The sequence below is a fragment of the Corylus avellana genome, chromosome 2 (assembly GCF_965113065.1).
Source record: "Corylus avellana chromosome 2, dhCorAvel1.hap1.2, whole genome shotgun sequence".
NCBI classification, from domain to species: domain Eukaryota; kingdom Viridiplantae; phylum Streptophyta; class Magnoliopsida; order Fagales; family Betulaceae; genus Corylus; species Corylus avellana.
Window position 1 is genome coordinate 23,539,429 of NC_142491.1, and position 61,096 is coordinate 23,600,524.

Sequence of the window (61,096 nt, forward strand, 5' to 3'; positions counted from 1 at the left end):
CTTTTTCTTCTTCAAATCACTAGTGGCAGCAGTACCACTACTTAAGACATCAACATATATCCACATCAATAAACTGAGCCTGTCTTAGGTATTTTATTGGTCTACTAGAATAGCATTTCCAGCAACATTAGGTATTTTACTTAGTGAGAAAGTATAATTCTCTACTTTAACTATTGTTTTTTCACTTCACACTCCAACATATTCTCTATTTCATTCTCTACTTGCTTTAAAATATTATTTCTCATTCTTTTTTATTATATTATTGCCAACACTTAATTAAATGGAAAAACAAACACATACATAGAAATTATTCATAAAAACAAAAATAAACACATATGAGGAACATTCATCTCACATGCAGGTATTAATTCTAAAAATTAATAACATAAATAATTTTTTTCATCCAACTACAATTGATTTGTTTCCTCATTTTTTTTTGCATTCAATTGTTTCATTCAACTAAGAGAGAGAGATAAATTTTGTGTGAAGAAATTTTGTGTTTGTGAGAGAGACGTAGCAGATGTGAAGAGGTGTTCAGAAGAAATAAAAAATGTTGGGTGAAAAGAGGTGAAATAAAGAAACAATGAACAAAAGAAAAATAAACAATATTTTATTCATCTAGTGTGCTACAATGAATAGCTCCAAATTGCTATTCACTATAGTAATGTAGCTATTCTAACTAATGGCAAGCTATTCCGTTGGAGCTAAAAAAAGAGGAATAATAGCTAAATATAGCTAATAGTGGTCTTTTAGCTAAACTGCAGGAGATGCTCTACAATACATTATATGCCTTCCTTTTCTTTTCTTTGTTCCTTTATGAGTTTTGTCTGCACTAACATTTGCAACACTTGCAAGGCGGTTAGTGGTTTTAGGGGTACAGGTAGACGGTTAATATTTATATTATATATTTAATACAATTTTTTTGGTGTTTTTTGGATTGATTTTAGATTTGTATTGTTTTGGATTTGTATTGGATTTCCTAATGTTGGTTTCTATTTGGATTTGGCTTTCTGCAAGTTGGATTTGAAATGTCGGTGTTTTAAGCAAATCACCTCTCACACATACTGTGGATATTGTTATTTAATAGGATTTTCTATTACATCCTAACGGAGTGGGTGTAAAATTTCTAAAATGCTCTCATTTTTTATTAACAAATAATTTGTTTTTTTTAAAAAAAAAAAAAAAAAAAAAATCATGATCTGTAGTTTCACTGGTAGATCTAACTCACTCGCCTTGTGACCCACGAGTCATATTATTATTATATATATTAAAAAAAAATAAAAAAATAAAAAAAAAAGAGAAAAAAAGTGACCATCGCAGGTCACCAAGTGACCCACCTTGGTGACCCCGTGGGTCACCGATGGGTCACATTTTTTTTAATAATAATAATAATAATAATATTTTATTTATAAATAAGGATAGATTTGAAATTTTTTAAAATTTCGGGGGTATAAAGGTCATATTACCCCTTCTACCATTTGATTTAACTCTAATCTCTAACGGAAGGGGTTAATTGGAAAAAAATCAAAAGTTTGATACACCAAAATGAGAGGTTTTAAACATTAGAATGGTGTTTGCAAAAGGCGCATCATTTTCCTAGTTGATCACTTTTCCAAAGTAAGGAAAAACAAGCTATAACAAATAAAATAATGCCTGACCCTAGTGTGTGTTGTATATATATTATACACAACATCTAGTCTTAAGAGTAATGTTAAATCAAGTGTTTGAACAAGTAAGTATGCTTATATATATTATGCACAACCTTATTATTTAAAAAACCCCCAAAATTATTTAAAATAAGCTCGAAAAAGAGATACAAAGAATGCCCAAAACACTATCAAAAGCCTATATATAAAAAATGGTTATCAACTGGGAGTTATTGTTTTAATAACCGCAACTTGATGGAGAACCAATGCTACGTAGGTCTCACATGGCAATTGAGGGTTGAGAAGCAAGGGACTTGTCTACTTTTTTTTTGGGACAAGGAGAAAGGTCTACTAGTACAATAAGGAGTCTATATTCCAAGTCCTAGTTTATGTTGGAGTCCTTTATTAATTAGTCTTTCTACTCCTTCTTTTACTTGGATTTCTATCTTATAAATAGGGGATAGTAGTTGTAGTTTATTTCAATAAAGAATTATTAAGCAAAAGCTTGTTTGTGGTTTGTTTCCAACCCTAATTGGATTCAATTGTTGTTTCTCCTACCTGAAATGAGTCATTATTATCAATATATTTCTACTATTAGTTGTGGGGTTCCATCACAACCACAACCGCCTAAGGTGGCTATTGAATTTTAATCACGGTTAATTGCCTTAAGCTGTTGCGATTAGCGGTTTTAGCCAATAACCGCTAACCGTAACCGCTTGTACAACCAAGTGTTACAAAAAGTAGTTTTCATCTAGCATCTTCTTACCCGTTATGCTTGTATTGCTTTCTTAATTACCACTATGACTAGTTCTCCCTTCCTGCATCACATGTTTTCAACCTCAAAGGAACTCATGTGATTAATATGCAAGTAGTAAAACGTTATGAAAAATTTATGCATCCTGTAAACAATGATTAAAACAATATGCATTGACTGTATGTTTACCTGAGTTGCTGACCGGTTCTTTCTAGCTGCTGCACTACTAAATGGAAGTGTCTGCCCAATTCTTCCTTCCTATATATATCATCACATGTGATCAACCACAAAGGAATTCAGCAGTATGCATTGAAAGAGTAAGATGAAAAAAAAAAAAAAAAAAAAAAAAAAAAAAAAAAAACCTTACCCTTTCAGTGATTTCTTTCCAGCTATTGCACCCCTAGATGGTAGTATAGTGTATTAGCAGGTGGCATCACATGTTATCAAATCATAGATAACACAAATATGATGTTAAAGAGGAATGTTAGGTACTTTCTTGGTGTCCATTTCCGGGTCCAACGTTAATATTATTTTCTTAAAAAACAAAAAATAAAGTGGCATTTATTTCTCTCACTTGGTTTTTAGAAAATAATATCTATTTAGGACCAAGAGAACACCAAGAGAGCACCTAACATTTCCAACCATGAGAACATATACCATAACAACTACCCCTTTGTGGTCTGAGTGTTAGAATATAAGAAAAGTATATAATACTTTCTGTATATTCCATAATTAGGTCGATGTCAAACATTCTCAATTTAAAAGTTGAATGTAGTCAAATATTGATATTATAATCAAATTAAAGAGATTTGATTAGCCTACTTGTATTTATTCGTTACCCAATAAGGACCTTTATATTGTAGATAAATTAAGTTAATGAGCACAATGCAACCCTTAGGGTTATTCCGAGTGGTGGACTTATGTGTCTAAAGCCAATCCACCCGTAAATTCTTTGTGTTATTTCTCTATATTGCTTTTGCTATTATTTTCATAACTTAATTTTTATCACAAACTCTAACACGTGATCATTAGATCCTTGTCTTTATTTCAACACTAGGAAACAAGATCTTTTGACATCACGAGATCTTGGGTAGATCACAGGCTGACTTCCATGCTTGTATGCTTCCATTACAAAAAATATGGTGTTTTTTGACGTGGCAAACAGTAACACACTTTTTGCTACGTCAATAATTATTGAGGTGGCGTATTTCCGCACGTCAATAATTATTGAAGTGCCATTATTTCACACGTCAAAAATTAATTAATTAATAATATTAATTATTTGTTTTAAAAAAATATTATATAACAAAATTTAATTGGTAGCTATATTAAGTAACAAAATTTAATTGGTATATGTATAATCGGAATATGTCGTCATATATTAAGAGATATATTCAAACCTATTAAAATTTTATAAAACTAGTTAATGCTCTTGTCTCTTATATGCAATGCTTTCACAATATATGGTTATTATTTGTGCTTTGTATTCTTTAATTTATGGTTATTAATTAATATTAGGTAACAAAATATATATGGCTATTAATTAATAATAAAAATTATGCAATGCTTTCACTATATATATATATATATATATATATATATGTGTGTGTGTGTGTGCGCGCGCGCTTAATTTGTATTCTTTAATTTATTTGGAAATAATTAATATTAGGTAACAAAATATATATGGTTATTAATTAATAATAAAAATTATGCAATGCTTTCATTATATGATGACTTTCTTGACGTGTCACATGTGACACGTCAATAATTTCTTGACGTGTCCACTGTGGACACGTCAAGAAACCTCATTGAGAAGGTGCGAGCCCAACTGGACCCCTTTTTCTTTTTTTGTCCTTTTCCCTCCTCTTTTTCTTTCTCCTCCTGCGTGTGTCCATGGCCTTTTTTTTTCAAATAAGTTTGATGGGGTTTGTTTTGTCATTTTTTTTCCTTTCTTTTTCTTTTCCTCTTCTAGAAGAGATCTCTTCCTTAATTTCTTTCATTTCTCCTTCTCCTTTCAACTAATTTCTTCTCCAAAATTCCTTCTTTCTGCTTATCTTTCGGTTCTCAGTATATATACACTACAAAAAAGGGTATGTTTTTCACGTGGCAAATAGTAACCCACATTTTGCCATGTCAATATTTAGTGACGTGTCACATTCCACAGGTCAAGAAATAGCAACGTGTCAAATATTGCCACGTTGCTAAATTTAAATTCAATTTAATTTTTTAAAATTATATTTAAATAATTTAATATAGTGACGTGGTAAACTATCACACGTCAATAAATATTGACGTGTCAAAATGACACGTCAATATTTATTGACGTGTCAAAATAGCACGTCAATAAATATTTATGTGTTAATTTAACACGTCAATAAATTATTGACATGCCATTCCGCAACGTCAATAAATATTGACGTGTCATTTTGACACGTGAATATTTATTGACGTGCCATTGTTTCACACGTTAAAAAATAATAATAATAATTATGTATTTAAAAAAAAAATTAACGATTAATAAAAATTAATAACAAAATAATGATTAACAATTAATAACAAAAATTTGATAAAAAAAGTTTTAATAAAAATTAACGATTAATAACAATTGGACATGCAGAAATTTCCTCCAAACTAGTATGGAGGAAATATCTTCCAACCCATATAAAATAGTGCTAAGTGTTTATAAACATTTAAAATGCACATCAAATTTAATCTAGATTTCCTCCATACCGGTTTGGAGAAAATTCATGTCCATCACAATTAATAATTAATAACAAAATTTAATCTCTATGTGTATAATGATTATTGTAATTAATTTTATTGTTTCCATAAGAGATATATATATATATATATATATAATACTCAATCCCTTCAGCTTTAAGGAGAAGGCTTCTGCAAAGATCCTTGAGGTCTTCTTTACATTGGACTTGGGCCGTGGCTGTTGCAATTTCTGTCTGTAAATGTGATATATTTGCCAGGAATTGGCTTTGAGTTGTGAAGGATGGGAATTCTCTCTGTATTGAGGAAAGTATTTTATGAATGTTGAATTTGTCCCACCAGCAGACATATCTGTTTTGCAAATTTCTTGATCAATGACATAATCCCACTTGAAGAGCCAGGAAATTTTATAAAAAATTTAAATTTTACTTTTTCTCCTAAGACTTCTGTGGTAATTCCTTTGTGATCTGTAGTAAAATGATACAAAAGACATAAAAGGGGATTTCCTAGTATGACCTTTGAATCAGGCATATTTTTTATTAAGATAAATGAAGTTTTGAAAAAAACATTATCTTGACAAACGTGTGCTTTAGACAACTTGTAATCTATCTGCATTTTACTGCCATTGGCTGATAATAAATGTTCTGTAGTTTTTGAATAATATTTAGTAGGTATCATTCCCTCTTAGATACAATTTAAATCTACACCTGAATCTATCAAAGCTATAACTTCAAACTCGAACTCGTTGTTAATAATGATTGTGAATCTAGAGTTTCATTTTTGAAAAAGGCTTCTGTCAATTATGTTTAAGTATTTTTCATCTGTAGTTTCTTTGAAGATTAAACTTTTAGTTGAAGATTGACTCTGTTCAGAAAATTTTTTATTAATCTTTAAAATCATTACTTCTTGTTCTAACTCTTTGTTTTTGGCTTTTAAATCTTTTATTTATATTTTGATCTGATTGACTTCATGCTGTAAGTCTTGGATGGTTACTTCCCTTTGTTTTGATTTAAATCTGCTGAGGATTTTATCAATACAAATTTGTGGTTTTGTAATTTTTGTTGGTCCATTTTTTGTTTCATTTTTTATTAAATTACTCTTGAATTTGTTAAGGTATTTGGCTTTAGTTTCTAGGTTTTCTATACATTCTATTAAATCGATTAGCATTTCTTCATGTTTAATTAATACATTTATCTTAAGTTTTGTTTTACGACATGAATCTTTACAACCTAGTTCTATTTCTGAATTACTAGAATTTTGACTTGACTTATAATCTGTTGAGGTGTTAAAAATTTCGTCCTCATTCTCACTAGAATCTGAATTTCTGAGTTCGAGGATTCTATACAAGTCTTCTTTCTCTTTATTGGAAATTTTCAATTGGTTGATTTTATCTTTTACTTTGCACTCATTTTTGTAATGGCCTGTCTTTCCACATTTGAAGCATTTTACTTTCTTTTTGTCATATTTTTCATTTTTAGATTTTTTGTAATATTTTCTTGCTGTTTTATTTTTCTTGTAATATTCATTTGATTCAAAGTTTTTGTTTTTCCTGTAACTCTTTTTATAATGTTTTATAGTTTTTATATATTTATCCTTATGTTTCCTTCTAGAGGGTCGTGTAGGAGGTAAACCATATTGTTCACAAAAATTTTTCATCTCATATTTTGCTTCTCTTTTTTCTTTGTTCAAGTTTTTATTTATCTTCATATCTATACACATTTTTAATCTTATTTTACTTATTGTACTTATGATGTCTTCGTAGGTGAGATTATTGTATTCTATAATTCCAGTTTTATTTCTTAATTCTTCACAAATTTTATAGGTAAATAGGTTTGGTAGACCATTGATAAATTTCTCTTTCCAGAAAGCATTTTTCCAATCATCACTTAACATTACTCTTGATATAAAAACATCTTTATACCATCTAAAATCACTTAAGGTTGGACACCTAAGGTTACTTAGTTGGTCATGAATTCTGGATGTAACATTACTAGGGATTTCTATAAAATGTTTTATTATGGTGTAAATTAAAACATTAATTCTATCAGGGATTCCTCTATTATGTGCTTCATCATAAATTGGAATTCCTTCTTCATCTTTTTGAACTACATATTTTATTTCACTACAATTTGCTTCAGTTAAGTATTTTTCCCACCAAGCTTTTAAAGTTCCTGTAAATCCTGAGGTTAAAATATCTACAATTTCTGAATTAGTTTTTTCCGGATTTATAAGGTAATTATTAGTAACCATTGACATGTGCTGTAGTTTATTCAAAATTTCTTGTTCAGATAAACCATCAAGATTCCATTCATAGATCTTATCAAAAGAGACTGAAAATTGGGTAAAAACATTTCTTTCTTCATATTGAATGTCTGGTGGTGTAGGCCTAGAATACCAATTGTGGGTATTAGTAGTTGGTCTAATGATTCTATTAACTTGGAATTCATTGAATTATTATTCAATTTGTTGTATTACATGATTTGTAGTTTGTTCAGATTCTGAACTTTGTGTTTCACTTGTTGTTTCATATGTGATTATTTGTTTATCTTTTTTAATGACTTGGACAGTTTTAGAGGTCGAGGCTTCATTTTTGACATTTTCAAGGGTTTTTAGCATGTTATTGACCTTTACAAGACAGGTTTCTTCTTTATTTTTTAGATTTAACGTTTTGGGTTGTGAAATTTTTAAAAGGGGTTGTTCGTAATGAGGTCTTTTCTTTTCAGTTTGAGTTTTAGTTGGGGGTGCAGTTATTTTAATTTTGTTTTCTATTCTGTCTAATTGTTTTCCATTGGTTATAAGGCTTTGGTTTGTATAATTTTTTTATTTCTTCATCTTTGGAAGTTTTAAAAGGAGAGGCTAAAATTTTTGATCCTTTAAAGTTTACAAAGATCGGTTCTTTTGGAGGGTGACTTGCTTTTGTTATAGTTTTATCTTCTTTTTCCCACTGAGTTAACATTTTTAATTTTTGGTTTTCATAAATTTTGATCAATGCAAAAAAATTTATATGTAACTTATGTTCATTCATACATTTTTCTCATTTTGCAAAAATTTTTATTTTTTGTTCTTTTGTATATTTTAACTTATATTTTTCTCTTTTTACTGGATTCTTGATAGAATTGTAGTTTTTTATCAAGGGTTGGAGGTTTAAAATAAATGTTTTACTTATAGTCATTAATTATGGGTGTAAATGAGGTTCTTCTATATCTGTTTGTGTTGGAGAATTTTGTCCTTCTTCTTCAAAATTTTCTTGATTAGCTGTATAACATGGGGATCTTATTTGTGATTCTACCTTTATACCTTTTAACTTTAAATTTTTATCTCTTCTTAAAGGTTCAGTATAAATGGAGGAAGAGGCAGAATTTCTACGGCTTGTTGGTGTATCCTGGAAAGCTATTTCTTTTATCATAAAGGGTGGTTTGTTGAGTTTTGGTCTATCAAAACTTAGCCTAACAGTACCATCTAAATATTGTTGTAAACAATTTAGATCAAAAAGAGATCAAAATTCTATACCTGATTTCTTCACTCATGAATTTTTGCAGGGAAAAGATGGCTGAAAAGCCACAATCAAGTAAAAACAAAAATAAAACACCTTTCATCAAGTCACAACGACAGTCCTTAGACCAGGAAATGTAAACCCCTACGACACATGTTCACCCATTAACATGTTGAACAAGTATTAGGTTCTTGGTTCTCCAAGACCTAATCATCAACTTTAGCATCTCCAAGCCATCCGGATCCTTACCAGTTGGTAGAATGTCTTACAACAACCATTATTCCTACCCAACAGAACTCTTCAAAATTCATACAGCAGCAAAAATTCTATACCAACAACCAATTACCCATATCAATAGATCTAGGTTTGTCCAAAAAACCTATACAGAAAACTTGTTCTTTGTAGAACATGACCAGCGTCACATCAAGAATCCTTTGGATCTTGTAAAGAATTATTTCCCTCCTAAATGGAATTTCATTCCATTTCACCCATCTAAATCCATCAATTTCTACAGAGACATTTTACTCCAAACAACATCAATTACCAAAGACTCTGTCCTAAACATATTTGATAAGGAGCAGAAAAGAATAATCTTTGATAAAATGTATATCACAAAGATCATTTCAGCAAAAGAATGGGGTAACCACCCATCTGATCTCAAAGTCCTACAGGGCCACCAAGTTCAATACAGCTACTATGATTACATTGAAGCATGGTCAAAAGTATTTCTTTATCAAAACAATAATAACAGCCACTACTGGTATCTTTGTTTTGATAACAACTTTAGCAGTCAGCTCCCTTTATGGTTCAACAGATGGTGGCAAAGTCATGGGATTACTCCTGAGATTTTACCCCTAGAGCTTGCAGATGCATTAAAGCAGTTTTCTACAGTCGACAAAGTTAATAAAGCAAAAAGTCAATTTCCCCCCTTGCTCCATATGGCAAAGAAATATAAAATCCTCTGGCTCTTCAAGTAGGATTATGCCATTGATCAAGGAATTTGCAAAAGAAATAGATATGTTTGCTGGTGGGACAAATTCAACATTCAGAAAATACTTTCCTCAATACAAAGAGAATTTCCATCCTTCACAAGTTAAAGCCAATTCCTGGCAAATAGATCACATTTACAGACATAAATTGCAGTAGCCCTGGCCCAAGTCCAATGTAAAGAAGACTTCAAGGATCTTTGTAGAAGCCTTCTCCTTAAAGCTGAAGGGATTGAGGACCAAGGAGAACAAAGCTCAGCTTCGTCCTCCTCTTCAACAAACTAAGTACAGCCTCTTTACCATGAAGCCCAAGACCCTTATGAACTTGGTGAAGATTGAAGTTTGAAAAGCCCAAATATAGCAAACACTGTTCATCAATGTTCTCAAATATAACAAGCACTGTTCATCACTGTTTTGGTGGTCATTACTGTTTGTCGGCCATTACTGTACAGCACTGTTCATCATTGTTCATGTCAGCCAGCATTGTTCACAGCACTATTCATCACTGTTCATCCCGACAAATCACTGTTCATCTACAGTATTCAACTTTTTATCTTTCTATTTATAGCATCCTCCGCTCATGTAATAGGAATTCAGTTCTTCTGAACTTGAAAATAGTCTTTTCTCTTCTCCCTCTTTGATCATCAGTGAAATCTCAAAAATATGTATGTCAGAGTTTCATTCATGTATTACAGAATGTTTCATTCAATGAAAACTTCTTCAAGATAATTTTACAGTATCATATTTTCGTAAGTACTTATTTTCATATATCTTTTTTTCATTATGTATATTCTTGAATTTATAGTTCCAATTGAAGTATCTTCGACATTTCATATTCATATTTATGTTTATATCTTTGTGTATCCTTCTAAATATTCTATTCATATTCAGCCAAGAATCTTACAAGCAGTCTGTGTTTAAATTCATCACTATGACTTTAATTCTTCCGCTTATGTCAACTCGTTCTGCAAGTCCCTTCCTGGTATCATATATATATATATATATATATATATATATATATATATATATATATTAAAACCCATTAAAATGTTATAAAAATCATAAAATTTAATGTGTTTGAATTATAGGCTTATAATTTATATATATTAAGGCCTTTCACAATATACGAAAACTTCACGTGCATTGATTATTTTTACTTCGAAATTAATCCTACTTGTTTAATTAGACCTTTCACATATATATAGCTAGCTAGGGTACATGTATATGTTAGTTGAAATAATTAGCAAGCTTCGAGCCTATCTAGCTAGCTATAGCTGTTAAGTGTATATATATATATTTGGGAAAATCAATCTGATTTAATTAATAGTGGTCAAGAGCATAAAAGCTCTTACAATAACAGAACATACAGTTTTGCAAGATCATAGCCGAAGCTAAAAGATTACACGTCAAAAAATCAAAAATATAACAGATCTTACAATGAAAAACCAATCTATAACGTCAAACATCCGCTATCCCAGCCCAATCTTCAGATTATAGAATAGATCTACTAATGCAGACTCCTTCCGGGAGCACAGGAAGCGATTTTCCAGGTATGAGCAAAATACTCACACCTAAACCATTCCCCTCTCGACTCGAAAGCCAGAAGCATTATTCACGTCCTCAGCCCAACGACTAGGACCATAAAATAAAACAACAACAACAACAACAACAAACAAACAACAACAACAACAACAAAAAACAAAAACAAAAACCCCAACAAGCAGTAGTGGAGAAGCACGGCATCGTAGACATCCCTTCAGAAAACACGCCTTGGCTAAAGAAAACGATCAAATCTATGATTGAAGAGACTATTGGAACAGATAAATCACAAACAACTGATTGTGATAAAGATAATGACAAAGGACCTTTGCTCAAACAGAAACTCCTGCAGAAAACACAAAAACAATATTCTTCTATATGGTATCAGAGTAAACAGGCTTAACGCCAATTGTTAGATCTTAGATTACAATTTTCCTTTATATTTCTTATTTTTTAGATTGATTTCAATTACTTGATTTTTTTTGAGTTTATCTATATATATATATATATATATATATATATATATATATATATATATATATCTTCTATCCTATCTCGCCAGCGCTGCTACCGACGCTGCCCAGAGACGCTACAGGCTTCATCTCAGTGGCAGATCGCCACACCTTTGCAGTCGTCGATATGCCTGCAGACCCGCAACACCACGGTCTACCGTTCGCGGAAGCAACCCAGTCCTGCGGAACCCATATCCGTCACTAACGAACCTCTAAGCTGCACTGTCAGAGTGCTAAACCCGCAGCACCGCCGGCCTCCAGCCCGCAGCTTCAGTTACTTGTGACCCACTGCAGTTCGCCATCACCAACCCTGCCGGAGCCCAGACTTGCAACACCTCCAAATTGCGCAGCTACCTTCACGACTAGAACGTTGCTGCCATTCGCCATCGGCGACCCTGCGAAGCCCAGACCCCGTAGCATCTCATCATCACTGACCCGCAGTATCTATTCGTCGAGTTCATAGAAGAAGAAGAGAAGAGTTTATAGAAGAAGAAGAAGAAAAAAAAAAAAGGAAGGGATCAATGGCTGATCCTTTTGCTCCTGTATCAACTCTCCAATCCCATAATCATCATATTACCCTCAAACTAAATTTTGACAACTACAATCTGTGGAAGTTTTTAGTCACAAACTTTCTAAAAGGGCATAGCCTCTTTGGTTATGTCGATTGTACCACCCCTTCCTCCTAAACAGACCCTCACTGAAACTACAGAAATGGCTGATAACCCAGCATACCAAACTTGGTATCATCAGGATTGAAAAACCTATATACGACACCAAACGACACCTATTTTGAATGTATAGGTGTTTCACACAATTTATGCGGAAATAGATCTGGCCTAACAATTAATAAACAACCAAAAATATATGTAACAATAAACAATAAACAACACAGATATTTTGGTTACGAAGAGGAAACCAATTAGAGAATTCTCTAATTGTAAAACCTCTCTAGGGCAGCCAAATCCAGAAAATCAACTAACTCAGTAAAAGAATAAAGGATTACAAGACGTTCACACTTACAAAACCTTTGCAATTGACACGATCTTGTATAAGACAAGCGACCCACTTGCCTTCTATTGCAGTAGCCCTTTCTAGAGACAGCTGGCACAATCCTTTTACGTGATCTCCCTTCACCGGAACTCCGATTGACTTCGCTTCAACAATCAACAAGTAAACACAAACAATCACTCTAAGAGAGAGAACAGACTCTACCCTCTTAGCACACAAAAGCGAATTCTAGATGCAGAAATTCGTGCCTCTCTCTTCCTATAGAGGTGTATTTATAATAGCCCCATCATCCCTAGACCTAGGAAAGAGTTTATATTCATTTAAAACTGTTACAGGTACGCGGCGTCCGGACGGGAACATGTGCCGTCTGGACGGGACAACAAAACACAGCCAGAAAGTGTTTTTAACACATGGCCGTCTGCAATCTCGTCCGGACGAGATTGCACACGAGCCATTCTGCCCAGCTTCATAGTCTTCTCTTTATCGCCCGTTTTGACCCAGTAAACATTGGAATTAGCTAAACCTTGTGAAATATGACTTTGTAGATCCTTGAGTTATCTTTCCAATGCGGCAAAGATTGCTCCAATCAGAGGCTTGAAACTCAAGATATGACCTTTTTAGTAAAAGTTGTCCGGACAGGATTCAGACGAGACTGCAGACGAGGCTCTCGGGAATTCTTGTTTATCGAACTCGTCCGGACGGGGTTCAGACGAGACTGCAGACGAGGCTCTCGGGAATTCCTATTTATCAAGCTCGTCCGGACGGGATTGCAAACGAGATTGCAGACGAGGCTCTCGAGGAAAATAGAATTCTTCGAGCATCCGAACGGCACTTCTTCTCGTCCGAATGGTAATTGAATGGATGATGAATCTTGGAACTTTTGGTCACCATTTTGCTTACCGAATTAAGCCAACAAGAACTTACAAACTCCCTCTTTGGCAATTCGGTGACAAAATCAATCGGACGAGTCACCATCATCTCCCCAATTTTTATACTCCCCCTTTTTGTCACAAATTGACAAAAGGTATCATGTTTCCTGAAACACTCAACACAAAAACATCAAGGCATATGTAGAACAGGAAAAACAATATCAAACACTCATGATCACATATAGGAAAACGCATGAAGAAGACAACAAGATCATGAATAACAGAAACTCCCCCTCAATATAAGACTTAATAATCAACAAGAAACTTTAAAAAAAATTTCTCCCCCTCAAAAGTCAAATGAACACACATGATACACACATCAACAACTCATGTATTTTAGCAATGAATATCCCAAACATACTCCAAATATGCAAAATATACATGAGACTAGAAATGGTAAGAAACTCATATTGTTTAACCCAAGCCAAGAAAAAATGATACATTCAACCCATGCTTGTGTGTTGTGTGTGTAAGCCATTTAATGAGAGAAAAAATACCAGTTTACAAAAGAGGAGAAAGTTTCACCAACACGAGGTTTTGACAAGTAAATTCAATCAAAAGTCAAACCTTATCATACTAGGGACTAGCCACTCTCATCCAATACAATCCTCTTTTGAAAAAATAACACAAGTTTGACACAGTGAAATTAAATTCCATAAGGAACATGTTTTTTTTTTTTTTTTTTTCACTATTTTGATTCTTTTTCTCTTTAAGAGAGTGTCTTTAAACAATTGGTGCTTTATACAAAAGAAAGAATGCAGGAATTTTTAAGCCCTAGGTTCAACTAGCATATGGTCAATTTGAAAAAAATATGACTAGTCAAAAACACCTCATGTAGTTACCTATCATACCTCACTTTTAAAAAATTTCCTCAAATTAAGCTTAAGTGTGTGTAAGAATTAAGCATAGGTAAAACGTACCACATACGCTCAAGCTTTAGGTAACCACAAAAACAAGTCCATTGAAACAATTGTTTATCTCATGCATATTTAGAATATTCCAAGATGTAAGGAATTAAATCCATGAAAGCAGCATGAGAAATTCATGGACTATCTGGGTACATAAGACAAAAAAGAGAAAAGAAAAACAACCAAATTAAAATATTTTTGTCTTCTTTTTTTTTGTTTTTTTTTAAATGAACTCAAAATAGAACATGTTAAAAGAATCAAAACACAAACAACAAAAACAAACAACAACAAAAATTTAAACAAAACAAAACAAACACCCAACAAACTATGACACTAGGACACAAATATATATATATATATATATATATATATATATAAGCAAAGTCTATCCTAGGCATGCAATGTGCCCACCTAAACTAGGTGAGTCCAATACCACTCCCCCTCAATGGGTGAACGGTATCAACCTTCTTAACCCAAACTTTTTTCATTTTGGGAACAGAAGTGTGACTCTTGTCCAAGTCATTTAACTGGGTGATAACACCCCTTAGCATGTTGAATAATTCCTCATGACTATCCCTAGAATGCAAATAGTCTTTTTTTGACTCATGATTATTCAACTGAAAACAATTAGGGCGAATATGTCCAATCTTACCACAGTGATGACATGTAGGAATGAACCTTTGAAAAGGTTGGTTCCTTGGCATATGAGCACGTCTCGGTGTAGAACGAGACACATAGGAATCAGTTAGAATTCCCTTACCTTTCTCACCTCTTGAAACTGAAGGATACATTTCCTTCTTCTTAGTCAAGCTTTCTTCTTTACAAACTGGTTTCACAAAAATTAACTTTGAAGGAGAAGAAACATTAGTAGAAGAAACAGCAGATTTATCAAAGCCCAAACCAGTTCTATCAAGCGAATGTTTCTGATTATGCAACATGTGATTTAACTTTTCACTAGAGAATGTTTTCAGATGATTTATTGATTCATTAAGCTCATTCTCTAAGGATTTCACTTTGGCAATTAACATGTGATTTTTAGACATCAAAGTATGATGAATAGCATGTAAATCAGTTAAAGCAACAGAAAGTCGATCATTTTCAAGATTAACATCTTTGAGTTTCTGCAAGTGTTGCTTATTTAACTTCTTCAATTTAATGCATTCCACATACAGATCATTATAAGCATTTTGCAGATCACCCTCCTCTTCTGATTCATTATTACATATGCCATGTTCACTATCTAGAGAGTTAAACTCACTAGCCTCATGTTCACTATCATAAGAAATCCCAAATGCTACATAATTAGCACAATTTTTAGCTTTTTCCTCATTGTCTGACTCATCACTTTGAGTCACATTAAAGGCCTTGCCTTTTGAATTTATCAAATTTCCACAATTAGCACGAATATGACCAATACTACCATATTCATGACACTTACGACCACGAGATAATTTATCTTTATGATTTTCATCATTTTTGCCTTCATAATTATCTCTAACCTCATTACTAGGATTCACAAAATATTTTGATTCCCTACTTCTAAAATTTCCATTCTTTTTGAAAAATTTTCTAAACTTCCTAGCAATAATTGCTATTTCTTCATCGTCTCCAGAATCCTCATCAAAATGAACTACAGATTTACCTTTAGCAGCCTTGATCTTAAGAGCAAGATTTTTTGAGCTTTTGGGCTTAGGTAACATGAGTTCAAATGTCTGAAGAGAACCAACAAGTTCCTCTACTCTCATTGACTCTAGATCTTTGCTCTGTTGTATAGCAGTAATCTGAGGTATAAACCTCGCAGGTAGAGATCTTAAGATTTTCTTTATTATCTTAGCATCACTCATTTTCTTTCCAAGATTAATGGTAGAATTTCTAATAGTGCTAAGCTTAGAATAAAAATCATCAAATGTCTCTTCCTCTTCCATCCTAATCTCTTCAAATTGAGAAACTAACATCTGAATTTTTGAAGCTCTCACAATTTTAGTTCCTTCATGAGTAATTTCCAATGTTTCCCATGCTTCTTTAGCTATTACACATCGAGAAATTCTTGAGAATTCTTCGATGGAGATAGATGTGAAGATGGCATTTAACGCTTTGTCATTCGCAGACAAAGCACTCTTTTCATCCTTTGAAAATTCGGCAATTGCCTTATCAGGATTAGTCCATCCAGATTCAACAATATGCCAAACATCAACAGATTTGAGATATGCTTTCATACGAATTTTTCAAAACGTATAATTGGATCTGTCAAAGACGGGAAGTGAGTTAGGTGCAACTGTGTGAGACATATTATGAGGAGTCTAGGATCTCACTCAGGAAATTAATCCAAACAGAGTGAACCTGCTCTGATACCAATTGAAAAAACCTAATTACGACACCAAACGACACCTATTTTGAATGTATAGGTGTTTCACACAATTTATGCGGAAATAGATCTGGCCTAACAATTAATAAACAACCAAAAATATATGTAACAATAAACAATAAACAACACAGATATTTTGGTTATGAAAAGGAAACCAATTAGAGAACTCTCTAATTGTAAAACCTCTCCGGGGCAGCCAAACCCAGGAAATCAACTAACTCAGTAAAAGAATAAAGGATTACAAGACGTTCACACTTACAAAACCTTTGCAATTGACACAATCTTGTATAAGACAAGCGACCCACTTGCCTTCTATCGCAGTAGCCCTTTCCAGAGACAACTGGCACAATCCTTCTACGTGATCTCCCTTCACCGGAACTCCGATTGACTTCGCTTCAACAATCAACAAGTAAATATAAACGATCACTCTAAGAGAGAGAACAGACTCTACCCTCTTAGCACACAAAAGCGAATTCTAGATGCAGAAATTCGTGCCTCTCTCTTCCTATAGAGGTGTATTTATAATAGCCCCATCATCCCTAGACCTAGGAAAGAGTTTATATTCATTTAAAACTATTACAGGTACGCGGAGTCCGGACAGGAACATGTGCCGTCCGGACGGGACAACAAAACACAGCCAGAAAGTGTTTTTAACACATGGCCGTCTGCAATCTCGTCCGGACGAGATTGCACACGAGCCATTCCGCCCAGCTTCGTAGTCTTCTCTTTATCACCCGTTTTGACCTAGTAAACATTGGAATTAGCTAAACCTTGTGAAATATCACTTTGTAGATCCTTGAGTTAGCTTTCCAACACAGCAAAGATTGCTCCAATCAGAGGCTTGAAACTCAAGATATGACATTTTTAGTAAAAGTTGTCCGGACAGGATTCAGACGAGACTGCAGACGAGACTCTTGGGAATTCCTATTTATCGAGCTCGTCCGGACGGGATTGCAAACGAGATTGCAGACGCGGCTCTCGAGGAAAATAGAATTCTTCGAGCATCCGAACGGCACTTCTTCTCGTCCGAACGGTAATTGAATGGATGATGAATCTTGGCACTTTTGGTCACCATTTTGCTTACCGAATTACGCCAACAAGAACTTACAAGGATAAACAGGTCCTCAGCGTAATTGTTTCCACCTTAGAAGAGGAAATACTATCGCATGTTCTCAACTTGTCCTCCTCCCGAGAGGTTTGGCTCACACTTGAGACTCTACTCTCGGCTCACTCTCAAGCGTGCATCGTGCAAACCCGGTCACAACTTACCAACTTAAAGAAAGGATCCCAGAAAATTGCTGAATATTTTCGCAAAGCCCAGAATCTTGCTCATGCGTTGGCTGCCACAAATCAACCAATTCAAGATTCCGAATTGGTGTCATATATTCTGGCTGGTTTTGGTGCTGACTATGACTCTCTAGTCACCTCAATAACCACACGTTTTGATTCAGTTAAACTCAATGACTTATATGGCTATCTTCTTTCTCATGAGATCAGACTTGACCAACATCAAACAGAGATTGATATATATATTCCAACTGCCAACACGGCCCAACGGCAGCCCTTCTCTCATCCTAGACAGAATCGTTGATCTTTTTCAAACTATGGTCCCAGGAATCAGAACTTCAGTAACACCCCCGCCCCATATTGGGAAGATGAGAAGAAGCCCACATAGAGTTGATGGTTTATAGAGATAGTCATGAGTGCTAAGTTCCACATTGCTTAGTTACAAGGTGAAATTGGGCTTTATAATGAATTCTAGAGAAGCTCCAAATTGACTAGTCCTTTTAAGGTGATAGCGCAGATATGGCTAGCGCTTTTCCCTGGGTCATTACAACTTCAGCCGCAACAGAGGTCGAGATCGTGGCCAAAACTTCTCCAACAACTGCCCTACTCCCACACTCATATGCCAAGTCTGTCATAAACCAGAACACTCTACTGCCTTATGTTGGCATTGACTTGATCAAACCTATCGAGTTGGAGTAAGTGAATCTGCTGCCTACATGGCCACATTTAGCTCTGGTCCTAATTACCCATGGTTCCATGACACCGGCACCACCCATCATGTGACAAATTAGCTCTCCAACCTCAATGTACGTGCAAATGAATACACTGGTACTGATCAACTTCAAGTGGGCAATGGACAAGGTTTAAGAATCCATCACTCTGGTCTTGCTAAATTATCATCTCCCCATCACAATTTTTGTCTTTCTTCCTTATTACATGTTCCTGGAATCACTAAAAATCTTCTCTCAGTAAACAAATTTACCAAAGACAACAATGTTTTCATTGAATTTCATCCTAATTTTTTCTGTGTCAAGGACATTCAAACTCGCACCCTACTGCTCCACGGCCCGAGTAAAGGTGGTTTATATCCATGCCTTTCTCATGTCACTCCTCCACCAAACCTGCTGCCTATCACGGTGAGAAAGCCCCCATGGATATATGGCACCAAAGGCTAGGCCATCCTGCTCCTCCTGTTGTTCGACATGTCCTCTGCAACAACAACCTGCAAGTGTCTCCCTCAAGAGTCTCCTCAATTTGCTCCTCCTGCCAACAAGGCAAAAGTCATCGTCTACATTTTTCTCTTTCAAATTCAGTATCAAACAATCCTTTAGAATTGCTCTTTCTTGATGTATGGGGCATTGTTCCTATGCTTTCCATGAATAATAAAAGATTTTTTCTTTGCATTGTGGATGATTTCTCTAAGTATGTATGGATTTTTCCTTTATCTCAAAAGTCAGAAGTTTATGCAACCTTTTTACATTTCAAAATCCTTGTTGAAAACTACTTTAGCAGCAAAATAAAATCTATTCGAAGTGACAATGGAGGGGAATTTCATCCTCTTCAATCTCGTCTCCCCTTACTTTGAATCTCTTATCGTTTAAGTTGTCCACACACTCATCATCAAATGGGTTCTGTCGAGCAAAAACATCGACATATTGTTGAAACTGGCCTCTCACTTCTTGCTTCTGCAAATGTTCCTCTCTACCTATGGGATGAAGCCTTTGACTCAGCCACATATTTCATCAATAGACTTCATTCCAAAATTACCAAAAACAAATCTCCCTACGAGCTTCTCTTCAAAGTCACTCCTGACTACAAATTCCTCAAAGTTTTTGGCTGTGAATGTTGGCCTTTCATTTGTCCATGCAACAAACATAAACTTGACTATAGATCCAAATCATTTGTCTTTCTTGGTTACTGTAAAGATCATCATGGCTACAAATGTCTTCACATTCTCTCAGGAAAAATATTTCTCGCACGTCATGCTATATTCAATGAAACATCATTTCCCTTCAAATGCGGCCAAACAAATCACCCACCCTCACCACCAATTGTTGTGATTCAGTCTCCATTCACATCCCCTAATTCCCTCCATCCAACCCCTACAGCTGCTGCCACTAGTTCCCCTTTAAGCAAGTTTGATGGCTCCACAATCACTGATCCCTCATTATATCGTAGCACAATGGGCTCTCTTCAGAATCTATCTCTCACACGGCCAGATTTGTCATTTGCCGTAAACAAAGTATCACAATTCATGCAGGAACCCCGAGACACCCATTGGACAGCAGTCAAGCGCATCCTGCGTTACTTAAAGTTCACAAGTGATCATACATTCTCAATATATCGTTCATCTTCACATTCTCTCACAGCATATTCAGACTCTAATTGGGCGGGATGCCCCGATGATCGTCGATCAACTTCTAGATATTGAACCTTTCTTGGCAGAAATCTACTCTCATGGAGTTCGAAAAAGCAGCCCACAATGTCAAGATCTAGCACCGAATCTGAGCATAGACCCTTAGCAAATGCCTCATCCGAATTGGTATGGATTCAAGCTCTTCTTCGTGAACTTGGTCAGCATTTCCAGCATCCTCCGATCTTACATTGCGACAATATCGGAGCCACATATCTCTCCTCCAATCCCATGATTCATGCACGAACAAAACATATTGCCATCGACTATCATTTTGTTCATGACTTAGTGGCTGCCAAGGAACTTGACATTCATTTCATCTCAGGGAAAGACCAAATAGCTTACATCCTTACCAAACCTTTAGTTTCACAGAAGTTCCTGGTGCTATAATCCAACCTCAACGTTAGCATGCCCACATCGAGTTTGAGGGGGCGTATTGGAACAGATAAATCACAAACAATCGATTATGATAAAGATAATGACAAAGGACCTTTGCTCAAAAAAACTCTTGCAGAAAACACAAAAACAATATTCTTCTATAGAGACTAGATCTGGATCTAAATCTAGATCTACAAACTAGATCTAAAACAATCCGCCAGAAACGGAGAACGGTAGAGCCTACAGAGAAGACACTGAGCACTGCTACCATCAAAGGGGAGGATCTAGATCTAAATCTTCCCTCCTCTTGAAGTTCTTCTTAGTGTTGTTCAGATGAGAAGAGAGAGAGAGAGAGAGAGAGAGATGAATTCTAGAAAGAAGGCTACAAAAACCCTTTTGTTAAGTATATATATATTATAGGGTAAAGATACCTTTCATAGGCTATCTAAAAATCAAGTGATATAAGAGGCACTTTTTATTTATTTCTTTTTAAAAATTAAATAGTTAATTAGTAGCTAGCTAGGTTTTATAAAACTTAACTACCAATTAAATAATTAAGTACTTACCATATATAATTAGTCGTTTTTTAATTATGGTAATTACTATAATTAAAAACCGGACTAATTATGGTACGTTAACTAAATAATTAACTTACCGTAATTATAGTAGCTTACCATAATTAATTAGCTAGGTTAAAAACATATATAGCTATTTATGGTAATTAATTTAGGTAATTATTTTAATTAATCAGCCATTTTCTGACGTGCTACATACACGTCAGAATTTATTGATGTGCCACATGTGGCGCATCAACCATTTTCTGACGTGCCACATGGACACTACAAAAAAACAATTTTGTCCTTACTAGAGTTTTTTGACGTATATTGAATGTCATATACATAGGAGTCAGTAAATTTTTTTTTCTGACGTGTTACTGTTTAACACGTCAGAATTTTCCGACGTGTCAATTTTGGCACTTCAGAAAAATTTTTGACGTGTTAAAATATAATACGTCAGAAATTTATTGACGTATTAAATTTTTAAAAAATTTCTGGAATTTTTTTTTTCAATTAAAAAATTTATTAATTTAAATTAATTTTCAATTAATTTTTTGTTTTTTTGGAATTTCTCTGCACCACTCCCTCTCTTCGTTTCTCAATTTTCTCTCTCTCTCTCTCTCTCTCTCTCTTCTTTTCTCCAGCTCTTTATTTTCTCCATTTTCTCACTCTCTCTCTCTTCTTTTCTCCATTTTCAAAAACCCAAACCCAAACAAAAAAAAATCTTCAAAAAATCAAAAACCCAAATCAAAAAATCAATCTCAAAAATCAAAAACCCAAACGTCAAACCCAACAAATCTTCAAAAACCCAAAAAATCTTCTTATCTTCTCTTCTCTCTTTTTTTTTTTTTTTTTTTTTTTTTTCTGCTTCTCTTCTTCTTCTTCTTTTTTTTTTTTTTTTTTTTTTTTTCTTCTGCTTCTCTTCTTCTTCTTTTCTCCTTTTCTTTTTCTTCTTCTTCTTCTTCTTCTTCTTCTGCTTTCTTCGATCGGCTACTTCTCAATTTTTTGCCCTTCACCTTTTCTTTTTCTTCTTCCTCTAGAGGGAGATGCCGTGCAGAGAAGGGAGATTGAGAGAGGAGAGAGAGAGAGAGTGTGTGTGGGGAAATAAATGAAGAGGGAAAGAACAAGAAGAGGGAAAAAGTTGAGGGGAAATAAGAAGAGGGAAAAAGTTGAAAATCCCGCCTATTTTTTTAGTGACATGTCAATATTTAACACGTCAGAAATTTTTGACTTGTGAAAATGGCACGTCAGAATTTTCTGACGTGCCATTTTCACATGTCAGAAATTTCTGACGTGTTAAAAATAGCACGTCAGAAAATTTTGACGTGCTAGTTTTTGCTATGTCAGAAAAATATTTTCTGACGTGGCATTTTTTGCCACGTCAGTAATTGGTGACATGACAAAAATCATGCACTGTTTGCCACGTTAGAAAATGGTAGTTTTTTTGTAGTGGAAATTCTTGACATGTCACATGTTGACACATCAAGAATTTAGATCTCACCATGGATCCCCATGCCAGCTCATTTTCTTTCCTTTTCCCTCTTCATTTTATGTGAAAATGTAACTCTCAATTAATTAACAAATATAATAAATATTCATGGATATATATGCATTTGTTATATATGGGGACCCTAAATAAAAGAAAATTAGGTTAGTTATTTAATTAACAAATATATGAGTATTCGTGGATATACATTTGTTATATATGGGGATATTACCAAAGTGTGTATTTTTAACATTTACCTAATCTAATTAATCTTGAAAAACCAAAAAATAAAATAAAATACTCAATCCAAAATTTAAATGCATTTTTGGTGGAGACCCTAAACAAAATAATTCTAACAAAAAAAAAAAAGGGATTTTGTTGATAGGGGCAGTAATAATCATATCCTAATGTTAAAGTTTTAAATTCCCAAGGTTATTCCTTAATTTGTTTTTCTCTTTTTGTTTCTAAACCTTAATATATATATATATATATATATATATATATATATATATATATATTTTAAAGAAAAACATAACATTTCATTCAATAATACCACGAGCATAACGCTCTTACATCACATAGCAAAGCTCTGAAGCAACCATAGCATAAAGCTACAAGATTACCAAGTTTAGTACAAGATTCGAGACCAATCCGCTAACCCATGATTAAAATCAAATTTAGTATTAGATCTGTGACAGATAGACTCAACCAAATGCATGGATAGCAATTATTCCTCGTTCCTGAGAGCGGAAAGACTCTCATGCCGAAACCATTCCTCCTCGACCCGAAGGCCAGAATAATGATCACATCCACAACCCAAAGTCTGGACCAAAACTAATTAACCCGAATGTGACATAGATCGAGTGAGAGGGGAAAGAGCCTTATTACAAGCCTAACAAAACAGGGAAATTAAACCATACAGGGAAAAAACATACGCCAAAACACAAATACATCTTAAAAAAGCAACATAACAGGGAAATAAAACAAGAAAAGAAACAGCACACTCCGATTACGCACACGCCGGGAACCGAAAACCGAAGGGGTGTTGGAAGCTCATTGCAGTGGGGACTCGTTGAAAGGCCCAACAGTCGACGGTGGGCGGCGAACAGGCGCAGAGAAGATCGGCAAAGCAGGACTCGTGTAGGCCGAAAACCGCCGCGTAAGAGGCGTGGGAGCTCGACGCGGTGGGGACGCATGATAGAAAACCCTAATAGCAGGCAGCGAAGCGGCAACACAGGTCGGCGGTGGCCAAAGACAAAATCCGAATCCACAAAGAGCCAAAACAAGGCCAAGGAACCCGCTGCAGAAAATGAAGGCGGGGGAAGAAAAGCGGTAGGGAAGGGGCAAAAAAGGAGAAAAACAGAGGGGGAAAGGAGCGGCAAGGAAGGGGAAGAGAGGAGGCACCAGGGCTAGGGCATCAGGTAAATAATTAGCACCGGAGCGAGGAGGACGAGGGGAGAAGGGAGGCAGCCAAACAGCCAACCCTCCTCCCCTATATGGCTGAAGGATTTCGCTTTTCTCTCTAGTGGCTAGAGAGAAAAGAGACGGCTTTTTATTTTATTAAAACCTTAATATCTCATTCTTCTTCTATGTTTCAGAACATAAATTTCAGCCTCTTAGAGGCCTTAAATCTCCCTCTTGAATCCTATAAAATTTAATTATACTTCTATCCTTAAGTCCTAATAATTTTTGGGTCCTAATCTGCTGTCCAGAAACCCAGACAATTTGACATATCGTCGCTGTAAATATCTAACTTTCTAACCGTAACTCTGTTTTAAGTGAAACTTGTCCAGAATCGTTCCTCTTTTGAAGATCTACACTTATAGTAAGATTCATTTTGCTCCCATTCATAAAATACAAGGAATTCTGATCGAAATACCGTGATTGGTTTTTCTGGAACCACTTGTTCAAGATTTCGGGTCTGATTTTGAGGCTCTAGTAGCCTACCTAAAACATGTGCAATGGTCACAAAATATTTTCTGTGACGCTATCTTTCTGTCTGCAATATCTCATAAAACTTTCATGACCTAACTCTAAGTCTATCATTTTCAAATAAACAGAAACCGAATGCTACTTCCTAAGGTTTCTAATCTTCCAGAACAGAATTCTATCACAATTTTTAAATAAATAGAAACCGAATGCTACGTCAAAAACAGTCCCTTTTTTTGTAGGGCTTGTACTTCTCGGAAGGGGTGGGCTTCATTTCTAATCCAAGTTTTGAGGATAGATTGTGATTGAGACACAGAGTCCAAATTTTAGTCTAAGCGTATGTTTTGATGAAGCGTGGGGGTAAAGGGAAAAGGGAAAACCCATATATAATTTCTTGTAAATACTAACAAAAATAATAATAGATATCTCTTTCCAATTACATTATTAATCAATTAATTAAATTAAGGCATGCCTTGTTTTGTAGTAGTGCTTGACTTTGCATATATATGCATTAATATTTAAGCTCAAGTTAATTATACTACTTGTATTTGAAGGTTACTTGAAAAATTTAAGCATATTTTAAGTTAGTACTTCTCTTTTCAAAGGCAACCTGATCATGATGATCAGGACGGGATATTCAGTGACAAAATCAACATTATTGTTGTATAAATGTCTTTACTTTCTTGGTCAAATAATCAACGTACAGTTTTGTGTTTGATTTTTTTTGTTTTTTGTTTTTTGTTTTTTTTTTTGTGATTATGTTTGATAGATTAAATGTTCACCAATCGGGTAAGAAGAAGTGGGGGATCAATATACATGTGTGGCCTCTTCCATATTCAAGCCTATATGTTTTTTTTTCGAGGAGCTTCAATTTTTCACATCACATTTAAAAGGACTTATATATATATATATATATATATATATATATATATATATATATATATATAATCTATTTCTTGTTGAATAATCAGACCAATCTGATCATGTTCAACATGCGTGTAGGAGATATAAACTTTTGGCGTCATTTTTTAATGACACAAGAGAGATAGAAATAACTTCTAGCATTCCTCTACGAAGATATTCAACTATACACCATTATGCAAGCCAAACTGTTTGCGGAAAGGAGAAATACTAACGTACGTTCTGATTTTTCTGAAGAAAAATATGTATTTATATGAGGTACCCCCTTCTTTTTCTCTCCCATTTGGCTGATCCTAGGGGTCCTTCAAAGACACCTATGACTCCTCTTTTACGTCAACTTCCATCCCCTTTTGAAAGACCAAAAATTTCCCCATATTTCATCCTTCTTTCAAATCTTCAAAAATTAAAAGAATCCCTCTTTTCTTTTTTTTTCAATTTCAAAATTCAACATCATTCTTGAAAATTTTAAATCAAAGATTTATCCTCCTTCAAATTTTAATTTAAAACATCCGTCTTTCAAATTTTCAAAGAACATCTTCCTTCTTTTAATTTTCAAAATTCAAAGGTTTTCCTTCTTAAAAGACAAGTGGAAGGACAGGGTTTCTAAAAATCTTGTCTTTTTAAAACAACATCTTATCTAATTTCCCTCTAGAGATCTTGTCTTTTTAAGACATACTTTGTCTATTCCTTCCTTAAAATCTATATCTTTCTAAGCATGTTTTGTCTAATACTTTCTAATTTTGGTCACTTCCTAATTTATAAACTTTCTTAAACTAGTATTTTTTTGTTCGGAGCTTTATTTTCAATTAAGCATCGATAATGAAATGGTCTGTCTACATAACATCATAAATAAAATAAATTTAAAAAACATATATTTGCATCCAAATTATCATAAATAAATAAATTTAAAACACACACACACACACACACACATATATATATATATATATATATACCCAATCTGCGGAGAAGCTGTAGCCGGAGATGGCGAAACTGAGGCCAGGGAACCGCTGGAGACGAAGACAGCGACGGCAAGGACGAACGGCGTCTAGCCGTTAGAGAGAGAGAGAGCGAGTTGTTAGAGGGAGAGAGAGAGAGAGAGAGAGAGCAACCTGGCCGGAGCGGGTGAGTGAGTGAGATGGAGTGAGGGATATGTGCAGCGATGACAGAGGATTGGGTGGCCGGCGGTGAAAAAATCGTTGAGAAGGGGAGGAGCTGTGCGAGCTGTGCGCGGGAGGAGGAAGAAAGAAGAGGGAAAAGGAAAGAAAAGGAGATGGCATGGGGATCCGTGGCCAGATCTTAATTCTTAACGTGTCACCATGTGATATGTCAAGAATTCTTGACATGCCACATGTAGCACGTCAGAAAAGGGCTGTTAGAAAAAGGCTGACGCGCCACATGTGGCACGTCAGAAAATGACTGATTAATTAAAATAATTACCTAACTTAATTACCATAAATAGCTATATATTTTTAACCTAGCTAATTAATTATGGTAAGCTACTATAATTACGGTAAGTTAATTATTTAGTTAACTTACCATAATTAGTCCAGTTTTTAATTATAGTAATTACCATAATTAAAACACAACTAATTATATATGGTAAGTACTTAATTATTTAATTGCTAGTTAAGTTTTAAAAAACCTAGCTAGCTAGCTACTAATTAACTATTTAATTTTTAAAAAGATATAAATAAAAAGTGCCTCTTATATCACTTGATTTTTTGATAGTCCATGAAAGGTATATTTACCCTATATATACACTTAACAGCTATAGCTAGCTAGATAGGTTCGAAGCTCGCTAATTATTTCAACTATCATATATACATACCCTAGCTATATATATATATATATATATATATATGAAAGGTCTAATTAAACAAGTAGGATTAATTTCGAAGTAAAAATAATCAATGCATGTGAAGTTTCCATATATTGTGAAAGGCCTTAATATATATAAATTCGAAGTAAATAATCAATGCATGTGGAGGAAACAATAAAATTAATTACAATAATCATTGTACACATAGCAATTAAATTTTGTTATTAATTATTAATTGTTATGGACAAGAATTTTCTCCAAACCGGTATGGAGGAAATCTAGATTAAATTTAATGTGTCTTTTAAATGTTTACAAGCACTTGGCACTATTTTATATCGGTTGAAAGATATTTAAATATCTGCATGCATGTCCAATTGTTATTAATCGTTAATTTTTATTAAAACTTTTTTATCACATTTTTGTTATTAAATGTTATTAATCGTTAATCATTATTTTGTTATTAATTTTTATTAATCATTAATTTTTTTTTTTGTAAATACATAATTTTCATTATTATTTTTTAGCGTGTGAAAGAATGACATTTCAATAAATATTGACGTATGAAAATAACACGTCAATATTTACTGACGTGGCAGAATGACACGTCAATAAGTTATTGATGTGTTAAAATAACACGTCAATATTTATTGATGTGTCAAAATGGCACATCAATAAATATTGACGAGTGATAGTTTACCACGTCACTATATTAAAATATTAAAATATAATTTTTAAAAATTAAATTGAATTTAAATTTAGCAACGTGTCAAATATTGACACGTTGCTATTTCTTGGCGTGTGGAATGTGCCACATCACTAAATATTGACGTGGCACTTTCAACACGTCAATAAAATAATTATTGACATGCCACTTTTGCCACATCAATAATTAGCCTTATGCCACTACAAAAAAAAAAAAAAAAAAATAGAGATAGTTTTTGACGTGGCAAACAATAACCCAACTTTTTCACGTCAATAATTATTGACGTGGCAAAAGTTTGGTTACTGTTTGCCACATCAAAAACTATCCGTTTTTTTGTAGTGGTATAAGGCTCGACTCGTATATTTTTTTATTAAGTAACAAATAACAATATATAGTCAATATTACTCAATAATAACAAATATACTATATATATATATATATATATATATATATATATATATATAACAAATATATGTTTACAATTTTTTTAACAAAAAATTGGTGAGCGAAGTGAGAGAATATTGGAAAATGAGAGCTAGGGTGAAAGATGCGATATGGCTGGTGAGGGAGATTGAGAGAGAGACATTGAAAAAATATTTTTTTTTGTAGATATTATATACACATATATAACAAATATATGTATATAATTTTTTTAACAAAAATTTGGTGAGCGAGAGTGAGAGAGTGGGAAATGAGAGTTGTTGTGGATGATGCAATGTGATTGGTGAGGGAGATCGAGAGAGAGAGAGTTTGAAAAAACATTTTCTTGTACGGGGCGTTGTCCCACTGCAATCTGAATACAACCTGTTAACTTGTCTCACATTGCTAAGAAAACACTAATCCCCAAATTTGCGTATCTATAAAATGATGGATATTCTCTCTCTTCAAAACCAAGTGCCTTATTGTATTAACTCAGGTTCCATACTTAGCTAGCCGGGCTAAGCAAATGCTCATATGCAAGCTGGCTTCTTGAGTCGTTTAAGAGTACTTGAAGTTTAAATTAAAATAAATAAATAAATAAATAATGTAAGAGTCTGCTCGCGAACTGGCTCGACTTGACTTACTATGAGCTTGAGCTCTAGCTCAACTCGTTCCTGAACTCGGCTCAAGTAAAATTTAAACGAGTTAAACTTAAACAAAGAAAGCATTCAAAGCAAGCTCAGGCTCAACTCGTTTACACCCATAAATGCAGTAGTTAAAAGACCATAATATCTAGAAAATAGAGTCCCACTAAGACTTCTAGCTATTGAACTCATAAAAAGTAAGATAAACATAATCTAACATAAAGTAATTCTAATAAAAACAAACACCGAAAGAAACATATAGATACTCTGCATTCTTCACTCCTCTCCACCAACCAACTTCAACTTCCAAGTGGTCGATCTCCATCTTCCACACGTAACAACTATACTCCCACATGTATGTCACCCCACCATCATAAAGTATTGCAGAGATTGCATGTTCACATGGGATATCTCCTTGTCATGTCGACATGTCCCACTTTCTACATCCAAATCCACATGTTTCTTGCCTTTGGTTCACTACATACATGTTGACGCCATGTATAGTGTATATACACTCAACTTCAAACAAATTATGGCAGACAATCCGATATCTGTGGGGCAATTTAGAGATGAGAGTCACAAAGGGAAGGCATTGAAAGATAAACTATTGTTTGCAGCTCCATTATATTACTTCTGTTCATTTTTTCTTTTCTTTTTTTCTGTTTTTATATCGATTTTTCTGTACATTTATATTAAAACCTTGAACAAAATAAATACGTACGAATTTCGTACTGTATGTATAATATCCATTATATTAATATTACTAACTATATATGTCACACACATTAATTAAGATAAGATATTCTTAACCAAGTGCAATTAGTACACTGTGCACAACCCTAATGGGACTCAAACAAGCCTTCAACTATGGACAATTTATAAACACCACCGCTAGAAATGGAAATAAATAAATAATAAAGCACTACACTAGCAATCGTTTTTATCAACGGTTGCTTTGAAGTGATGTCAAATATTAGTGATAAAGTCACTCAAAAAAAAAAAGTAGTGATAAAGTAAGATGGTGGACCAATGTGATTTTTAAAGATTTACATCCTATATATTATATATATTGACTTGACCCAATCATCAGCTCTCTTTAATGGTGGGGTTGGAGGATTGTTGATCCTCTTAATTTTATAATGTTTTGCTAATTAAAAAAAAAAAAAAAGAAGACTTATAATTATATATGCTTGACCTCTAAATCTAATTATGATAGCTAATCAGCAACAACTTCACCATTCACCGTCATAATACAAAATCAATAAAAAAAAAAAAAAAAAAAAAAAAAAAAAAAAAAAGATAAACTTTGTCGTCCACAAATTACAAAAAAAATAAGGTTTTTGTGACTTTCCAAAAGTAACGTTTTTGGGCCAAAAAAAAGTTACTAATGGGTTAGCGAGTGCCATTTAATAACTTTTTTAAAATGACAAGAAAATGGTGGGATGACCAACTCCCATTTGGTCGGCGTTTCCAAACGTAGCCTCTTGACAATAATAGCGGACGCGACCGGCATGAGGCTTGGGAATTCTACTAAGAAACTATTTGTGATTCATTTTAAGAAATATAATTTTTAGGTAAAAAAGAGTTTATGGGCAAAAGTTTTATTTTTAAACTTTTGTCAAAAGTATGTTTTGGCCATTTTTAGGCTTTTTAGACCTTTAGAAGCGTTTTTAATTTTTGTACCAAACGAGTACTTTTTTCTTTAAACGAACTTTTTAAGTATTAAAAGTACTTTTAGGCTCCTTAAACATAATTTCAAACAAACCCTAAGTTTAAGAAAGGGAATCCCACTTATCACGTTGGAGATGAGGAAAAGAAGTACCCACCTACACCGGCCATGGCCACGATAAACAAAAAGAAAGAAAGAAAAAAAGACAAGTTTTTGTTTTTTGTTTTAATTTGGGGAATAAGAAAGGCTCTGGTCTTGGACAAGCCTTTTGGTTTGTTTCTGAGTGGTGACAAATCTGTATCACTTTTCTCCGCTAGCCCTCTTTTCTTATATTCTTTTCTCTTTATATCATGTAAATCATGGCTTGTTCTAAGAACCGACAAAATTCTGTTAGGTAAACACTTAATGAGATAAATTGTTAGGTTTTGAAAAAGCATAAACCTTTTAGATTGTGATGGAATCTCTAACTTTTACATACACAAAGGTTTCATTTATTTCTATGTAAAATATTTTCGTCGGAAAATATTTTTAGCTTTGAAAAATGATTTTCTAGAAAACATTTTTCAATATTTGACGCTTTCGGAAAGCCATAATATATATACATTCAATCATATTAAAATTTAAAATACAAAAAGGTCCCGACTAGGTCTTGTTGGTGACTTAGCTAGGCCCAAGTGGAGTCCCGACCGGGTCCCGCAAAGTCCCAACTGAGTCCTAACTAGATCCCGATGGTATCCCGGTCACGTCCAAGCGTATCCTAGTGGGGTCCCAACGGGATCCCAAGCAGGTCCCAGCGGTGTCAATAAGGCCCCGATTGGGTCCTAGTGGGGTGTCAGCAACGTCCTAGCTGGATCTATTAATTTGAGAATGAGATACTCAAACTCGAAAAATAGTTTACGATTTTCAAAATAAAATAAAAAATAAAAAGTAAAAATTCAAAAATTAAAGATGCTTTTTTGTTCAAACAAAAAATACGAAAAACCATTTTACGCCGAAGCAAGCAGAGCCAAAGTTTGTGATTAATTTATGATTATCATTTTTACTAACTAAACATCCTTAAATGACAATACAATGGAAAGATGAATATAGAAAAAGAAACAACTAACTATTGGATAGCAATTAAAGATACTCTCCTTATTTAATTAACTACTACTACACTAGGATAAGCTACTACAAAGATAACATTAGGAGCTTCATAGAATACGTGCTTTTGAGTGATCCCTTTGTTATATAATTCTACTTTCATAACAAATTCATGCTAGGAAATTTGTCCTATTTTCAAGAGCCAATGACATGTGAAATTTAAGAAGAACGCAAAAACAAGTAATCACAAACATAGAGATTTATGTGGTTCACCACTAAGAGGTATGTCCATGGAGTTTCAACAATGTTTCACTATTTTGGAGAGAAACAATGCAAGAGGCATCAATAATACAGCCATATGAAACCCTAGTTGGAAGCAATTATAAATATGACACCAACCGGACTAATCCTTCGCTCCATAGACTAACCCTAAAAAAAATCTCATTTAAACCATAAGGCTTCCAAGTGCGAAACGGGTCAGATACAAAACCATGCTCCATATAGCCTACCAATCTCCCACTTGGAGACTGGTCCAACCACCAACATCAACCTCCACATGCCTCCAACACATAACCGCCATTGCTGCAACTCCTCCACATGTTTTCAAGGTCCAAGACCAACCGAAGCTGAGTACAGCTTCAATTTCTCAATAGTCACATGTGAAAATTCTAAATACGACTCCAAACGACACCTATTTAAATGTCTAGGTGATTCACAAATATTAAGCGGAATAAGATCTGACCTAACAATCAATAATCAACCAAATACAGCTATGTAATGAAAATCAAGAACACAGATATTTGGTTACGAAGAGGAAACCATTTAGAGAACTCTCTAAATGTAAAACCTCTCCGGGGCAGCCAAACCCAGGAAATCAATCCACTATAAGAAGAATAAGGAATACAAGAAGAATTACAAAACCTTTGCAATCTACTCTTCCTTGTACACGACAAGCGACCCACTTGACTTCTACCGCAGTAGCCCTTTCCAGAACATCTGGCACAATTCTTTTATAAGATTTCCTTTCATCGGAACTCCGATTGGCTTCACGTATTTAATCCCTTCTCAAATAAGCTAGAACAATATCTCTCTCTAAGCTCTCTGATTTTGCTCTCCAAAAATACGTAATTATAAATGTAGCAAAATCGTGTTTAAATAGAAAATAAAACAAAATAAAGCAGCCATGTCCGGACAGGGCTAATTTGGGGTCCGGACATGGCTAGGGTTACATATGCGTAACCTAGCGATGTCCGGACCTCCAACACTTGTGTCCGGACATCTCATAAAGATCGAGACTTTCTGGAAATTGGGTCCGGACCTGGCTTCTGAGGGTCCGGACCTCTTCATCAAAATGCAGTTTCTGGAAATCAGGTCCGAACCTAGCTTATGGCGGTCTGGACTTGCCCTTCAAAATAGACTTGCTGGTTTTTGGGTCCGGACCTGGCTTCTGGCGGTCCGGACATGCCCTTCAATAGATATTCTCTGGAAATAGGGTCCGGACCTGGCTTCTGAGAGTGCGGACCTGCCTTCTAGAATTTGTTTTCTGGACATGTTAAGATGCTTCATTTTCACCAACTTTACACGCAAACCGAATGAGCCAAAACATAACCCAACAAACTCCCCCTTTTGGCCATTCGGGGACAAAAACAATTTTTACATGAAAATGACACATCAAATCAACTCCCCCTTTTTGTCTCAGAAGGACAAAAGGTCTTCATATTTCCTGAAACACTTCACAAAATACATCAAGGCATATGTGGAACAGGAGTACAGAAATAAAACTCATGATAAAAAAAATGACGTAGAATGCAAGATCATGAACACACATCATTAAAAACTCCCCCTCAACATATGATTCAATAAGCAACAAGAAGCAAAAAAAAAAAAAAAAAAAAAAAACAAAACAAAACATGTTTCTCCCCCTCAAAAGTCAAATGAACACACATGATACACACATCAATGACTCATGTGTTGCACAACGAATATCCCAAACATGCTCCAAATATGCAAAATATACATGAGACTAGAGATGGCAAGAAACTCATATTGCTTAACCCAAGCAAAGAAAAATGTTCCATTCAACCCATGCTTGTGTAGTGTGTGTGTGTAAGCTATCCAAAGAGAAAAAATTTCAACTTACAAAATGAGGAGAAAGTTTCACCACCATGAGGTTTTGACAAGTATATCAAATCAAAAGTCAAACCTTATCATACTAGGGCCTAGCCACTCTCATCCTATACATTTCTCTTTGTAATACATTTTGCACAAGTTTGACACAGTGAAATAAATTCCTTTTGGAATATGATCTTTTGATTTTATTTGTTTCACTATCTTGTTTATTTTTCTCTTTGAGAACGTGTCCTTAAACTTTTGGTGCTTATCACAAAAGAGAAAGCAGGAATTTTTAAGCCCTAGGTTCAACTGGCATATGGTCAATTTGAAAAATATGACTAGTCAAAAACCTCATATGGTTACCTAACAGACCTCACAAATAAAGTGAAACAAAACCTCAATTTAAGCTTAAATGTGCACAAAAGATAAAGCATAGGCAAAATGTACCACATAAGCTCAAGCTTTAGGTAACCACAAACACAAGTCCATTGACACAAATTTTCATCTCATGCATATTAAGAACATTCCAAGACGCAAGGAATTAAATCCATAAAAAGCAACATGAGAAATTAATGGACTATCTGGGTGCATAAGACAAAAGAAAGAAAAGAAAAACAATCAAAGTAACATATTTTTGTCTTTTTGAAATTTTTCACAAAAGAAATGCACATGAACGAAAACAAATGCAAAACAAACAAAAATACAATGCATAAAAAAAAACAACATGCTTGAGTTGAGATTACAACAGGCAATACATGAATGTCCTTTAGCATTAAACTTTCATCACATCTTATAGGTCCTACTACAAAATAATGATTAGGTTTAATAACTACTTCTAGGTCTTCACAAGACATTATACATTCATGAACACTTGATTAGCAAGTAGACAAAAATCTTGGTGGTCCGCACACAACATCTTATCTATAAGCCTTTCAAAGATCATAACAAATGAATTTCTTAAAAAGTCCTTTATGAATATGCCTTATAACAAGAATCTCCACACAAACATGTATACACTCTTCACACAAAAAGTGTAACAAAAAAAATTGTAATGCATAAACTAGAAAGCGAAAAAAAATGCAAAGCAAAGAAAAACAACATGCTCTAGGATTTTAAAAAATAAGCAAAACAATAATTCCTAGATATGTTATTTACTCACCTAAATTTAGGTGAGATCACTACCACTCCCCCTCAATGGGTGAATGGTATCGACCTTCCTAACCCAAACCTTCTTAACCCTAGGTACAGATTTGTGACTCTTGTCAAACTCATCTAACCTAGATAACACTCCTTTCATCATTATGCATAGCCCCTCAAAACCTTTCCTAGAATATGAATTCTCACTCTTATGCTCACGAGGTCTCAACTTAAAACAGTTAGGTCGAATATGACCAACTTTGCCACTATGATGACAGGTATGGACAAATTTCGGAGAAGCTTGTCTCATATGAGGAGGGATATACATATACTTAGATCTAGACAAACATGACTCTACACCACCTTTTTCTTTCTTAGGAGCAACCTTTTTATTCCAAGGTCTTTGGGATTTCAACTTAGAACAATTTGGTCTAATATGACCAATAATCCCACAATGGTGGCATGTAGGAATGAACCTTTGAGAATGTTGGTTCCTTGCAAGGTAAACAAAGTTGGAGTTGCTTCTAGGTAAAAAGTGCTCAACACGAGAGTACTTACCTTTCTTACCCTTCTTACCTCTTGAGGTCGCAGTAGTTGTTTTCTTCTTTTTCTTTAAGACTTCTTTTCCTCTTCTTCTTGAAGAGTGAACAGCAACTAGCTTATCTTTATCCAATGGCTCTTCCAAGTTTTCTGTTTCAACAAAAACTTTCTTGGAAGAAGAAGCAAGGTTAGAAGAATGAGCAATAATCTTGTCAAAATCAATCCCAGGTTTATCACAAGTAGATTTTTGGGTATGCAAAATTTTATCAAGATTATCATTAGAGAATTTTTCCAATAGAGTTTTGGACTCCTTTAATTCATTCTCTAATGACTCAACTTTATTAGCAAGATCATGATTTTCAGATTTCAATGTTTTACACAAATCAAGAGAATCACTCAATTCACCAATTAGCTCATATTTATCATGTTCAGCCTCTCTGAGTTTCTTTAGATTCTTGGAATTAATAACTTGTAACTCAGAGAATTTAACAAACAACAAATTATAAGTCTCCTAAAGATCAATTTCATTATCAGAATCATAATCAGAATAATACTGTTTATCAGAAGACATAATAATTTCAAAACAATCAAGAGTTTGGGACATCTAGAAAGTATATAGGATCACACTCAGGAATTTAATCCTTTGACAGAGTGAACCCGCTCTGATACCAATTGAAAATTCTAAATACGACTCCAAACGACACCTATTTAAATGTCTAGGTGATTCACAAATATTAAGCGGAATAAGATCTGACCTAACAATCAATAATCAACCAAATACAGCTATGTAATGAAAATCAAGAACACAGATATTTGGTTACGAAGAGGAAACCATTTAGAGAACTCTCTAAATGTAAAACCTCTCCGGGGCAGCCAAACCCAGGAAATCAATCCACTATAAGAAGAATAAGGAATACAAGAAGAATTACAAAACCTTTGCAATCTACTCTTCCTTGTACACGACAAGCGACCCACTTGACTTCTACCGCAGTAGCCCTTTCCAGAACATCTGGCACAATTCTTTTATAAGATTTCCTTTCATCGGAACTCCGATTGGCTTCACGTATTTAATCCCTTCTCAAATAAGCTAGAACAATATCTCTCTCTAAGCTCTCTGATTTTGCTCTCCAAAAATACGTAATTATAAATGTAGCAAAATCGTGTTTAAATAGAAAATAAAACAAAATAAAGCAGCCATGTCCGGACAGGGCTAATCTGGGGTCCGGACATGGCTAGGGTTACATATGCGTAACCTAGCGATGTCCGGACCTCCAACACTTGTGTCCGGACATCTCATAAAGATCGAGACTTTCTGGAAATTGGGTCCGGACCTGGCTTCTGAGGGTCTGGACCTCTTCATCAAAATGCAGTTTCTGGAAATCAGGTCCGAACCTAGCTTATGGCGGTCTGGACTTGCCCTTCAAAATAGACTTGCTGGTTTTTGGGTCCGGACCTGGCTTCTGGCGGTCCGGACATGCCCTTCAATAGATATTCTCTGGAAATAGGGTCCGGACCTGGCTTCTGAGGGTCCGGACCTGCCTTCTAGAATTTGTTTTCTGGACATGTTAAGATGCTTCATTTTCACCAACTTTACACGCAAACCGAATGAGCCAAAACATAACCCAACAACACATTTTGTCAACACATATGCATGCTAGATTTTCAGTTCCACAAATTTTCTCGAGAATGAAGTGATACATCAACTGAATATGCTTCGTTATTGAATGATACAATGAGTTATTAGCATGAAAAATTGAATTCTACTATCACTGTGTAGAATGTCCTTCTCCTTCTTCTTACCAAACTCATCCAAAAAACCCTATTGCCTAACAATCTCCTTTTTAGCTTCAGTCACAGCAACACATTCAACTTATATAGTGGAAAGAGCAACAATTTTTTACAACTTTAAGGCCCAACACACAGTTGTACCACCCATATTATACACAAACTCAGTAGTACTATTTATACTATCAACATCACTTGCTAAATTAGCATCCACATAACCCTGCAGCTTGAAACCTACTCATGTGAAACAAAGGAGTGTATCTGATGTGCCTTTCAAATACCATATAATCCACTTGACTGCTTCCCAATGTTGCTTTCTTCGATTACTCATGTACCTACTCACAACTCCCACTATATGTGTAATATTCGGTCTTGTACAAACCGTAACATACATCAGACTACAGATAGTTGAGGTGTAAGGTACCTTTCTCATATAGGCCTTCTCCTGATATGTCTTTGGTGACTTATCCATGGTTAGTCTAAAATGACCACCAAACACCTAAGGGTGTGCTCATTGACTTCGATCCATCCATGTTAAACCTGCTAAGAACCTTCTTCACATAATCTGTCTATGAAAGCTTCAACCATTAACCCTATCTTTGGAGATTCTGATACCCAGGATTTGTTTTACAGCTCCTAAATTCTTCATTTCAAACTGTGCCAACAACTATTTCTTCAAATTGTTAATCTCCTCGATATTGGACCCTACAACAAGCATATCATCCACATATAACAATAAAATGATATACAAATTCTTAAAACTCTTAACATAACAACAATGATCTGCATTGCAACTCGTGAACCCAATACTACACATGAAGCTATCAAACTTCTAGTACCATTGTCTTGGAGCTTGTTTCATACCACATAAGCTCATTCTCAGCTTGCACACTAGACTCTCCTTTTCCTGCACTATGGAATCCCTATCATTGATGGATGTAAATATCTTCTTCCATATCACCATAAAGGAATGTCATCTTCACATCTAACTGCTTAAGATATAGGTTTTGTGCCGCCACAATTCCTAATCTCATTCTAATTGTTGTCATTTTCACAGAATATATCTATGTAATCAACAACTTCCTTATGTTGGAAACCCTTCGCAACTAATCTGGCCTTGTAGCACTTGCTACAATCATGCTCACCCTCTATCTTGTACACTCATTTATTATGTAAAACCTTCTTTTTTGTTGGAAATTTAGCCAATTCCCGTATCTACTTTGTCATCAATGACTCCATCTCATCCTTCATGGCTAACTCCCACTTGGTTGAATTTTCAACTTGCAAGGTTTCACCATAAGTCTCTGGCTCAACACCACTAGTGAACAAAATATAGAATAGAGATAGTGAAAAACGTTGTGAAGGTCTAATGTTTCAAGAAGACCTTTGGATAGCAGTTGTAGGTGTTCTCTGTTCAAACATGTGAATCTATGTTCACTTCATCCTCATGATCTCTATTATACATTGTACATTTAGAAAGCTCATATAAGTTGATAAACTTAGACTTCTTAGGTTCTGGCTCTATAACATCAGGTTCTACACTTGTCCTATCCTCGTACATAGCATGTTCATTAAAAATTACATTTCTACTTCTAATGACTTTTCATTTTTTATCATCCAAAAACCGATAACCAAAGGCCTCATCTCCGTAGCTAATGAAGAAACATTTTCTAGACGTAGCATCTAGCTTGCTACGAGTATCAGAATCAATGTGGACATAGGATACGCAACCAAAAACTTTTAAATAAGAAAGGTTTACCTCTTTTTCGCTCCACGCCTCTTCAGGCATTCTGCACTTCAAGGGAACTGATGGCCCTCAGTGTATCAAGTAAGCTGCAGTGCTCATTGCATTAGCCCAAAAAGTTTTTGGCAACCCAACATGCAATCTCATACTTTTGACCCACTCATTGAGGATCCTATTCATGCACTCACCCACACCTTTATTCTGCATTGTCACAGGAATAGTCTTCCCCATCCTAATCCCATTTGCACTACAAAATTCTTTAAACCCTCCATCTGCATATTCACCTCCATTATTTGACCTCAAAACACTTCAGCCGTTTCAGTCTCAACCATGACCTTCCATTTTTTAAAAGTATCAAACACTTCGAATTTACTTTTCAAAAAATAAACTCATACCTTTTGGCTTGAGTCATTAATAAAAGTAATGTAATACCGCAAACCTCCAAGGGATGCAACTGGGGAGGGCACCCACAAGTCTTTGTGTACAAGCTACAACTTTTTCAGCCTTCAGTGTTCTAGTTATCTTTCTGAAGCTTGATAAATTTGAGAGGTTGCATACCGGGAACAAATGCAATAGGAGCTATAGGAACAACGGAAGAAGATGAAGTTGAGGAAGTAGAGGAACCAGAACTTGACATGCTGAAGAATAGCCATGAGTCTTTGAGTACTCATCTCAAAAGTTTAAACTAATAGGAAGAGATGAATTTAATCATTTAATTAATACTTTACCACTCTCTCTCACATATGAACTTAAACTCTTCTTTTAAAAGATGATGCTTAATACATGGAATATTTAATTGAAATGAGGAGTAAATTAACGAATACAAAGTTCAAACAGAACTTCTACTCTAATACCAAGACAAAACAAGAAATTGATAGGTGTGTATTAGTCTTGAATCTAAAGCATGCGTTACATTGGTCTTCAAAGCATGCCTTACTGGTTCATCGGTCTTCAAAGCATATGCATGCATTTCATTCAAGTCATGCTTTAATTTACTGGCTGAGACTTCAAGGCATGCGTTATTTGCTGAGACTTAGCTTCTGCGTCATCATTTCCAAACAAGGATGCATGATTCGGCAAAGCCTGTCACTGACAAGGCAAATCTAATCTTAATTGCCAAGAACAGGCAGGGGTGATAATTTCGTACCAAATATATAACAAAGTCATAGGATAGATAGATAGATAGATATTGTCTTCCCTTCATGTCTGTCTGCTTCAAAGTTTCTCAACATGATCGTTCAATAACAAAGCAAACAGGTCAAGTATTGACGAATGACGAGGATATTCATTGTAGTTCTCTAGTTTATTTCCCCACCAACGGACTTGCACTTTCTCTCTCTTTTTTTTTTTTTCTTTGGTTGCTAAATAACGACGTAGATGTATGTCCGAATATTGATGCAACAAAAATAGTTCAAATTCATAAAATAATTTTCTAATTAAGGATCCACCCTTAATATGGCGAATTATATATTTATTACGTCAAAAAGGAGCAGGACGACTCAAAATTACTCCTAAAGGATTGGGTATACAAGCATCTTCAAAAGTTGCACTTTCATTTGCTCAAATTTGGAAGGTAGTTGTCTTCAAGGCCAGAGACAAAAAAATAAAAATAAAAAGTTAGAAAGTTAATGTTAAAATATTACTTGTCTTCAATCTCCAGAAAAAAAAAATATTAAAAAATTAGGGACATTGCTGATGAAACCCATAAAGCACTTCCGTCCTCATCTCAATCTCATATAGAAAACAAATATGTTTCTTTTTATTTTTATATTTTCTTTGTGGCCTGACTCAGAATTCATTCCAATCCTCATTCATTCTCTCTCTCTCTCTCTCCCTCTCTCTTTCTCTCTCTCTCTCTCTCTCGCTCTCTCTCTCTCTCTCGCTCTCTCTCTCTCTCTCTCTCTCTCTCTCTCTCTCTCTATATATATATATATATATATGGGATTATCGATCACTTATTGGGAATCTTGTAGAAGAAGCTGGTTATTATACGTAAATCAAGAAGAATGGAGGGTCTTGTCCTGTGCTCTGCAAACTACATACCTTTGACACCTATAAGCTTCTTAGAGCGAGCAGCCACCATCTATGGTGATAAGGTTTCCATGGTTTATGGTGCTTGGAAAACTTCATGGAAAGAAACACATGAAAGATGCATCAAGCTTGCTTCTACTTTGGTCCACTTGGGGATCTCTCCTGGTGATATTGTGAGTTTTTGGCTTCAATTTTGATACACATATATAAATACTACGTACTTTCTTTTTTTTTCCTGATTAATTCTTATGGCTTTTAAGATGTTCTTTAATTTGTAGAGCTAAAATAAATAAAATTACATATGATTAATTATCTAATTTTTCATTATCTTGATTTTGTTTCAATTATAATGTGAATTAATACTATCAGAAATTAAATAGATATTCCTAGTAGAAATGAGAATTCTAGAAACGGATGGATATAATTATAATTAGGGCATAAGTATTTGTGTAAAGTTGGATAATGATCAGTGGGACTAATTAATGTGCATGCACATGATTTATTGCTTTCGTAGGATTGCCATATGATCAAGAGCAAGAAAGACTCAATTTTCATAATAAAATTAAGTGTAAAATACACTAACATCCCATATAGTTTCATACTTGGAACGGATTCGTTAATAATTATATTATATGGGAAGTGATTAAAAAAATAGAAAAACTTCACCCTGGCCTTTTGGATGAAAGTTGACAACGCATGCATGTATTTAGGAGTTGTAGGTTTAAAATCATTCATTTAATTCAAATTAAATTTGTATGAAATTCTATTGAGTTAATTAAATATACCTTAAATTATATATGTTCGTTAAGTTTGTATCTCCCAAGAAGATCTTGTGTTCCAATGAGAATTGCCTTGTAGAAATTGGACAAATATTTCACAATTTAAAATTTAATTTTTCTCTCCATTTTCGTCAATGAAAAATTAGAAAATGGGTGCCACGCACAGCCATACCATGCATGATGCATGCATTACTTTTTGACCAGTTTCCTTCTCTTTTTTTCTTGATCTTTGTACAAGTACAATAGAATATTGACCTTTTTCGAAAAGCCTTTCGGTCCTCTTTTGTGGAAAGTACTTTTTACTTATATTTCTTTTAATCACTTGTGGTATTGTGGTCCTAAGATTCAGCCCCCATAGACAGGAATCTTACTTACGTCTACATATCTTGTCTGTTTGGTACTGGACATGGCTTCATCAAGAACAGTGCCACCGTAGTGACCCAATTCCCTTGATCCGTATATTTTAGCTTCTACCACCTAACAAACATTGCATTAAATAATCAAATGATTCGGAATCTTTGCTGGTTTTGATATATTTTTTCTAGGGGCACAACCTTGGGGTTTGATAGGTCTTGTTGTTGTGTTGTATTGTATTGTTATTGCTGTTGTGTTGGACGATAGTCTACTTCTGCGTACGTAAGAGTGCACCTACTTACAAAATGTTGAAAATTTTAGTCAATGACGCAACCTAACTCAAACTCAACCTAAACCAATTGATTATGACACTAACCAAAGCAATACACAAAACAACACCCCTTATTCTTAGCTTATCCCAATCTTTTTACTTACAAAATGTTGAAAATTTTAGTCAATGACGCAACCTAACTCAAACTCAACCTAAACCAATTGATTATGACACTAACCAAAGCAATACACAAAACAACACCCCTTATTCTTAGCTTATCCCAATCTTTTTACTTACAAAATGTTGAAAATTTTAGTCAATGACGCAACCTACCTCAAACTCAACCTAAACCAATTGATTATGACACTAACCAAAGCAATACACAAAACAACACCCCTTATTCTTAGCTTATCCCAATCCTTTGAAACCCCTTTTTTTCTTTTTCTTTTTCTTTTTCTTTTTTCTAACTGATTGGGAAATTAAAAGGGTTACAAGGAATGATCATTACCATTCTTGATCCAAAAGGAATAAAGAATGGGGGATCCTAAGAAAAAACAAATAAAAATTGAAAAATGGGTGGGGCTCCCCAATAATAGACCCAATACAAACACTACAATGCAAAAATAAGAACAAATAGTAGGAAATGAGACAGACAAGTGTCCTGATCATCTCTAATTGGCCGTATAAAGCAATAACATAAGCAAAATGGGCACATATTCAAGTGAACCTATTTCAACCCCTATTCGGAAACTGGGACAACCACCGAAAGAAGGCTGAAGCAATAGATGCACTATTAGAGTCCGATGTAGGGACTGTAGAAAAGAGAAAAACCAACACAGATCCAGTTACAAAAGTCTCTGTGGAAAGATCAAACCTCTGAAAAGTTGGGAGATAGTAACCCAAACAACACAAAAGGAGCAAATGACAAGAAAAGCTGCAAAACACTAGGAAATAAAAATACAAGGAAAGTGATATTTTTGGATTAGGCTTCTTGTTTAGTTGCCTCCCATCAATTGTCCTCATGGTCGAGCTCAGGATATTACTGGTGTAGGAATTCGACCTCCTTCCTTGAGGCGTCTTCAGGTGGTAAATTCTTCCAGTGAACTAATGCCTCTATGACATATTTTATTCCTTGCTTGATCCATCTATAATCTCGAATGGAGAGGGGTTTGTTGTGCAAAAAATATCGCAATTGAGATAAATAAGGCTAGACAATCACACACAACATAACATCAAGATTTTAAATGGTTTCCTCAATGTGAGGTACATTCACTATAAAAAAAAAATAAAAAAAAAAAAAAAAGCTGTAAAAAAATAGTAGAAAAAAAATCACTCAAAACCCAAAGCTTCAATGCACTTAAATCTCACATTAAAAGAAAACAAAAGAAAAAAAATGCAAAATCTTCTTTTGATGGGATAAGATGGTGGCTGGTCTCTCTATTTTTCTCTCACTGTCACATGACTTCTATTTCTCACTCTTAAGGCTTCTTCAAAAGCCTGCATGATACCCACAAGAAGATAGAAAAAAAAAACTCCCTGTTCTTCCTCTCTAGCACCGGCTCTACAAAAGCCAAAATACCAAGAGGTGCAGCACTCTCATTTTCTTGAAACACAAATGCTAAATGTGCCATTATATATAGGAGACCAAGTCGGCTAGAAGTTCTCCTACTACTACACGTTCAATTGGTGAAAGACTCCCAAAGTAGAAAGCAGAAATAAAACCAGCAGGCCCCACACGAAACTTACCCGTCAAGGCACCCACGTCAACAATCTCCACCTTAACTTGAAGCCATCAAGTCTAACAATACGAATTTCCTCTAGATGCCTCCGCCAAAGTCCTTAAGGGCAATCAAAATCCACAAGTGCCACTCAAGTCCAGGCATCTCTTGAACTTGAGGGTAGCATTTGGTTTAGACAAAACAACATGCTTCTCTGCCAGTCCTCTCGGACACAAAGCTTTCTCTACTGACTCTTTCTTCCTATAAACCCATTTGCACCCTTTAGCCTTCTTTTTCTTGGGCAATTTTACCAACTCCCAAGTTTTACCTTTCTATGGTGACTCTACCTCTTTTGGCATGCCATCGTGAATAGACAATGAGTCTCCACTACTAGTTATCAAAACAAAGGAAACCATGTCTTCAAAGTCATACATCTATAGTGCTTTCTGATTACGTTTCTCTTGGCCACTTGCTAAAGAATATGGGTCTTCTTAGTGTTGTGCGCCTCTTAAAGATTCTTCATCATCACATTCATTCGTGAGTGAACGTTGGTCATCAAGCTCCACCTTCATGACTATTTTCTCTTTTTGGCTATCAGCTGCTGCTTCATCCTCACCCTTCATTAACGTATAGGCCCCATCAAACACCATACCATGCCTCTGCTGACAATTTTCTTCTTTGTGACTAGATCTTATAGCCTATAGCCCTTAACACCAGATTCTAAACCCAAAGATATACATTTTCTTGACTTTGAATCTAATTCCGACTACTCTCCACTTTGCACATGAATGTATATTAGACAATCAAATATTCTCAACACATAATAATAACCTGTTTACTTTACCATACTTTCTTTAAAACCTTGAAATCAATTATTGCTAATGGAGATCGGTTGGTAATGAAGCACGCAAAATTAATTGCCTCAGTTAGGAAACTCTTAGGCAATCTTCCATTCAACCTCATGCATTTCGCCTTTTCCAGCAATGTTTTGTTCATCCTTTCAGCAACTCTGTTTTGCTATGAAGTCCCTTTAACTGTGAAGTGACGAGTATTACCTTTTGTTTTGCAGAATCCCAAGAATGTAATGTTTATGTACTCTAATCCATTGTCATATCTTAGATATTCTAGTCTTCTTCTGCCTGCACCTTCTATTACTTGAAGATAATGAAAACCTGACTTGTGCTTCATAAAGTAAATCCAGACCTTTCTTGAAAAATCATCAATAAAACTAACAAAATAATATGCACCTTCGTTTGAAAAGAGCGCTACTAGTCTCCAAACATCGAAGTGAACATAGTTGAGAAAACCTTTTCTTGTATAAGATGCCACCTTAAAGCTGGCACTTTGTTGCTTCTCATACACACAGTACTTACAAAAACCCAATTTACATAACTTCACACATTTCAACAAATTCTTCTTATGAAGCTCAAACATATTGCGCTTGCCTCAATGACCAAGTTGCATATGCCACAAAACTGTATTATCATTTGTTGGTTTTGCTGAAGTAGATCCCGCAACTTCCACCTATAACTGTGTTCTCGAGTAACTTATAGAAATTGTCAATTTTCTTACCCTTGATTATCACTAAAGTACCTTATTTTCATAACTTCATCTTTAGCTGAATAACCATAGCTTAAAGAATTCAATGTGCTTAATGAAATCAATTTTTTCTTAAGATCTGGAATATATCTGACATTAATGAATATCCTTACAACCTCATCAAACATTCTGACTTTAATAGTACATAATTCAATGGCCTTACACATAGCATCATTACCTTTTAGCATTGTACCCGCATTAGAGGATTTAAATGTGTCGAACTACTACCTATTTGGATACATATGATACGAACAAGCAGAATCCAAAACCCAAGAGTCTATGAGAAAATTTGTATATGAGGAAATTGAAAGAACATATGTACTAACTTCATTGCCATCGAACTCGTCATTAGCCACACTAATTGAATTTCCGAAACCTTTCTAATTTCTTTTATCTTTTAGGTCTTGTTTCATTAACCTACAAAATCTACAGTAGTGCCCTTTCTTGTGACAATAATAGCACTTTACTTCTTTTGCATCTAACTTCTTTACCATGTGCCCATCGTGACTTAGACCGAGACTGCTTACCTTTGTCATTCTTCCCCTTAAACTTATCTTTTTCACGATTTGGCTCGAACCATGCCATAAGCCCATCAGCCTAATCATTAACAGGCTTCCTCTGCATTTCATTTTACAAGAGTGATCTAGTCACCTTTTCAAACGCAGGAGTCTTTTTCTCATACTTCAATGTCTTAACCAGGTGATTATAAGAAAGGGGAAGCGATGCCAACAAAAGTATCAATTTATCTTCTTCTTCAATCTTCACTCGAAAATTCAACAACTATGTATTTAACATGTTAAATTTGTTAAGGTGCTTCAACAACTTTGCATTTTCCTCCATCTGTAAGCCATATAACTACTTCTTCACGTACAACTTATTTGTCAAATTCTTCGCCATATACAAACTATCCAATTTCTGCCAAATTAACTTTGCTTTTTCCTCATCAATCACATTGCGCATACTTAATCTAACAAATTAAGATGGATCGCACTAGCAGCCTTCACATCCATCTCTTCCCAATCATCATTGTTCATCTTCTCAGATTTCTTTGCCTTTCTTAAAAACGTCTTGTAAACTCCTTGCTGAATCAACAAATCCTTCATCCTTCTCTGCGAAAGAGAGAAATTGTTCTTCCTATTGATCATTTCCATTGCATACTTGGTACTCACCATATTTATTGTCAATCTGAGTCCTGAACCTTAGCTATAATACCATTTGTTGGGCAAAAAATACCACAATTGCGATAAATAAGACAAGACAATTACACACAAAATAGCACCAAGATGTAAATGGTTTCCTTAATGTGAAATACATTCACTAGTGGAGTCGATCATGAAGAAATTCATTATGAAAGATGTAATACAAAAATAGTAGAGAGAAAATCACTTAGAACCCAAAGCCTCAATACACCTAAATCTCACTAGCACACAATAAAAATTCTTCCCCGAAAGAAAATACAAAAAACAAGAATACAAACACTTCTTTTGCTATCTTTTGCTAGGACAAGATGGTTGCTCGTCTTGCTATAAAACAACTCCATGCTCTTCTTCTCTAGTGCCGGCTTAACAAAACCCAACATACCAAGAGGTGCAGCACTCTCATCATCTTGAAACACGAAGGCGGAATGTGCCTTTACATATCAGACTCCAGGTCGGTTAGAATTTCTCCTAGCCAAAGAAGAAGTAAATTTGGGGAGCCCCATATAAAAGTTCATGCGTCAAGGCACCCACATCAACAGGGTTGAAGTTGTGGAATGTGATTGTCAAAGATGGGTGGTAGCTCAGTGGAAACCAATTCTTTCTTGAGTATGGAAATATGAAACACTTGATGAACCTTTGTGTGCTTAAGTAGGCCAATCTATAAATTACTGCTCCAATTTCCTCAAAACTCTAGAAAATCCTAAACACCGACTGGCTAATTTATGGTGAGCTCGACAAAAAGTGTTGCTTTGTTTGTATGGCTGGAGTTTCAAATAGACCCAATCACCAATCTCTAGATCACATACTCGGCAACCCTTATATGCATGTTGCTTCATACGATTCTTGACTTTCTGCAAATTCTCTTTCAGTGGTCATAGTAATTCATCTCATTCTTGTAATTTTTTATCTACTTCTTCCACAACAGAAGCGTCCATCAAATAGTTGGTGAGATTTGGGAGTGCTCTCACATAGAGTGCTTGGAACAGGGTGGTGTCGATGGGTTGATGGAAAGTGGTATTGTACCAGTATTCTACCCAATGTAGGTATTGCTTCCATTTCTTTAGGTTTTCGTTGTTAGGGCACGTGAGGTACTATTCGGTCTTCCAACTGATTACATTTGCCACCTTATTCAAAACTCCATACTTATGCTTGATTAGAAAGGAAAACGGTTGTACATATGCCACCCACCTAGCATGCCTCAACGAAAGCTTGTCTTGACTATTCAGGTGCTTCAATGCTTCATGATCCAAATATAAGATGAACTCATTATAGACCAAGTATGAACTCCAATGCTTAAAAGCCTGCACCAATGCATACAACTCCACATCATAGGTGTTATAGTTAAACTTTTAACGACTCAACTTCTCACTGAAATACGCCACTAGCTTCCCACCCTAGGCTGAACATCGCACCAATGCCAACCTTTAATGTGTCACAATGCAATTCAAAAGGTTGTGAAAAATCTGGTAACACAAGCAACAGAGTTGTAGTAAGCTTCTTCTTGATGACTTCAAATGCGGCAATTGCTCAATCACTCCATGAAAACCTTCTAGTTTTCATGCACTATGTGATTGGTACCATAATTGTGCTAAAATTGTAGATAAAGTACCGATAGAATGACGTCAATCTATGAAAACTCAAAATGGTGCTTTGCCATGGCCACTAATTTTGGCACACTACCCTGTATATGCACTTGGGTTTTGGTCCCTCCTAATCTAGCATTCAATGTGGTCAGTTGTAAATGGGCATTTTAAGTTAAACGAAAGGTGAAGGCACAGTCAATCGACACAAGGCTCGATTGGTCACTATAGGGTTCCACCAACAGCCCGATTATTTCACTGATGCCTATAGTCTAGTGGTGAATCCTATAGCAATACACACTGTTATTCTTGGCCATTTCTGCTAGTTGGCCTATACGTCAAATTGACATACAGAACATAGTTCTTCCTAGATTACTCACTAAGAATTTTTATATGACATCTCTTAACTTTGTGCACTCTTCATTTCTTCACCATGTCTGCAAGCTACAAAGAGCTTAGTTTCAGTGGACATGGTTTTCTTGCCTGGGTGCTCTTTTCTTGGTTCCAAGTCTAATTCATCCTTATTTATTCACCTTCTTGCCTCCTCACGAATATGTTTCTTGATATATGTTAATGATATTCATATGACTGGTTCTGACTTTCGAGAAATTTCTCAACTACTTCCCCATAAAAGGAATGAGGGAAAGAATCAACGAGGAATTCATAACAAAAAATTGTGATGACGCTTGGTTCTGAGAGTTCTCTAGAGGCATGGTAATGAGAATAAGTATTAGCGTAGGTTGTGGTGGGATGGTAATCAGAGTAGATCGACAGCCAAGTAGAGCCTCTAGAGGTATTTGATCTTGACGAAACAATAAATCCATGAGAAGTTCGATAAGTTTAGTAGATTAGGTTTATATATTTTTTTTATTTTATTTATAGGTCAAGTGAAGAGAGGTTCAAAAAAGATACATATATTAAACATGTAACTTGATTGTTTTTTAATTATATACGGACAGACACATACATTAAAATCGGTATTTTTCGTTGACGCCAAGTTTGTTGAGAAATACATGGGACACTTGAATTATTTCTTGGTGGTCGAGGCTTTGTTGATTGATAGAGGGATGATTCTATTTCAGTAGCAGTGTATTCTTAATAATTTATAGCATACAATTATGGATCATGCTAAACTAGTATCTTCCCCTGTATATGGTCATTGCTCATAATTACCACAGTTCGTTGATGATTCATTTCACGACCCCATGCTGTACCGCAACATGGTTGGCACCCACCAATATATGTCAATTACAAGGCCTGACATCGCTTTTATTGTGAAGCGTGTCTGTCAATTTAAGCATAGATCCAGTGATCTCTATTGGGCTATTGTGAAACGTATATTACGCTATCTCAAACACACTATCTCTTTTGGACTTTATATACGATGCTGCAACTTTATTCAACTACAGGGCTTCTCTAATGCTAACTGGGCAAAATGCCCAGATGATCACTGCTCTATAAGTGGCTACTATGTGTTGCTTAGTTCCAATCTTCTTTTCCTAAAGCTATCGAAAGTAGTCTAATATTTTTGGTTCAAGCACGGAAGCTGAATATCAAATTCTCTCCAATACTCCTATTGAATTGATTTGGCATCATTCCTTGCTTCATGAACTTAGTGTCTTCTTACCTCGTCGCCCTATAATACTTCATTGTGACTCAGCGTTTCATGTTTGCACAAAGCATATTGAAAAATCGACTCTCATTTTGTCCAGAATAAGTAGATTCCAAAGCTCTTGTAGTGTGTTTTTTTTTTTTTTTATCTAGTAAGGATCAAATAGATGACATTTTCACCAAGCCACTACTCTCTCAACGCTTTTCCTCTCTTCGTTTCAATCTTAACATTCAGCCCTTACCATTTAGCTTGAGGGGGCATCTTAGGACACCAAGTCAAGATACATTGCATCAAGCTAATTAACCAATTACTAGTGTGTGGCATGGATAACGATAAGGCTATAGCTCAACAACAACATAATCCAAGTAAGGATAAACAACTTATATACCAAAACACAGACAAACAGCTTAACTGAAACACTAAGGCCTCGTTTGGCACACGAATGACTATTCCTTTAGGAAATGAATCACTATTACTGGAATGAGAGAAGATGGAATGGAATAACTAATCATATACCTTAGATTGGTGACAACAAATTTGCTTTCATTGAAATTGTACCAAAATTACTAAAATACCCCAAATATATATAATAAAGTAATAATTGTCAATTGTACTAAATACCTTCCAAAGGAGTAGAATCAGATTGAGAAAAACCAAGCTCAGTCAAAAGCCCACGAAGCCATACAATCTTAGAACAAGCAGTAGACATTGCCAGGTATTCGAATTCAGTAGATGATTTAGAAACGCGAGCTTGTTTCTTACTCTTCCAAGAAATCAAAGAATCACCAAGAAACATACACAAACCCGAGACAGACCGCCGAGTATCAAGACATCCAGCCCAATCCGCATCACTGTAAGCAACAAGGCGAAAAGAAGAGCCGGTTGGAAAGAACAACCCATGGCTAGGTGACCCCCAAAGATATCGAATGATACAATGAACAGCAGCTAAATGAAGATGGCGTGGAGTTTGCATAAACTGGCTAACTTGCTAGACAGTGAAGGAAATATCAGGCCGAGTAATAGTCAAATAGTTCGAGCTGCATACCAACTGTCGGAACACAGTAGGATCAAAAAGAAGATCACCCTCCTCACTTCGATATTTAACATTAACCTCCATAGAAGTATCCACCGAAGAAGAATCCTGAAGACCAGCCAGGCTAATCAAGTCCTGGGTATATTTGTGTTGATTTAAGACTATACCTGAAGAATTAGTGTGCACCTCCTACCACAAAAAATACGTAAAAAGACCAAGGTCTTTCATATGAAAAGAAGCCTAAAGATTCCACTGGAGATGGGCAATCAAACTGGAGTCAATGCCAATAATGACAATATCATCCACATACGCAAGTAAAAGAACGAGACCAGTCGAAGTCTTGCAAAGGAACAAAGATGAGTCATATTGGCTTTGGACAAAGGAGAAGTGAAGCAGAGTACACCTGAATTTTTCAAACCATACCCGGGGAGCCTGTTTTAAGCTATAGAGAGACCGCTTTAACTTACATACAGCAGCAGATGGAGAAGAAAACAAACCTGGAGGAGGAGTCATGTAAATATCCTCTTTGAGATCACCATGAAGAAAAGCATTTTTGACATCCATCTGGTGAAGTGGCATGGGAGGCGGCAATAGAAATAATGGTACGCACTGTGGTCATCTTCACCACCGGAGCAAATGTCTCCTCATAGTCCACCCTATATTTTTGCTTGTTCCCCAGAGCAACTAATCGTGCCTTATACCGATCCAAAGTCTCATTAGAGCGAAGCTTAATCGAGTAAACTCATTTACAACTGATGGCTTTAACATTAGAGGGGCAAGGAACCACGTCCCATGTATGACTGTCCTAAAGAGCCCGAAGTTCCTCATCCATCGCTTTCCGCCAACATTCATATTTAACAACTTTAGAAAAGCATGTAGGGATGGAAATAAAAGACAAAGTAGTATTAAAAGAAGTGTGGAAAAAACCATACCGATCAAGAGGACGTGATACTTGGGCAGATCGTCGAGGACCAGCTTATGAACTATCTTAGATGGCGGGTCAATCTAAAGAGAAGTTGTCAAAACAGTTTCAAATGAAGGGTCAGTCTCGGGAAGGGGCAAAGTCGATAGACGTCGAGTATACACAATTCTAGGTTTGAATCGTTTAGGCAGAGAAGGCAATTCATCAAAACAAGGTAGAATACTAATCTCAAGCAATGACTCAACATTTGTAGAAAAAAAAACATTGATTCTCAAAGAAAACAGCATTATGAGATGTACGAAATTTGTTAAAACAAGGATCATAGCAAACATAACCTTTCTAAGAAATACTCTAACCCATAAAGGCACATTTAACAGACTGAGTAGAAAGTTTATGACGTTCATGAAGAGGTAAATTAACAAAACAAACACACCCAAAAGTATGCAAATTAAGATAGCTAGGATGCTGATTATGCAATCAATAATAAGGAGAATCAAAATTCAAGACCTAAGAGAGCAGTCTATTAATTAAGTAAATTGCAGTAGATAATGCATCAACCCAGAATATAGGAGGAACAGAGGACTCAAGCAATAAGGTGCGAATAACATCCAAGAGATGTCGGTTCTTTCGTTCTGCCACCCCATTTTGCTGGGGAGTATAAGGACAAGAACGCTGAGAGACAATTCATTTATGGTGTCAGAAATCATGAAACTCGTAGGACATGTATTCTCCACCAGAATCAGATCTCAAAATCTTAATACCTGTAGAAAATTGGTTCTCAATATATGCTACAAAGGTCTGAAAAATAGACAGGACCTCAGATTTGGCCCGAAGAAAATAGACCCAAGTATACCGACTGAAATCATCTATGAATGTCACAAAATAATTATATCGAGCATGAGAAATTACAGGAGAAATGCCCCATACATCACTATGCACAATATCAAAGCATTTTGCAGCACGACTACCATGAGAAGAAAACGAAAGAGTCTTACTCTTACCAAGTTTGCATTCAGAACAGTCAAATGACAAATTTTTAGAAACACGTTCTTTATTGCCTAACAAACCAGAATTTAACATATGAGACAGAATAACAGAGTTCGGATGACCCAAACGTTTGTGCCATACTTCATTCGGAGTGTTAACTGCCATACAAGCCAAAGATAAACAACTAGGAATTGAAAAGTGCAATGGAAATAATCTGCCAAATTTAGGCCCCTTCGCGAGCATCTTCCCCGACACCTGATCCTGCACAAGACAACCATCACGAGAGAAATAGACATCACAGTTTTTTTTCAACTAACTAGCTAACTGAAATAAGACTATTAGAAAGTCCAGGAGATACATAAACTTCTCTAAATGAAGGATTGATATCTCCTACATCATTAATAGCTAAATGACTCCCATTAGCTACTTGAATATGGGATGAACCATGATGTGGACGAACATTGCAAAGAGTATCAAACGATCTGGTCATATGATTGGATGCAGCAAAATCAATAAGCTCAGACTTTGACGAAATAGTACCATTACCTTGGAGCCCTAAGGTAGAAAAGGCTGACATAATCATCTGATGAACCATTTCAGGAGTAAGCACAGCTGATCAAGTCGTAGAAGAAGAAGCTGAGGACATCACTGGAGCAAAAGAGGTATTCACTACAGCCTGATAGGCAGTAGCTGGACGATTCTGGGGCCGAGTGGGACATTCTTTGATAAAGTGGCCCTATTTCTTACAGTAGTTGCAAGATTTCTTTGCACAATTGGTGGCAATATGACCATACTCCTTGCAACTAAAACATTGGACCTTGCGCATATCCTTACCCTTCCCTTTCCCATAGGCAGCATAGGCTACTAGATTCGGGTTGGAATCTTGCTGAAACATAACCTGTGTGAGAAGACGCTGCTCCTCGCGAAGTAATTCTCCAAAACAAACATCCAAAGATGGAGAAGGATCCCGGTTCATTAAATTTGAGCGAGTAACCTCAAATTAAGAACGCAATTTCATCAAGAATTGATCTCTCTTGTTCTGCTCATGAACAGCCTGAACAACAGAGAGAGATGCAACAGGTACCTTCGTATAAACCATATCAGAAAATTCTCCCCACAAATTCTGAAAGCCAGAAAATACTCCCGAATGGATAGATTGCCTTGAGTGTAACTAACAATCTCATATTCCAACTGAAAATGGTGTGCAATATTGTCCTAATGATAAACCTTCAGCAAGTACTCCCACATAGTCTTTGCAGTCTTATAGTGCCTTAGATTGAGCACAATAAGAGGATCAACAGACCCTAAGATCCAGGACATCACACGTGCATCATTGACCTTCCACTTAGCCAACTCCTTAGTTTCCGTAGGAGCTGGATCACTACCGTCAATATGGCCCCACAACTCTTTTCCCGTAACAAACAATTGAAACTGGAATTCCCAAGCAGAATAATTTTTCCAGTAAAAAGGATCCCAAAAGTCTCGCTAGAAGACATGATGAAATCAAAAATAGAATCAGAAATTATAAAACCTGATAAAGGAGTAACATGCCCACCAGATCTGTTGGATAGCAAGCCCAAGCCCACCAAACAGCACCCAAGAAGCCCACAGCCACCAAACAGCAACCAAATCCTTTGAACAGCAAGCCTAAGCCCACCAAACAGCACCCAAGAGCCCACACAGTTACCAATCAACAACCCAAACCAAACAGCACCCAAACCAAACAACACCCAAACCAAATAGTGCCCAAACCAGCACCCAAACCAGTCAGCAACTCAAACAGAAATCGCCTACAACATCAAATAGCCGATAGAAATCACCGATAGCCCAAATCACTGGGAACACCACGCCGACCACACTCACGTCACTAAATCCTCCAGAAATTGCCGAGAACACCATGCCGACATTACCAAATCCTCCATAAATTGCCGAGAACACAACCCCGACACCACAGACTTCACAGACCTCCAAAGAGTCTGCCGATAGCCACTAATCACCACAAAAGGAGTAGTTTCCGGTAAAAAATTCCCTACCCTTAATAGAAACTACCGCTACCCTCAACAGAAACTGTCGAATAGCAGTTTAGAGCCCACTAGAATTATCGACAATTTCCCCTGAAGTTATCGACAGCCCAAGAGACCAACCGCACAGTCCCGACCCAACTCAGAAAACTCAAATTACAACCCTAATTTAGATGATTTTGGCTTTAATACCATGTCAATTATACTGAATATCTCTCAAAGTGAGGGTTGCTCATATTATATAGGAATTGTATAGCTAATTACAGGTTGTATCTCAGCGATTACAACAATTTGGGAGAACAAATAAGGTAACTAAAATCCACCTATTAATACTATAGCTATAATACAAAAACATACCATAACTAGAGAAACTAATTATGGCTATATATATATATATATATATATATATATATATATATTTTAAAAAAAAAAAAAAAAGCTAAAAAAATTGCTTTGAACATGGTTTTATATCTATATTTTTGGTGTTCATTCTTTGATTTAATTAGTAGAGCCTTTGCGAATAGACATGAGAGACTTTGTTCATCTATGTTAAAAAGCAATACATTTTAGTGTAGATTTGTGTTCTACTTCTAGTTTTAACTTATAAATTAGGGAAAATTATACTTTACCTCCCCAAAGTTTGGGGCAATTTTCAATTCAACATCCAATGTTCCAATTTTTGCAATGCACCCCCCAAAACTTTCAAAATTTTTGCAATTCGACCAATCCGTCAGTCAAAGCCGTTTTGACTGATGGAACAGTGATCACTGTTGGCATTTTGTTCCCCAAAATGCCCCCCATCCCAAGTTACTTGCAGCAGGTGGCTTGTTTGGTGGGTTCTCCCTGAAGTTGGTAGGTGAGGATGCTTCTTTCTTCCTGGTGGCTCTGGTTTCGTGTTTGGAGGTGGTTCTCAACTGCAATCCTCTTTCCGGTGACGATGTAAGCAGCATGTAGAGGCTTGTTAGTTACGACCTCTCTCCATGGTTGACGCGGGTAGCAGGGGTTCTGTTCGAGGGGTATGAAGAGGCTATTTTTTATTGAGGCCAAGTCTTTCTTCTTCTCGGTGAAGGTAGGTGAGGCGTTGGTTAGATTGGGAGAAAAAAGGAAGGGTTTTGCTGGTGTGGTGGCTCTGGGTCTTCAGTGTACAGTATGGCTGGTTGCAATGGTGGAGCAGCCTCATACCTTTGACACTACAGCAACAAGGTTGGTAGAAGGAATCCGACAAGAGGTCCATACTTCATGACTGCCAAGAATCACCCAAATTTGTTCGCACACCGCTGAATGATAAAAGCTTTATTCCCCACCCTAGAAGACTACACAAACACTTCGAGCTCTCTACTTAAAGCAAAGCCTCCATGGTGGCCAACAAACAACTCATAGTAGCTTTGCCAAGAAAGATTGAATGAATGGAACCCCTGCTTCTCTCAAAAACCAGCACAACGGCTTTGATGGGGGGGCATTTTGGAGAACAAAATGCCAACAATGATCACGTGCCAGTCACGTGATCGCTGTTTCGTTAGTCAAAACGGCTTTGACTGACGAATTGGTCGAATTGCAAAAATTTGAAAGTTTGGGGGTATATTGCAAAAATTGGAACATTGACGGTCGAACTAAAAATCGCCCCAAACTTTGGGGAGTAAAATGTAATTTTTCCTATAAATTAAAATTGTTATGGGTAATTACCTTTTCCCCCCATCAACTACAATGCATTGTCAATTTGCTCCCACGAATTGCCAACTTTACTGCCCGACCCTATCAGACTATCATTTTCTTCCCAAAACCCCCTTCTGTCAATCAAACTCGTTAAATTGGATGAAATATTCTCTTTTAAACGTTAAATTTCATTAAAAGACAAAAATACCCCCAAATAAAAAATTCAAACAAAAATATAAATATATAAAATATATAGATTAATTTAAAAAAAAAAAAAAAGTGACCATCAAGGTGACCCCGTATGGGTCATTTTTTTAAAAAAAAATATATATATGTATATATATATATATATATATATATATATATATATATAATAATGATAATAATAATTTTTTATTTATAAAGTTAGAGTATTTAGGTCATTTCAAAGTTTTTAACAAGTTTAACCGACGGAATGGAGGTTTTGGGAAGAAAATGGTAGTATGATAGGGCTGGGCAGTAAGTTTGGCAGTTCGCGGAAGGAAATTAACAATGCGTTGTAGTTGATAAGGGAAAAGGTAATTACCCCAAATTGTTATTGTTTGAATGTATTAGTTCAAGTTCTAAGGATTTCTTTTGTTTACTGTATATGTTTAGAAATTAAAAGTAATTTATTTTCCACATTTATTTTATTTTATTTTAGATTTTCATAAAAATAAAATAATAATAATGGGTCTTTTGGAAAACCAATCAATTCCTCAATGAATAGTTATTCCTCTCCCATTTTATGAGAATAAGTATTTATCTTCATAAGGAAATAGCTATTCTAAGGAATGGTACAAGAGGTCAAACAAAAGAATAGTTATTCCATAGGAATAGTCATTCTACTATAAGGGCCTATTCCGCATATATACCAGACCGATCATAATCTTGTAAGTTGTAACTTCTTGTTGTAGCCAAAACAACTTTGAATTCATAAGTACACTTGTAAATAGTGATAAAACTCCCCTCAAAAACTACATATAGAAGAGAGTGAGATTTTAATTTCCATCATCTGTGTTCTTTATCTTTTAGTGACAATCACTTCTATTAATTTAACAAAGTTCATTATAATCATGGCTGATATTCTTCACTTTTCTTCCATGAGCAGGTTACAGCTTTTGCGCCAAACATTCCAGCAGTCTATGAGCTGCATTTTGGCATTCCAATGGCCGGGGCAATTCTCTCTGCACTAAACACCAGATTGGATGCAACCATGCTAGCATTGTTATTGGAACAATTGGAGGCCAAAATCATTTTTGTATACCATGAGTTCATTGAAGTTGTTCACGAAGCACTAAACATTGTTTCCCAGAGAAGCAGAACATCATATTATGTTAGCAAGCCACCCCAACTTGTTGTAATAGCAGAGTTTGATCAAACACTTAAAAACACCCCAGCTGGTAGCCTGGATTACAATGGCCTTATTGCAATGGGAAAAGCAGATTTTGAGCCTATACGACCACACAATGAATGTGATCCTATTTCAGTGAATTACACTTCTGGCTCAACAGGAATTCCCAAAGGAGCAATATACAGCCACAGAGCTGCCTATCTGAATTCACTAGCAACAATCTTCCGCTGTGATATGAGACAAATGCCGGTGTTTCTATGGACCGTCGACATGTTTCGCTGCAACGGATGGTGCTTCGCTTGGGCAGTGGCGGCTCTTGGTGGCACCAATATCTTTCTTGGCACTGATCTCTCAGCAAAACTTATATTTAACGCAATTTTAACTCACAAGGTAACGAGAGATGAATTTAATCTTTTATTATATTCTAACATTCCCCATGCTCGTGAAATCGATCGGGGTTCATACTTAGAACTTCCGACTCTGACACCAAATAAGGCATCAGGAATTTTAAAAGATTAAGTTGATAAGAAACAATACATTTAATCATTTATTATATTCTAACATTCCCCATGCTCCTGAAGTTGATCGAGGTTTATACTTAGAACCTCTAACTCTGATACCAAATAAAACATCACTTATTCCAAAAGATTAAGCTGATAAAAAAAGATGCATTTAATCATTAATTATATTTGACATTCCCATGCTTGTGATGTTGAGGTTCATACTAATTAAAACTTATGGCATTGATACTAGATAGAGCATTACTTATTCCAAAAGATTAAGCTGATTAAAAAAGATAAATTTTAATAATTTATTATATATATTCTAACTTCTCCATGCTCGTGAAGTTGGGGTTCATATTTAGAACTTTGGGCTCTGATACCAAATAAAACATTATTTATTTCAAAAGACTAAGCTGATAAGAAAATATGCATTTAATCATATATTACATTCTAACATCCCCCATGCTAATGAAGTTGGGTTTCATACTTAGAACTCCCGGCTCTGCTACCAAGTAAAGTATTACTTATTCCAAAAAATTAAACTAATAAGAAAAGATATATTTAATTATTTATTAAATTCTGACATTCCCCATGCTCATGAAGTTGGGGTTCATACTTAGAACTTCTAGCTTTGATACCTGAAAAAGTACTACTTATTTCAAAAGATTAAGTTGATCATTAGAAGAAATGAATTTAATCATTTATTATATTCTAACAGGTAACTCACTTGTGTGGTGCACCCGCCATTTTGAAAATAATCGCGGATGCACCAACAAGTGACTGGTGGCCAATACCGTCCACGGTGGACATCATTGTTGCGGGCACATTACCGGCAGCCCAAGTCCTCAAGAAGGTTACCGAGCTAGGGTTTAACGTGAGCCATGGATATGGTATGACAGAGGCTCTTGGCCCAGCCATTGTTGAACCTTTGCAATACTCTTCAACCATCGATGAACAGACAAAAACAATAAAACGCCGTGAAGGGATCCACAACCTTATAATGGATGGCGTGGACGTAAAAGATCCCAACACCATGAAGAGCATAGCCTGTGACGGGAAAACAGTCGGCGAGGTGATGTTCAAGGGAAATACGATGATGTTGGGGTACCTTAAAAACACAAAAGCAACACAAGAAGCTTTCAAAGGTGGGTGGTATCGAACCGGGGATCTTGCAATAAGACACGTAGATGGTTGTATACAAATGAAAGATCGTGCGAAGGATATTATCAATTCTTCTGGGGGAGAAGTTATTAGCACGCTGGAGGTGGAGGCGGTGCTGCTTAGCCATCCGAAGGTGATGGAGGCTGCAGTTGTTGGGAGAGTGGGTGATGATAACGTGGGAGAGACGCCATGTGCGTTTGTGAAGTTGAAGGAGGAGGGTTGCAGTGCATGCATGGCGAAGGAGATTATTGAGTTTTGTGGAGATCGATTGCCAAATTATATGGTTCCTCATAGTGTTGTTTTTGGGGATTTGCCAATCAATTCAACTGGGAAGATACAGAAATTTGTTCTCAGGGAGAAGATCAACGCTATGGCTATAGCTAATTAACAATTGTTAATGCAGAAATGGCAGCTTAATTACGTTTATTGCTTGCTGATCATGTTTTTCTATTTATAATAATGAATAATTTGTATCTTGAGATGATGTTGAAGAGAAAAGTTTGGTTTTCTTTATTAAAAAAATAAATAAATAAATAAATAATCTTTAAAAATTAATTACATGAAATTTATTTAGTCAAAATAGAATTTGAGTTAAATTAGGACACTTAAAGAAATCGAAATCCCATGCAATTTAAACTAAATATGCTGCTAGTGCTAGGGCTTTATCTCTAGGGTTTTAAAAACAAAATTATCTATAAATAATTATACTAACTTATTGAGTTTGATCCATTTAAACTAGGTTAATTATTAACATAATCTTTAGAACCTGTTTAGTTTGCGGAATAGACCTTTGAAATGAAATTGCTACTATTA

General features: G+C 35.4%; 2 protein-coding genes across 2 annotated transcripts; both read left to right on the forward strand.

Moving 5' to 3' along the window:
• The first annotated feature begins 17,906 nt into the window (after window positions 1–17,906).
• On the forward strand, window positions 17,907–18,449 carry LOC148587524 (uncharacterized). Its single transcript, XM_088512660.1, has one exon. It carries the CDS (start codon window positions 17,907–17,909, stop codon window positions 18,447–18,449), a length of 543 nt encoding a protein of 180 aa, XP_088368786.1.
• A 23,018-nt stretch (window positions 18,450–41,467) lies between these two features.
• On the forward strand, window positions 41,468–60,709 carry LOC132167399 (butanoate--CoA ligase AAE1-like). The gene is made up of 3 exons (XM_059578362.2): window positions 41,468–41,692; window positions 58,377–59,009; window positions 59,841–60,709. Exons 1-3 carry the CDS (start codon window positions 41,495–41,497, stop codon window positions 60,669–60,671), a joined length of 1,662 nt encoding a protein of 553 aa, XP_059434345.2. The 5' UTR covers window positions 41,468–41,494; the 3' UTR covers window positions 60,672–60,709.
• The last annotated feature ends 387 nt before the right edge of the window (window positions 60,710–61,096 follow it).

Bases quoted from the DNA above. Each gene is read 5' to 3' on its own strand.
- LOC132167399 (XM_059578362.2), top strand. From the start codon at position 41,495: ATGGAGGGTCTTGTCCTGTGCTCTGCAAACTACATACCTTTGACACCT. The intron at 41,693-58,376 runs GTGAGTTTTTGG...TTCCATGAGCAG, and splicing joins GGATCTCTCCTGGTGATATT to GTTACAGCTTTTGCGCCAAA. The intron at 59,010-59,840 runs GTAACGAGAGAT...ATATTCTAACAG, and splicing joins ACGCAATTTTAACTCACAAG to GTAACTCACTTGTGTGGTGC.
- LOC148587524 (XM_088512660.1), top strand. From the start codon at position 17,907: ATGAATCTTGGCACTTTTGGTCACCATTTTGCTTACCGAATTACGCCA.